The sequence below is a fragment of the Lithobates pipiens genome, unplaced genomic scaffold (assembly GCF_037356315.1).
Source record: "Lithobates pipiens isolate NorthernLeopardFrog02 unplaced genomic scaffold, aLitPip1_a1.2 Scaffold_8, whole genome shotgun sequence".
NCBI lineage: Eukaryota > Metazoa > Chordata > Amphibia > Anura > Ranidae > Lithobates > Lithobates pipiens.
Window position 1 is genome coordinate 686,433,655 of NW_027507903.1, and position 72,089 is coordinate 686,505,743.

The 72,089-nt window shown below is 46.1% G+C and overlaps 2 protein-coding genes across 2 annotated transcripts; both read left to right on the forward strand.

Annotated features, from left to right (window-relative positions):
* The first annotated feature begins 7,064 nt into the window (after positions 1 to 7,064).
* LOC143962214 (E3 ubiquitin-protein ligase TRIM39-like) lies at positions 7,065 to 8,935 on the forward strand. The gene has a single exon (XM_077471551.1). The coding sequence runs from the start codon at positions 7,113 to 7,115 to the stop codon at positions 8,685 to 8,687; it is 1,575 nt and encodes a 524-aa protein (XP_077327677.1). The 5' UTR covers positions 7,065 to 7,112; the 3' UTR covers positions 8,688 to 8,935.
* A 14,080-nt stretch (positions 8,936 to 23,015) lies between these two features.
* LOC143962545 (uncharacterized) lies at positions 23,016 to 56,526 on the forward strand. Its single transcript, XM_077471815.1, has 4 exons — positions 23,016 to 24,647; positions 34,475 to 35,102; positions 41,969 to 42,039; positions 51,925 to 56,526. The coding sequence occupies exons 1-4, from the start codon at positions 23,088 to 23,090 to the stop codon at positions 53,578 to 53,580; spliced, it is 3,915 nt and encodes a 1,304-aa protein (XP_077327941.1). The 5' UTR covers positions 23,016 to 23,087; the 3' UTR covers positions 53,581 to 56,526.
* Positions 56,527 to 72,089: the final 15,563 nt, after the last annotated feature.

Consider the following 72,089-nt stretch of genomic DNA (forward strand, 5'->3'; position numbering starts at 1 on the left):
TAGACCTGATCTGGCGGCCATTTTACATTCTGTCTTTTGTCAGTGTGGGGAGAGGACGCTGTGTGGAGCAGGGACAGACTGTAGTGACACAAATCACTAGCTATTAGGTCCTCAAAATCCTTTTAAGGACTGGTATAGGTGTACAGTATATAGAGTTCAGTGCACTGCTGTGCTGGTGATTGCAGCAGCCTGTCTTTTGTCAGTGTAGGGACAGGACACTGTGTGCAGCAGGGACAGTCAGTTTAATCACTAGATATTACTATTAGGTCCACAAATGTCCTTTCTTAAGGACTGGTATAGGTGTACAGTATATAGGGTTGTGGTGCACTGCTGTGCTGCTGACTGCTACCCTATTCTGCAGCTGTCTTTTATCAGTGTAGGGACTGAGGGACAGTCTGCAAATCACTAGCTACTAGGTCCACAAAGGTCCTTGTAAGGACTGGTATAGGTGTACTATTTGGTGTGCAGTATATAGTTGTGTAATACACGTATAAAATACTTGCACATATAGAAAGCATAGTATAGTGCATTTCCACTGTGCAGCATTGTGACTGCCGAGCGGTTCTCCTGCGATACTACAAAGAGTGACAAACGCAATAAAAAAAAGTATTATAACTGGTGTGATAGACCAGTGGCCCCCAAAAACAACAGATTGAAGCGGGGTGTTATATACCTTCTTCCACATACATACTGCACTTCTCTAGAGACTTTTGTCACAGGGTCATTTAAAAAATGACAGGCAGAGGAAGAGGCAGGCCCTTCCACAGGGGTGGTAGGGGTAGGGCAGGAAGAACAGGCTTGAGCCAAAGTGGCAAATTGCATAAGGTGCGTGCAATTACGTCAAAGGACACACCAAACTTGGTTGAGTGGCTCGCTCAGCCTTACTCTTCTGCACCCTCCTCATCCTCTCAATCTGCACCCTCTTCTTCACTCTCTGCTATGTGCACCCCCAAAGACACTACCACCAACAACACCACCACCACCACATACCTTCCGCTTGAGTCACAGGAATTATTTTCCGATCCATATCAAGAGGACATTTCTTATGCGCAGCCACTCTTGGCATTGGATCAGGAAGAGGAGGTAGCAACAGCCGCTACTCAGCAGTCTGATGACAGTACCCAGATCAGCCCAAGGAGGAGGTTGATCCCCGGTGTTGCTGCCTACTCCGAGATCTCTACTTATAGCGGTGGGGAAGGTGACGTTGATGATGACGTGTCTAGTGATGTCACGTGGGTGCCCACAAGAGAGGAAGAGGAGGGGAGTTCAGAAGGAGATATGGACCAGCAGATAGGGAGGAGAAGCAGCAATAACTTACATTGCACAGCAGGGACAAAGCAGACTGCAAATATATCAGGAGCGAGTCATCGACCATGTACGGCCACATCTCGCGCTCCCAGGACACCGGCACATGACTCCGCAGTGTGGGCTTTTTTAACGTGTCCGCTGCTGACAATAGCGTTACCATCTGCAATCTTTGCAGTCAACGCATTAGTCGCGGTAAGCCCAACACTCACCTAGGGATGACCGCCTTAAGAAGGCACATGAGCAGCCATCACCGAGCCCAGTGGGAGCAACGGAACACACAAAGCCACACTCCAGGCTCTCACCGTCCAGCCTCGTCTTCTACTTCTCCTTCTCCTCTCTCCTCACAATTGTCCTCCACTCCACCTTCCATCACGCCAAGCTCACGTTTTTCTGGAAAAAGGCAGGCTTCCGTGGGCCAAATGTTCGAGCATAAAATAATGATGACGCCGGATAACCCTCTTGCCCAACGGTTGACGGCTGGCTTGTCAGAACTGATAGCCCGCCAACTACTGCCATATAAACGGGTGGACCTGGAGGCCTTGCAAAAATTTGTGGCCATTGGAACACCACAATGGAAGGTCCCAGGAAGGAAGTATTTCTCAGAGAAAGGCATCCCAGAGCTATATGGCCATGTTCAGCGGCAAGTGAATGTATCTCTGGCACACAGTGTCGGTGCCAGGATACATCTGACCACAGACACGTGGTCTAGCAAGCACAGGCAGGGAAGGTAAATCACTTTTACTGCCCACTGGATGAACCTTCTGATGGCCATCAAGCATGTAACCCGTGGCACCCATGTAGATTTGGTTTTACTGCCACGGATTGCATGCAGGCCTGACTCTTCTCCTCCTCCTACTCCATCCTCCTCCCTCTCCTCCTTGGCTGACTCCTCCTTTTCCGCTGCTAGCGTCTCTTCTGCTTTCGCCACCCAAGCTCCCCAGAACCTATTCGACATGCCAGGTGAGACGCTGCCATGCCGTGCTGCATCTGTTGTGCCTGGAAGCCAAGAGCCACACTGGCCTGGTACTCCTTTCAGCTTTGCGTTCACAGGCAGATCAGTGGCTAACACCGCTCAATTTGACAGTTGGTAAAGTGGTGTGTGACAATGGTGCCAATCTGCTTAGCGCATTGAAACAGGGCAAAATCACGCACGTGCCATGCATGGCACACGTCTTAAACTTGGTCGTGCAGCGATTCGTTGTCAAATACCCTGGGGTCCAGGACATCTTGCGGCGGGCAAGGAAAATCTCGGCCCATTTCAGAAGATCTTACATGGCCATGGCTCGCCTTGCTGACATTCAGCGGCGACACAATCAGCCGGTCAGACGTCTTATTTGCGATTGCCCGACGCGATGGAACTCAACCTTCTATATGCTTGATAGGCTGCCCCAGCAGAAACGTGCAGTTAATGTCTACCTGTACGAACTCTGTGGCAGAACAGGCTCTGGGGAGCTGGTTTTTTTTCACCGTGCCAGTGGCTGCTCATGCCCGCCGCATGCAAACTTCTGTGGCCATTTGATGAGATAACCAAACTGTTCAGTCGCAGCCATGGCGCCATCAGTGACATGGCGCCTTATGCCTTCTTTATGGAGTGCGCATTGCGTTGTGTCATTGATCAAGCCGTGGAGGAGCAGGAGCAGGAAGATGCGGAAGTCGCAATGCTGGATGAATTCCCAGGGGGGGCTACTCTATCTGAGACAAGTCAACAACAGGAGTCTGAAGAGGAGTCAGAGGAGGATGGTGCCGGGGCAGATGAGGAGGAGCAAGAAGAGCATGCTTTAAACCTTTCTGGGATCCCTGTTGTTGTGCGTGGATGGGGAGAGGAGAACGAGGAGGATGACATTATCCTGGATGATGAACAGGAGCCAGGCCACCACACCGCTTCCACTTTAGTGCAAATGGGGGCCTTCATGCTCCAGTGTTTTAACAGGGACCCCCGTATAAAAAGCATAAGGGTCAAGGACCAGTACTGGGTGGCAACGTACTTAGACCCCTGGTACAAACACAAAATGGTGGAAATGTTACCGCCGTCACAGAGGGCTGGCAGAATGCAGCACTTCCAGGCCTTGCTTCGAGAAATGCTGCATTCTGCTTTTGCGTGCCCTGGCAGAGGAGCAATTCCCACTCCCAGAGAAGGAGTTGCGGGTACCAATCCAACAGCACCTGCAAGAAGAGGCCGGTTTAAAGATGTGTTGGTGACTTATGATATGAGGTCATTCTTTCAGCCAACCCATCGACAGGTCTCATCCGGATCCAGCAACAGGGAACGCCTAGACCAACAGGTGTCAGTCTATATCGGGTTAACGGCTGATGTGGACGCTCTGAGGAGTGATGAACCCCTGGACTACTGGGTGGGCAGGCTTGACCTCTGGCCAGGATGGATCTCGGAGGAATTCAACACATGTGACCAGTAGACCATGTATATCTCTATAAACGATTTATTTAATCGTGCACACAGACCTTTTTTCTACATTTGGCTCACTTCCTTGTACAAAAAATGCAAACCGTACTGTATGCCCGTACCCTCCTGTTTGAAGAGGTTGAGCGGTGTCATATTTTTAGGGCCCAGCAGGGAGTTGCTGGTATGAGTGCTGCTGTCAGTGCTCTCTATCTCGGTGCTGGTGTCAGTGCTCTCTCTCTATCTCGGTGCTGGTGTGGTGTCATTGCTCTCGATCTTGGTGCTGGTGTGGTCTCAGTGCTCTCTATCACGGTGCTGGTGTCAGTGCTCTATATCATGGTGTTGGTGTCAGTGCTATATATCATAGTTCTGGTGTCAGTGCTATCTATTTTGGTGCTGGTGTCAGTGCACTCTATCACGGTGCTGGTGTCAGTACTCTATATCACGGTGCTGGTGGCAGTGCTCTATATCACGGTGCTGATGACAGTGCTCTATATCATGGTGCTGGTGTAAGTGCTCTATATCACGGTGCTGGTGTCAGTGCACTCTATCACAGTGCTGGTGTCAGTGTTCTATATCTCGGTGCTGGTGTCAGTGCTCTATATCACAGTGCTGGTGTCAGTGCTCTCTGTCTCGGTGCTGGTGTCAGTGCTCTATATCACAGTGCTGGTGTCAGTGATCTATATCACGGTGCTGGTGTCAGTGCTCTCTATCACAGTGCTGGTGATCATTTCCTGCACCCTCTTCATAGCCTACCCTGACCTTTCCTCTCCTCCATTGCCTTCATGCGCTCCTGAGTCCTGAATTGTCAAAATTTCACATATAAAAAAAGAATGCTTGTAGTTGTTGATCCCAGATTCACCTCATACATGTGTTATGTCAGTGGCCATGTGGTGGGACTATGTGTGCACAGCTAGTAAGTATTGTGTGGCACGCGCTATGTTTTGTAAATTTTGTTTTTCCTAAGACCATAGTTGGGTTTTGGGGTTAATTTGGGTAAATTATGGTTTTGGCATCAGTTTGGTTGGACTGTACTATGTTCTGCCTGGTCATAGGTGTGGGTGTCACCTTTGAGAGGCATTCGAATGCAGACTGGTTGGATGCATTGGGTATCAATCTCTCTCTCTGAGCCAATCAGCGGGTGCAGTGTCTCACTGTGTATTCTGGGAGAGGGTACTGAAGGTGCTGAGGTCACGTGGTTCTGGGTTTCCGGTCCAGAAGTATGTTCTGACACTACGGTCCTGGTCCTCCTGACCAGCCCCCAGAGGCCTCCATGGCCTGGGGTGCGGATCCATCCGTTTCCGAGTCTCGGGGCTGGCTAGCCCGAGGCACAGTAACTGGAAGGAGGGTTCTGAGGTGGTCCATTGCCGTGTCAGGTTTGGAGAGGCCCATCGACCGGAAACGCAAGCAGGGGAGGTCTCTTCAGAAGAGAGCCACGCATGAGGCTGGCTGCTCGGTAAGAGCCTGGAAGATAAGCTGAAAGGACACCAAGTGAATCCGCTTTCTTATGGTATCGCCGGACTGGCTGCAAGATTCTGATACCGCAAGAGAGTTCCTAATTTCATCCTTCAGTTACAACTAAGTTCTGTGAGAGACTTTGTGATCTGCTTTAAAGTTCTACAACCAAGTCTGTGGCAGAGACTTTGCTAAACTTAAATCACCTGTCGGCTGCTAAATTGACTAAAAGGGGATTTATCTGATAGATGAAATATCCAGTTGCGAGCGGCTATTCCCTGGATCACCTAGAGAGAGACATTTCAAGTGTCAGCAGTTCCAAGAGTACCTGAGCTTTCCTACATGTACCCTCTATTCCCGACTGAGAGACTGAGTTCTGTTTAATGGTTTTTGCAAATAAAAATTCCTAAAAGGGAGTCAAGTGTTGGTCTCTACAGTTTATTGGGCCATCAACCTCGGGAACCCCTAGACGAGCACGAGGTGGAGACGGTAACGGTAAGCCCCAACAAAACCAGCCGCTCCTTCGGGGGTCAGTGCTACACTCCGATCTGTGATCAGCCGCATCTCACAGACTCACTGATCATAGAGCGCACCCTGCAGGGGGCGTGCAGGCTGCTCGGGCACGGGAGGACATCATATGACGGCCTCCCAGCAAAGTAGGTCCCCGCTGTAGACATCATTAGGCTATAGCACGGATGGGAAGGGGTTAATGATGGTCTTCTGGAAGGTAGACTCAGATACAGAGTTAGTCGTCTGTTAGTCTTCAGTGTACATAAAATCAGATGTAATGGTGGCGTTTTATGTGTAAAAACGATCGTGCGGATGTGTAGGCATATCAGTGAGACTTTTGATCCATGGAACCATACCCCTTCCCATTCACTGCTCACCACAATTCACCCACACCCAGTGCTCACGATGTGTCACATTACTTCTCCACTCGGGGTGCCCAGAGGTGCCCCACGTCTTTTATATTTCTAGGAACACCCCTTGTATTATGACCGGGCCATCCAAAATCACCACCAACCCCATAAAGTACACAATACTCCCCTCCTGAGATGACGTCACCCAACATTTATACAGACTGTTTGCAATTGGTCCTTGAAAAGAGTTTAGGATCGTGTATTTCACACCTCGTAGAATTCATTGTTTATGGAGTAAGACCATTGGATTTACTCCTAAAATGTTTTCCGAGTATCTGCAGGCCCTGCTTTGTCTAAACAAAGGGAGAAAGGTGTCAACTACAAGCCATACACAGTGAAGCCCCCATTATATAGACTACGTCCTTTTCTCTCCAGACCCCCAAGTGTGCGGATGGCGTGCCGCATTATCACCCCCAAATACACTCCCAGCACCAGTACAGAACCCCCCAAAAATATGTCTGGAGTCGCCCCAATCAGACATCTATCTCCCTGTGACTGCGGGAAGTCATAGAGGAACCAAGTTCCTCACAACTTCCTTCCCCTTCTGCTTTGCCCCTTCGGAGGAGCGCCACCTGCAGTGGGGAGTACAGACTGCATCTGTCTACATGGGGTGTGGTGCCTTAGCCCACTCCAGACTCTGCTGTGAAGAACCCCATTATTCTCTGCATGTCGGGGTGCTGGCACAATAATGAAGACATGTTTATGGGGTAAAAAGGCTGCAATAGATGCCGTGTTTAGTGTAAGCTCCGACTTTATAGAACCAAATCCCTTTTCATCATGATGTACTCATCTCCACTTTTCATCTCATGTCTTCTCCACATCCGTCTTTCCCTCTTTCTCTCTTCTAATGTTAGGAGGTATAATTCTCATTACTACTGCAAAACTTATCTCCTCCCTTCTGTACTCTGATCTCCGTGTGCCTATAATATTCATCCAGCCTCACCCTGTGTAGGAGGACGTCACCCCTCCCCCATCCACATTCCTCTCCGGTGTCAGAGACTTTCAGTTTCGTTTCTCTTCTGCTGTCAGCGATGGCGTCTGGTGATCTTAGAGCCAAGCTGGAATGTTCCGTCTGTCTGAACATTTATACCGATCCTGTAACCCTGAGATGTGGTCACAACTTCTGCCGGGTCTGTATTGATGGTGTGCTGGATACACAGGAAGGGTCTGGAGGATATTCCTGTCCTGAATGTAGAAAGAAGTTTCCGGATCGGCCTGCACTGCAGAGTAACATAACACTACGTGACATAGCAGAGACTTTCCTGTCTCCTCAGCCAGATCAAGAGGAGTCCGGGGTCTTCTGTACTCACTGTGTGGACTATCCTGTACCTGCTGTTAGATCCTGTCTGCTCTGTGAGGTTTCTCTGTGTGATAAACACCTGAGAGTCCACAAAAAGTCCCCAGAACACGTCTTATGTGACCCCACCTTGTCCATGGAGAGCAGGAAATGCTCCGTCCATAAGAAGATCCTGGAGTATTACTGCACTGAGGATGAGACCTGTATCTGTGTGTCCTGCAGTTTGGCTGGAGAACATCGGGGACACCAGGTGGAGACACTGGGTGAGGCTTCTGAGAAGAAGAAGGAGACACTGAGGAATGTTCTGCAGAAACTTCTGACAAAGAGAGAGGAGACGGAGGAAAGAGTCCAGAGTCTGCAGGAACACCGGAGGAAAGTAGAAGAAGAAGCAGCCGGTGACACCGAGAGAGTCACTGCCCTGTTTAGAGATCTCAGGAGACGTCTGGAAGACCTGGAGAAGAGAGCCCTGAGACACATCTCCGGAAGGGCAGAGCGGATCTCCATCTCCATCCGGGATCTGGAAATAAAGAAGGAGGAGCTGTCCAGGAAGTTGCGTCACATTGAGGAGCTGTGTAACGTGACGGATCCACTGACTGTCTTACAGGAATCAGACACAGGTGACTTGTGTGATACTGAGGATGGAGATAATGAGGACAGAGAGAGACATGAGGAGCTCCTCCATGATGGAGGGGGTCTGGATGTGGTGGGGGTCTTACACACAGGTTTATCTGATATAATAACAGAGGTAAATGTATACTCCTATATACAGCGAGCTGCAGACATATTACTGGATGTGAACACAGCTCATTATGATCTACAGATATCAGATGACAGGAAAACTGTATCCGGGTCAGATATAGACCAGAATCCCCCAGAAACACCAGAGAGATTCCAGGGTTATTATCCTCAGGTGTTGAGCAGTCGGAGTTTCTCCTCAGGGAGACATTACTGGGAAGTGGATGTCGGGGGGTCACATAAATGGAGAGTCGGGATGTGTTACCCCAGTATAGGGAGGAGAGGGGAGGAGTCAGGGATTGGATGTAATAAGAAGTCCTGGGGATTGGTCAGGTATAATAATCAGTATAAGGTGATACATAACAGTCATGAGACCCTCTTACTCCCCAATCCCTCCAGTAACAGAGTCAGGATAGATCTGGATTATGAGGCCGGGCGGATCTCCTTTTATGATCTGTGTGACCCGATCCGACGCCTCCGCACCTTCACCACCACCTTCACTGAGCCCCTCCATGCTGTGTTATGTGTATGGGAAGGTTACATAAAGATATGTGGGGGGAGGTGGGAGATGTGAGAACTCCGCCCACAGTCTGGTGATGTCAGACGGAGGAGGGGATTGATATAATATTCATCCAATAGTACATAGCGGTGTAAAAGTAGCTTAATATCCTCAAAAAGCTTTGAAATGATGATTGTGAGACAAATTTCTGAATTATGTCTGAGTCAGCTTCAATCAAACCGCGTGATTTATTATACACACAAAAATAGGAAAATAAGTACAATAGTTGTAAATTAATACAAAATAAATGTAACTTCAAATAAGTTCCAAGATATGAAAAAGTCCTGTAAGACGTGTGAGACCATGTGCTTCTGGAATTCAAAGATGGCCGATTATTCCTTTGTGTGCTGAAGAAAGTCTGTATGCTGTAGAAGTCGATGTGATGTAGATGGCAGGAAGAGAAGAGACCCGGCCGCTTTCCGCTAAAGCCTTTTATACACTTCTGCATTCTTTGTTTAACCGCTTCAGCCCCGGGAAGATTTTACCCCCCTTCCTGACAGGAGCACTTTTTTGCGATTCGCGCAGTGCGTCGCTTTAACTGACAATTGCACGGTCATGTGACGTTGTACCCAAACAAAACTGACCTCCTTCTTTTCCCTACAAATAGAGATTTCCTTTGGTGGTGTTTTATCACCTCAGCGGTTTTTATTTTTTGCACTATAAACAAAAAAAGCGCCAATTTTGAAAAAAAAAAGATTATTTTTTAGTTTTTGCAAAAATAAATATCCCCCCCCCCCAAAAAAAATAATATATATATATATATATATATATATATATATATATATCAGTTTAGGCCGATACGTATTCTTCTACATATTTTTGGTAAAAAAAACAAAAAAAAAACGCAATAAGCGTTTATTGATTGGATTGCGCAAAAGTTATAGCATCTACAAAATAAAGGGATAGTTTTATGGCTTTTTTATTATTCATTTTTGTTTTACTAGTGATGGTGGTGATCAGCGATTTATATGGTGACTACGGCATTATGGCGGACACTTTTCACACATTTATGGGACCATTGCCATTTATACAGCGATCGGTGTTATAAAATTGCATTGATGTTCACCCCCAGATCACACGGAGGTGAAAATCAATGCAATTTTATAACTCTTTATAAATCTCCAGCACCTATCCATGGGCCAACTGCTCCACTCTAAGCCCTTGTACACACAGTCGGAGAATCTGTCGGAATGAGTCTTATCGGACCGTGTCGTCAGATAATCCGACTGTGTGTGGTATGCATCGGACTGATTCCGTCCAAATCTCCGTCCGACCCAATTTTCCAACATGTTGGAAATATTTCCGGACCAACTGGGCCGGACGGACCTAATCCGATCATGTGTAGAGCATTTTCATCGGACCAAGTGCCACGCATGCTCAGATCAAATTCCTACATCAAAGCTATTGGCTACTAGCCTGAATGTAGTCCCATCGTAACGAAATAACGTCATCATGTTCTGAACGATCGGATTTTCCGACAACTTTGTCCGACCGTGTTTATGCAACAGTTTCGGACAAAATCCGACGGATTTGGTTGTCAGAATGTCCGACCGTGTGTACAAGGGCTTTACAATTTACATGTATACTACTATCTAGAGCAGGGATATGCAATTAGTGGACCTCCAGCTTTTTGCAGAACTACAATTCCCATGAGGCATAGCAAGACTCTGACAGCCACAAGCATGACACCCAGAGCCAGAGGCATGATGGGACTTGTAGTTTTACAACTGCTGCAGGTCTGCTAATTGCATATCCCTGATCTAGATAAATGTCTACAGCGGTGGAGTCGCCTCTGCAATCATTTGCTGATTATTTCCTTTGGACATCATTACAGAGGAAATCAAATGTTGGAGTCCTGCAGATTCAGATTTGACCAGAATGGTGAACCACACAGAGTACTCCAAAAGTACATTTTGGCAGTTAAAAAAAGCTATACTTTATTATGAAATGTTTGTGGACCCCTGACCATCACAAATATATGAGATGGTTGGATATATCATTCCAAAACCATGGCCATTAATATTGATTTTTTCCCCCTTTTGTAGCTATAACATCCTCCACTCCTCTGGGAAGACTTTCCACAATATTTTGGAAGGTCTCTGTGGGAATTTGTGCCCACTTGTGAGGTCAGGTACTGATGTTGATTTAGAAGACTTGGCTCACCATCGATGTGCTAACTTATCCTAAAGGTGTTCAGTAGGGTTGAGGTCAGGGACCTGTGCAGGACACTCGAGTTCCTCCACCCCAAACTGGTCAAATCCTGTCTTTATGGAGCTGGTTTTGTAGAAGGGGCACAGTCATGGTGGAACATGAAAAGGTTCTTCACCACAAGGTTGGAAGAGCACAATTGTCCGTAATACAGAGAACACTCATTGAAAGTCATTGATAAAAAAATAAAAAAAAAATAAATAAAAAAGCGTGGGGGTCCCCCAAATTCAATTACCAGGCCCCTCAGGTCTGGTATGGATATTAAGGGGAACCCTGCCTCAAATTTAAGAAAAAATTTGACGTGGGGTTCCCCCTAAATATCCATAACCAGACCCTTCAGGTCTGGTATGGATATTAAGGGGAACCCCGCGTCAAATTTAAAAAAAAAATGACGTGGGGGTCCCCCTAAAAATCCATACCAGACCCTTTATCCGAGCACGCGACCTGGCAGGCCGCAGGAAAAGAGGGGGGATGAGAGAGCGGCCCGCTCCCTCCTGAATCGTACCAGGCCACATGCCCTCAACATTGGGAGGATATGCTTTGGGGGTCTGTGACCCCTCAAAGCACCTTGTCCCCATGTTGATGAGGACAAGGGCCTCATCCCCACAACCGTGGCCGGTGGTTGTGAGGGTCTGCGGGCGGGGGGCTTATCAGAATCTGGAAGCCCCCTTTAACAAAGGGACCCCCAGATCCCACCCCCCCCCCTGTTTGAAATGGTAAGGGGGTACAAAAGTACCCATACCATTTCACAAAGAAAGTGCAAAAAATAGTTAAATAAGACAAACACACTTTTGAAAAATTCCTTTATTAAAAATAAAAAAAATAAAAAAAAGATTCCAGCGGCGAATCCATCCTTCTTCTGTCTCCACGGAGGAGACACTTCAGGGATTCCGGCGGTCTGACGTTTCTTATATACGGAGGGCGGGGCCACCCATCAACTGACCCCGCCCCCCTCTGACGCAAGGGGAAACCCGGGGTTCCCTGTGACATATGGGTGACCCCGCACCCCTCTGATGTAACACAGGCAGGTTTCCGTTACATCAGAGGGGGGCGGGGTCACCCATACGTCACGGGGAACCCCGGGTTTCCCCTTGCGTCAGAGGTGGGCGGGGTCAGGTGACAGGTGGCCCCGTCCTCCGTATATAAGAAACGTCAGACCGCCGGAATCCCTGAAGTGTCTCCTCTGTGGAGACAGAAGGTGGATGGATTCGCTGCGCTGGATTAGATGAGCCATCGCTGGAGAGATGACTGTCCGTCGCTGGATAGCAAGAGTGGATTACCACCGCTGGAATCTTTTTTTAATTTTTTTTATTTTTAATAAAGGAATTTTTCAAAAGTGTGTTTGTTTTATTTAACTATTTTTTACACTTTCTTTGTGAAATGGTAGGGGTACTTTTGTACCCCCTTACCATTTCAAACGGGGGGGACCAGGATCTGGGGGTCCCCTTGTTAAAGGGGGCTTCCAGATTCTGATAAGCTCCCCGCCCGCAGACCCCCACAACCACCGGCCAGGGTTGTGGGGATGAGACCCTTGTCCTCATCAACATGGGGACAAGGTGCTTTGAGGGGTCACAGACCCCCAAAGCATATCCTCCCAATGTTGAGGGCATGTGGCCTGGTACGGTTCAGGAGGGAGGGGGGGCGCTCTCTCATCCCCCCTCTTTTCCTGCGGCCTGCCAGGTTGCGTGCTCAGATAAAGGGTCTGGTATGAATTTTTAGGGGGACCCCCACGTCAATTTTTTTTTTAATTTGACGCGGGGTTCCCCTTAATATCCATACCAGACCTGAAGGGTCTGGTTATTGATATTTAGGGGGAACCCCACGTCAAATTGTTTCTTAAATTTGAGGCAGGGTTCCCCTTAATATCCATACCAGACCTGAAGGGCCTGGTAATTGAATTTGGGGGACCCCCACGCTTTTTTTTATTTATATTTTTATCAATGACTTTCAATGAGTGTTCTCTGTATTACGGAGCCGACAATTCATAATAGCTGCGAGTGATTTTAAAGGACTTTTTTTCCTGCATAAATGACCCTTTGTGCAGGGACAGTTCTAAGCACCAGAAGCATGCGCCCCTTCACAGGCATACTATAGACACCCGCCCACTACGAAATTTAAAGGAATATTACACTTTTATGGTTTCACTTTAATCATTATTAAAATCACTGCTCCCGAAAAAACGGCCGTTTTTAAAACTTTTTTTTGAATTGATACATGTCCCCTGGGGCAGGACCCGGGTCCCCAAACACTTTTTAGGACAGTAACTTGCAAATTAGTCTTTAAAATTAGCACTTTAGATTTTGAACGTTGGAGTCCCATAGACTTTAATAGGGTTCTAAAGTATGCTATATACTAGCTCCGTCGAATCTTCTTTATACATTCGACAGACACCATAAGCCTTCAAAGACAGATTTGACCGTAATTCATGTGGATTTTCGGACGAATGCAATTTTTGAACGAAAAACTAAATAAATAAAAACGAATTTCGGGAGTAACTAAATAAATTAAGTTTTCGGACGAAAACAAAATTCCGAAACAAAATATTTTACTCTGCACATGTCTAGTCTTTGCCCTTGTACACACGATCGGAGATTCCGACGGAATGTGTCCTATCGGACCGTGTCGTTGGAGAATCCGACTGTGTGTGGTATGCATCGGACTGTTTCCGTCAGAATATCCGTCTGACCCATTTTTCCAACTTGTTGGAAATATTTTCCAAAAAAACTGGTCCGATCAGACATACTCCGATCATGTGTACAGAATTTTGATCGGACAAAGTGCCACGCATGCTCAGATCAAATTCCTACATCAAAGTTATTGGCTACTAGCGTGAACGTAGTCCGTAACGAAATAACGTCATCACGTTCTGAACGATCGGATTTTCCGACAACTTTGTCCGACCGTGTGTATGCAACAGTTTCGGACACAATCCGTCGGACAAAATCCGTCTGACAAAATCCAACGGATTTGGTTGGCAGAATGTCCAACCGTGTGTACAAGGGCTTTGAATGATGTAATATTTAGAATAACCTGTGCCAAGAACACCTGAACTCAATCAGAAGTAGAGCCAAAGGAGGAACAAGGATAGACCAGGTTGGGCTGGGACACAAAAATAGGGTAACAGGCAAAAAAAGGTCACAGTGGGTGGTGGGACAAGTCAGGAACTTAGATAAAATATTAAAGTGGTCATAAGCCCTTCTGTGTCCCTTTCACCTATAGGTAAGTCTAGAATAAGGCTTACCTATAGGTAGTGGAAATATCTCCAAAACGTGCGCTGTTTAGAAGATATTTACCTTGTCGTGTGCCGGGCCATTTCTTCACTCACAAGTGCCATGACTGACGGCTTCCGCACACATGTGACGTCCTGCGGCTCCGGACAGTCATAGAGTCGGAGTCCGTGGCCCCGGAAGGAAGAGGGGCGAAGATGGATTCAGCCACCAGCGGGGACAGAAGGCTTTGATTGCAGATAAGTGCCACATAACGGGCTAGTATGCGATGTATACTAAAAAAAAACATATACATACAAAGGTAAAAGCAGCATGTATCAACAAATAGTAGTGCCTAGCCGACATCCACCCGGTGGGTGTAGTAACGTCACAGGTTAAGCACAACTTGTTTTGCTGTAAAACAGCATCATCAGGGGCACAGGAATGTAACAAGTGATGTCTTGTACAGTTTATATAGACTCCGCTGCTGCTACTGTAAGGCCGAACCCATAAGTATAACTAGACCTACCCCAAAATGGCTCAGGTCGAAAAACAAATACGAAATAACAAATATGGACAGAAACAATTCTCTATAGTAAAAGAAGGGAGAAGGAAGTATAAAAAGAAGGCATCCATAGAAGAACAAACACAAGAGGGCCAATACAGAGAATTCAATCAAATTGAAGGGAAATATGACTTATAATAAAATAATTGTACGCGCCATCTAGAGCCTGGTGGAGTGATAACACTCAATTCACTTAAGTATATATGCCATCTATTGCTCAAAAACCAATATGACAATAAAAAATACCAAAGAAAATAAAAACTAAAAGGTCTAACAACTTAGGCAGAAAAAAATGTAAAAACACAACAAACCATAAAAAATAAACATAACTATTCAGGTCCCACTCAATATTTGAACCATAGGGACTAAAGGTTTTTAATTGAAAAATGAATCTAGTTTCTAACCTAGAGATCTCCCTCACCAAATGACTACCTTTCCAATGTGGAGAGAAAAGATCAATGTCAATCAATTTCAAAGATGAAGGGTCCTCGTTATGATAATGTTTGAATAGACTGTGCCCCTTAAAACCTTTACAAATATTTACTATACGTTTGTTAATTATCATCTTCTGTGCCTGCGTGGTCCGGCCAACATATTGGATGCCACAAGGGTACTGCAGGAGATAGAAAATACATCTGGTGGAGCATGGAACAAAACAATCTATTTCATAGGATGTTGATGTACTATGGGAAGTGAAGAATCTACCCCTCATATTTTATACCTACGACAAGTTTTTCACCTTTCAAACCATCAAACAGCATAACCTTTAAAGGGAGATCTACTATGTTTGGGGCCACAAAATCCCTCGGAGTCTTGGCTTTATGAAAAATTACCTTAGGATGGTCATGTAGAACAGGTCCCAAGACCTTATTGTTTTATTAATGTTATCCAATGTTTTGAAAGGAGTCTCCTGACTAGGGTATGAGGCCTACAAAAGGTGGTTACAAAAGAAAACTGATGATCATTAATAATAGCAGAAACACGTGGAGGATTTTTGATAAGCAATAAATCACGTTCAAGATGTTTCACCTCATTAATTAACCAATACAGCTCCTGTTTACAATAGCCCTTTTCAAGAAACCGCTGTTTGAGAATCAGGAATTGGGAATGAAAGTCCTGAAGGTTGGAACAGTTATGTTTAATGCTAAGGAATTATCCCTTAGCAATGGCTTTAGGCCATGAGGGAGGTGACAACTCCCATGAGGGATATACCTATTTTGATTGGTCTTTTTGAAAAAAGTATGAGTAATGAAATGATGGTTATGTCTAGAAATAGCTTAATCCCAAAAATTAATTTGTTCCTCACTAAATTCAAAAGATACCAATGTCATTCTGGTTAAGTCCCTCCATAAAAAAGATTTAAAGAATCATAATCCCCCTTTCACAAAAACAGGGCATCATCTATATAACGCCTCCAAAAATATGAATTCCATAGGTGCCTGATCAAAAATTGGTACCTCCTCCCACCTTGCCAATAATAAGGAGGAGATGACTATTTTTGATCGGGCACATGATTAAAGCCGGTCTTGTGACTTTGGCATGACCAGGTATAACTTTATATAACTGGCATAACCAGACATAACTTTTTCTTTCGAAACTCCATTAATTTGTTTTTGCACTCTTCTGTTTTTGGTCTCACAAAGCCAGTGGTAATTGCAAACAAGCCCCAATGGATCCAAGATATCGAAGCTTAAGGTAAAACTTGTCCACTCTTTGATAATGTAGCCAAGAAGCTCTGCGGAGGAAGTGGAGACCTGTAACTATAATAATACATTGTCACAAGAGGATGTCTAATGAGTTTTTTGTCACCATATCCAGAACTGTACTTCGACTGTCCAGTAAGTTTATTTGGGCCCATTCCTTGTCATTAATTACCAGTCCTAAAGGAATAGGAACAAATCTTATTTCAAATCAGCTTTAGTGGACCACATCTTGTAACCAGCTCCATCTAGATGGCCATGTTTTATATTCCATTAATCTCTATAGTCAACAAAGCTGTGCATTTGTTCTCACCAGTCTTAGAGGAACATATGCTATATCACAGGGGTGTCCAAACTACGGCCCTCCAGCTGTTGCAGAACTACACATCCCATGAGGCATTGTAAAACTCTGACATTCAAAGACATGACTAGGCATGATGGGGATTGTAGTTCCTGAACAACTGGAGAGCCGTAGTTTGGACACCCCTGCTATATCACAACAGCCCTAGAGGCCTGTGCCTTGTATGTCACTGAAGGGATATTTAGCTTAATCTCTTTCATTCTTTATAAAAATTGGTTTCCATTTTGTGTCGCCGAGAACCAGCGTGACGGGATCGTGCTGGAAACACAATATCAGCGGCACCTACTGTATTTGTGCAAACAAAATAATAAACATTTCATTTGGGTACAGCGTAGCATGACCGCACAATTGTCATTGAAAGTGCGAGAGCGCTGAAAGCTGAAAATTGGTCTGGGAAGGAAGGGGGTGAAAGTGCCCTGTATTATAGTGGTTAAATAAAGCAATTCAAAAACATAACATATGTAGCTATAAAAAGTCCATATCAGTGATGAAATGTTGCCAATCACCATGCTACTCAGAAACTCGGCAATGTGCCCAAATCTTCAATTAAATGTGCTCCACCACAAGTTAATAAATGAAGTGTTCACCAAAACCATAAGGCCAAAAAGGTGACCATTGAGCGGGTTACAACTGAATCCAACTTTCTGGGTTTTAGCCAAATCTTCTCCCAACACTCTCTTATTCTCTCTGTGTCACTTTGTACCACTGCACATTGACCTTCAACCTGCTGCCATTCCTCCTCGTGGCCGGGTTTACCCTCTGTCTGTATCAAAAGATAAGACTATGGAGGACTATTTTCCGGATTCACTTTCCCAGGAGTTCTTCCGCAAATCCTCTTCTCCTGCCGGCGCTGGTTTTTTTCTTTGTGAAAAAGAAGAGTGGTGAACTGAGACCTTGTATCGATTGTAGGGGTCTCAATCACATTACAGTTAAGAATACTTATCCGATCCCATTGCTCACGGAATTATTTGACCACTTCAAAGGAGCAATAGTCTTCACTAAGTTCGATTTGAAAGGAACATACAATCTTGTGGGGATTAAGGAGGGTGAGGAATGGAAAACAACATTTAATACTAGGACCAGATACTACGAATACCTTGTAATGCCCTTTGGTCTGTGCCACGCTTGTGCAGTTTTTCAATAATTTATTAAAGATGTCCTCTGAGATATGCTGCAGCAATGTGTGATGGTTTTCCTTGACGATATTCTCATGTATTCTAAATCCCTAGAGAACCCCCACATAGACGTCTCCCATGTACTACAGAGGTTGAGAGAGAACAACCTGTACGGCAAGTTGGAAAAGTATGAGTTCCATCATGAACAGGTTAAATTTTGAAGTTATGTTTTATCTACTTCCGGGGTTTTGATGGACCCAGAGAAACTATATGCAGTCTTAAGCCCCATACACACTATCAGATTTTCTGCTGAATTTTTCCTTCAGATTTACCAAAACCATATAATATGAGGTCAGACCTTAGGAGTTTCAATGTGTATGCAATAAGGCAGGCCCTTGCACTACATGGTTTTGGTAAATCTGAAGGAAAAACTCAGCAGAAAATCTGATAGTGTGTGTGGGGCTTCATAGTGGCCTGGACCCATAGGTCTACACCCTCTACAATGTTTTCTAGGCTCTGCCAATTATTATGGGAAAAGCATTTGTCATTTGACTAATGGCTGGAACCGACTGCAATCATGAGAAGGAAGTGTCACCAGCACACCAGGACAGGGCTGGACTGGGACAGATATTTGGCCCTGGACTTCATCCAGACCGGCCCATTTACATTTTGAGTGTCCCATCAGCACCCCCTTACAACAGAGTGTCCCATCACCAGCCCCCTTACATCAGAGTGTCCCATGAGCAGCCCCTTACATCAGAGTGTCCCATCAGCACCCCCTTACATCAGAGTGGCCCATCACCAGCCCCCTTACATCAGAGTGTCCCATCAGCACCCCCTTACATCAGAGTGGCCCATCACCAGACCCCTTAAATCAGAGTGTCCCATCAGCACCCCTTACATCAGAGTGGCCCATCACCAGCCCCCTTACATCAGAGTGGCCCACTGAGCCATCGGCCCACCGGGAAACTCCCGGTAGTCCCAATGGCCAGTACATGCCTGCACCAGGATCTCCAAAATTGGGTCCAAAACTTTAATCACATATTTTTAAATAAAAAATAGAAGCAATGTTTCGGAGCCCTGCTGGCTTTTCTGGGGCACAAGCAGCACCGGCGGCAGGGGGGCCCGACTAGAGGAGGTTCCTGGCCGCTCTGTGTGCAATTTCATTGCACAGAATAGTTAAAGAGGAGGGCCGTTTAAAAAAAATAAATAAAATTAAAAGTCAGCAGCTGCAAACTGCAGCTGCTGACTTAATAAGCCAACTTACCTGTCCAGGGCGCCCGCGATGTCGGCCGCCTGAGGCCGACCCGTCCCTCGGCTCTCGGGTCCAGGCGCCGCCATTCCTTCTAAGGGAGACAGGCAGTGGAGCCTTGCGGCTTCACTGCCCGTTTCCTACTGCGCATGCGCGAGTCGTGCAGCGCTTTGTGAATGGGACGCGCTGTGTTCTGGGACACACAGTTCCCAGAACACAGCGCGACCCATTACCCAGAAGACAACGCGACGAGGGAGAAGAAAGAAGATCTCCGCGGAGGAGGAAGAGGAAGATTAGGATTACGTGCCTAGCAACAGGCATTTCTGGTAAGTAAAAAAAAAATTTTTTTTCATTTTTTTTTTTTTTTTAGATTTTTTTGTAATTTTTAATATATTTTTTTTTTCCAGGGTGGCCCTCCACTTTAAGTATAGACATGTTTGTCCTTTTTTCTTTTTCTTTTAATTACCTTTACAACCCCTTTGAATGGTTTAATTGTACATGTTTTAATTAAGAACAATGACAAATTATCAGCAACCAACAAGGCACAAATAATGCATTAAAACCAATTACATGAAACATCTCAGAACCCAATACAAACATCATATAAATAAAGCACCCAAAAAAATCCCATAGTAAACAATTGTTATTGCACTTGAAGTGGACACAATCTTGGAGAACATAAAGGAAAAGTGGATCCATGATTACACAAGGAAAAATATCTCTATTTTTTTATAGAGAAACATAATTATTTTTATTTATAATTAAGATAATGTCCTGTAATCATGGACATGCCTAACATAATTTGTTGTCCTGGCTTCTACAAGGGGAAGAACATTCCCATTCTAATATTCTTTTTATATCCTTTATCTTCTTAAACATTCTTCTGTATCCTGATTTAGAGAACAAAAAATCTAGAAAATGTGATAAAGAAGAACATTGATATTCCACAAAGTATTGCGTTATTTATCATAATATTTAGACATAAAACCAAAAAAATCCAAAAAGTGCCAATGCCACATTCACACGGTTTATATTTTTGGTCACAGGCAGATTCACTACGATTCTGTCCTGACATCTAGCGCAGGTCAATATGTGGCCTCATGGCAGCCGCGCCTGTGCGCCAAGGAGCCGCAGATTTTCTTGCAACAGCGCCCGCAGTGCTGTGCCGGGAGTGCGTGTTGGCTCATCAAAAACTCCTGATAGGTGCTTGCCCTTAAACATGAACTACGTGACAGTCTACCAAAAAATCACCCCAAAAAACATAAAGACGCTCTTGCTTGACAGTTAAGCACTTGCAATTCAACACAAGCAACATTTCGTAACTTAACCCCTTCAATACCGGGGGGGGCACTTATACACCTTCCTGCCCAGACCAATTTTCAGCTTTCAGCGCTGTCGCACTTTGAATGACAATTGCGCGGTCATGCTACACTGTACCCAAACTACATGTTTATCATTTTGTTCCCACAAATAGAGATTTCTTTTGGTGGTATTTGATCACCTCTGGGATTTTTATTTTCTGCTAAACAAATAAAAAAATGACTGAAAATTTAGAAAAATAAAAGTTTTTTTGTTTCTGTTTCAAAATCTTGTAAATAAGTTTCCTCCTTCACTGATGGGCACTGACGGGGTTGCACTGAGGGGCACTGTTGAAGTAGCACCAACGAGGTGGCACTGATGATGGGTACTAATATGCGGCGCCAATGTGGCACTGATAGTCGGCAGTGATATGCAGCACTGATGGGTACATATAGGTGGCACTGAAAGGCAGCTTGGATGGGCACTGATAGGCGGTACAAATGGCCACTGATATTCACCACTGATGTACACTAATTGACGGTACAGTACGTATGGTACTCAATGCTTCTCCACATCCGTCTTTCCCTCTTCTAATGTTGGGAGGTACAGTGGTGTGAAAAAAGTGTTTGCCCCCTTCCTCATTTCCTGTTCCTTTGCATGTTTGTCACACTTAAGTGTTTCGGAACATCAAACCAATTTAAACAATAGTCGAGGACAACACAAGTAAACACAAAATGCAATTTGTAAATGAAGGTGTTTATTATTAAAGGTGAAAAAAAATCCAAACCATCATGGCCCTGTGTGAAAAAGTGATTGCCCCCCTTGTTAAAACATACTATAACTGTGGTTGTCCACACCTGAGTTCAATTTCTCTAGCCACACCCAGGCCTGATTATTGCCACACCTGTTCACAATCAAGGCATCACTTAAATAGGAGCTGCTTGACACAGTAAGGTCCACCATAAGATCCTTAAAAGCTACACATCATGCCGAGACCCAAAGAAATTCAGGAACAATTGAGAAAGAAAGTAATTGACCCAAAATTACCCCAAGAGTGCAGCAACGACTCATCCAAGAGGTCACAAAAGACCCCACAACAACGTCCAAGGAACTGCAGGCCTCACTTGCCTCAGTTAAGGTCAGCGTTCATGCCTCCACCATCAGGAAAAGACTGGGCAAAAATGGCCTGCATGGCAGAGTTCCAAGGAGAAAACCACTGCTGAGCAAAAAGAACATCAAAGCTCGTCTCAATTTCTCCACAACACATCTTGATGATCCCCAAAACTTTTGGGACAACATTCTGTGGACCGATGAGACAAAAGTGGAAGGCCGCGTACACACGCGCGGACTGTTCGGCCAACTTTGTCCATCCAACAGTTTGAGCGAACAGTCCGCTCAAACTTAGCATGGACGGACATGGCCACACACGACGAACGAACAGTTTGCTGAAACCGTGCGCGATGACGTGAACGGCACGTACGACGGGACGCAAAATACGACGTCCTATACACTGCATTATAACTTTCGGCTTGAAAATCCTTTCTGAGCATGCGCGGAACTTAGTTTGACGAACAAGCCTACACACGGGCGGACTGTTCGTTGAAACAAGGTTTCAGCGGACAGTTTTTCGGAATTTCCGAAAAACCTTGTCCGTCCAACTGTCCGCTGAAACTGTCCGCTGAAAGCCCACACACGAGCGGACTGTCCGCCCAAACACTGTTCAGCGGACAAAGTTGGGCCAACAGTCCGCGCGTGTGTACGCGGCCGAACTCTTTGGAAGGTGTGTGTCCAAGTATATCTGGCGTAGAAGGAACACTGCATTTCAGAAAAAGAACATTATACCAACAGTAAAATATGGTGGTGGTAGTGTGATGGTCTGGGGCTGTTTTGCTGCTTCAGGACCTGGAAGACTTGCCGTGATAAAAGGAACTATGAATTCTGCTGTCTACCAAGAGATCCTGAAGGAGAATGTCCGACCATCTGTTCGTGTACTCAAGCTGAAAGGAACTTGGGTTCTGCAGCAGGACAATGATCCTAAACACACCAGCAAGTCCACCACCGAATGGCTGAAGAAAAACAAAATGAAGACTTTGGAGTGGCCTAGCCAAAGTCCTGACCTGAATCCTATTGAGATGTTGTGGTATGACCTTAAAAAGGCTGTTCATGCTCGAAAACCCTCTAATGTAACTGAATTAGGACAATTCTGCAAAGATGAGTGGGCCAAAATTCCTCCAGGACGCTGTAAAAGCCTCATTGCACGTTATCGCAAACGCTTGGTTGCAGTTGTTGCTGCTAAGGGTGGCCCAACCAGTTATTAGGTTTAGGGGGCAATCACTTTTTCACACAGGGCCATGATGGTTTGGATTTTTTTTCACCTTTAATAATAAACACCTTCATTTACAAATTGCATTTTGTGTTTACTTGTGTTGTCCTTGACTATTGTTTAAATTGGTTTGATGTTCCGAAACACTTAAGTGTGACAAACATGCAAAGGAACAGGAAATGAGGAAGGGGGCAAACACTTTTTCACACCACTGTATAATTCTCATTACTACTGCAAAACTTATCTCCTCCCTTCTGTACTCTGATCTCTGTGCCCTATAATCTTCATCCAGCCTCACCCTGTGTAGGAGGACGTCACCCCTCCCCCATCCACATTCCTCTCCAGAGTCAGAGACGTTCAGTTTAGTCTCTCTTCTGCTGTCAGCGATGGCGTCTGGTGATCTGAGAGCTGAACTGAAATGTTCCATCTGTCTGAACATTTATACCGATCCTGTAATGCTGAGATGTGGTCACAACTTCTGCCGGGTCTGTATTGATCGTGCGCTGGATACACAGGAGGGGTCTGGAGGATATTCCTGTCCTGTATGCAGAAAAAGTTTCAGGAGTCGTTCTGCACTGCAGAGGAACATAACACTACGTAACATAGCAGAGACTTTCCTGTCTCCTCAGTCAGATCGGGAGAAGTCCGGGGTCTTCTGTACTTACTGTGTGGACTCTCCTGTACCTGCTGTTAGATCCTGTCTGCACTGTGAGGTTTCTCTGTGTGATAAACACCTGAGAGTCCACAAAAAGTCCCCAGAACACGTCTTATGTGACCCCACCTTGTCCATGGAGAGCAGGAAATGCTCCGTCCATAAGAAGATCCTGGTGTATTACTGCACTGAGGATGAGACCTGTATCTGTATTTCTTGTTGTATGATTGGAGAACATAAAGGACATAAGATGAAGTCACTGGATGAGGCTTCTGAGAAGAAGAAGGAGCCACTGAGGAATGTTCTGCAGAAACTTCTGACAAAGAGAGAGAAGACGGAGGAAAGAGTCCAGAGTCTGCAGGAACACCGGAGGAAAGTAGAAGAAGAAGCAGCCGGTGACACCGAGAGAGTCACTGCCCTGTTTAGAGATCTCAGGAGACGTCTGGAAGACCTGGAGAAGAGAGCCCTGAGGGAAATCTCCGGGAGGGCAGAGCGGATCTCCATCTCCATCCGGGATCTGGAAATAAAGAAGGAGGAGCTGTCCAGGAAGTTGCGTCACATTGAGGAGCTGTGTAACGTGACGGATCCACTGACTGTCTTACAGGAATCAGACACAGGTGACTTGTGTGATACTGAGGATGGAGATAATGAGGACAGAGAGAGACATGAGGAGCTCCTCCATGATGGAGGGGGTCTGGATGTGGCGGGGGTCTTACAGAAAGGTTTATCTGATATAATAACAGAGGTAAATGTATACTTCCCTATACAGCGAGCTGCAGACATATTACTGGATGTAAACACAGCTCATAATTATCTACAGATATCAGATGACAGGAAAACCGTATCCATGGCAGATATAGAGCAGAATTACCCAGAAACACCAGAGAGATTTCGGAGTCCTCAGGTGTTGAGCAGTCGGAGTTTCTCCTCAGGGAGACATTACTGGGAAGTGGATGTCGGGGGGGCAGATGGATGGAGAGTCGGGATGTGTTACCCCAGTATGGAGAGGAGAGGGGGGGAGTCATTGATTGGAAGGAATAAGAAGTCCTGGGGATTGGAGAGGGATAATAATCAGTATAAGGTGACACATGACAGGGAAATGATCCTCTTACCCCCCAATCCCTCCAGTAACAGAGTCAGGATATATCTGGATTATGAGGCCGGGCGGATCTCCTTTTATGATCTGGGTGACCCGATCCGACACCTCCACACCTTCACCACCACCTTCACTGAGCCCCTCCATGCTGGGATATATGTATGGAGAGGTTGTATAAAGATATGTGGGGGGAGGCGGGAGATGTGAGAACTGCGCCCACAGTCTGGTGATGTCACACAAAGCATTGGAATTCATTTATCGGGTAACTCCACTTTTGTTGAGAAATAAACATTCCCCTCGGGGTGATCTCTGTACATTGTAAGGATCAGAACAACCTTTGCTGTAGATTCACACCTTTTGCAATTCTGAAAAAAAATCCCTGTTTGTTCCTTTCTGCCTCTGTCCTGAGTGGGTCTAATGGGCGGGGTTTCTTAATGATCAGTTAGCTGTGCACCTGCAGGGCTCTAATGAGGAAAGTGGTGGGGTCTGCATCCCTTTAGATGTGATTTCCTATTGGAAGTATCTCTTCCAAAAATTACATTTGTGTTGCAGGGGATGCCTGAAATCTGACTTGTATCTTAGTGCAGACTTGTGGGGAAATCAGTCAGCCAATCATACAAGTAGGAAATTATGTTGCTGAGGGGTGTGGTCAGCACACTCTCTGTGTACACAGCACCTCCAGGTGGCCATTGTATTTACAGAAAATTACAGATTAAAAAGAAAAGGCCATTTTTAATAACATTCAATTACAATATGACTTGTGTCCCGATTGTATGCACTGGATTATTTTTTCTTTATTTGATGTCCCCCCCCCAACAAAAGTGAAGTCACCCTTTACTATTCATCCAATAGTATACAGCAGTGGGCGGGGCTTCAGTCTCCGGAAGGTGTTTCTACTATAAATAAATGTGAGATTTCTTATTGATGGCTGTGATTGGGTAGAATATCTGTCCAATTACTGGAGTAAAGCCGGATGCACACTATACAACTTCTGTTGTATGATTTCCCTTCAACTACGTAGTACAAGGGCCTTCCTGATTGGATAAAAATGAAAAGTGTTTAGGTGTGACCTCATATTATACGGTTTTGGAAAATCTAAAGTAAAAAATCTACAGAAGATTGTATAGTGTGTGTCCAGCTTTAGGCCTGATTCACATCAATGCCATTTTTAGTGCTTTTTTTGCATTTTGCAGATTTGCACTACAGAACGTCTTCCATAGGAATCCATGTTATATGGACTGTAGTGCAAATCTACAAAATTTAAAAAAGATCCATGACCAGGATCAGACATGGGGGGAGGGGTATGGTCACTGTGATGGGATGAATGGGGTCACCTCTCCTCTCTCTCCTCCTTGCCCCTCCCTCTCCTCCCTGCCCCCCCTCTTTCTCCTCCCTGCCCCTCCCTCTCTCCTTCCTGCCCCTCCCTCTCCTCCCTGCCCCTCCTCTCTCTTCTCCCTGCCCCTCCCCCTCGTCTCATCCTCCCTGCTTCACCCCCTCCTCTCTCTCATCCCTACCCCTCCCCTTCTCTCTCACCCCTCCCCCTCCTCTCTCCACCCTGCCCCCCTTCTTCTCTCTCCTCCCTAGCCGTCCCCTCCTCTCTCTTTCTCCTCCCTGCCCCTCCCCATCCTCTCTCACCTCCCTCTCTCTCCTCCCTGCCCCCCTTCCTCTCTCTCCTCCCTGCCCCTCCCCATCCTCTCTCTCCTCCCTGCCCCACCCCCTCCTCTCTCCTCCCTGCCCCATAATTTCTCTCCTCCCTGCCTCTCGCCCTCCTCATCTCTCTCCTCCCTGTCCCTCCCCCCTGCCCCTCCCCTTCCTCTCTCTCCTCCCTTCCCCTCCTCTCTCTCTCCTCCCTTCCTCTCTCCTCTCTCTCCTCCCTACCCCTCCCCTTCTTCTCTCTCCCCCAACTCTCTCTCCTCCCTGCCCCCTTCTTCTCTCTCTTCCCTAGCCCTCCCCCTCCTCTCTCTTTCTCCTCCCTGCCCCTCCCCATCCTCTCTCTCCTCCCTCTCTCTCCTCCCTAGCCACCCCTCTCCTCTCTCCTCCCTGCCCCCTTCCTCTCTCTCCTCCCTGCCCCACCCCCTCCTCTCTCCTCCCTGCCCCTCCCCTTCCTCTTTCTCCTCCCTGCCCCTCCCCCTCCTCCCTTCTCTCTCTCCTCCCTTCTCCCCTTTTTTCTCTTCTCCCTGCTCATCCCCCTTTCTGTTCTCCCTGCCCCTCCCTCTCCTTCCTGCCCTCCCCTTCCTCTCTCTCCTCCCTGCCCCTCCCACGCCTTTCTCTCCTTCTTGCCCCTCCCTGTCCCTCCCCCACATGTGGTCCCTCTGTGCGTGGTGGCAGCCTGTCAGGTTTTTACTTCTATCTGGGGCTCCATTAGAGAGATTTCTCCTAATTTCTTGTCCCGGTGACAACATTTATCTAGACAGGAAATGTGGGAACTTTCCACCAGGAACACAGACTGACATAAGAATGATCTGTTTAGTATAATAAGGAAGGGGGAGGTTTGGAGTCCCTGTCAGGTTTTTATATGTCTGTGTCCCATTGTCACCAGGACAGGAAGTGAGGGGAAATCTCTCTAAGGGAGCCCCGGTCTCCCCCTCCTCACCCTCCCCCACCAGAGAAGACGATATTCTACAGAGACACGTCATACATTAGTCTAGTAATATGTAGAATAGACGGGAAGAGGGTGAGAGCGGGGAACATGCTGATCACTAATATACATCACAGTGCTGCCTGCAGTCACACCCTCTGATTGGCTACTCCGGGTCTCACACTCTGCAGTACTGTCCACCATCCACCGCATTACCACTTCCCACCTGTAGGACTTCATATGACATCCTGGACTTTCAGGGGTTGTAGCTGCAGCTACAGTCATCATCCCGGTATCTTTCTTTTCAGCCGGTGATTTCCTGTCATGTAAAAGTCATCCTAGTGACTGATTAGCTGCTAGATTGCTTTTACAGGCAGCGAAAGGGGACATCCCCTCCCCCCTCCCCTCCCGCTGCCTCTCCAGGCTCTCCTATGTGATCGGGGAGCCCGGTACTCAACCCGACAATTCCCCCGAGTTTCCATAGAGCTGGCTGTGGACTGGATGGTCCCGGCCATCTCTATGGTCCTGGGAGGCTGGAAGTGATGTTGTGATGTCACTTCCTGTTCTAGAAGATGTAAACACCCCCATTTTTTTTCCCTGGATGAGTATATCTCATACTTTCCAGGGTAGAGGAGAGATCTGAGGTCTTATAGGCCCAACATCTCTCCATAAAGAGGACCTGTCGTGTCTTATTTCTACCACAAGGGATTTCCTGTTATAGCAATAAAAGTGATAAAAAAATAAATAAATACATAAATAAAGGTACAGTTTAAAAAAAATAAAAAAATAATAATACATATTTTTTTGTGTCCCCACCCCCCTGTGCTCACACCCTTATGTAAGTTGCGTCCATATATGTAAATGGTGATTGCCCCACACATGTGAGATATCACCACAAACCTTATAGTGAGAGCAATAATTCTATCACCAGATCTCCTCTGTAACTCTAAACTGGTAACCTGTAAAAAGAAAAATAATCATGGAGATTAAGTATTGTAGTTTAGCGCCATTTTACGAGTGTGCGCAATTTGGAAGTTTGACATGTTTGTTATCTATTTACTCAGCGTAACATTATCTTTTATACTATACCAAAAATTGGGTTATTGATTGTTTGTTTTTTTGCATTAAAATTAATTAAAGTGTCTTTTTCCCAAACAATTTGTGTTTAAAAAAATGCAGTGTAAATACCGTGTGACATAAAAAAAAATTGTAACAACTGTCATTTTATTCTGTAGGGCCTTATATGTATGTGTGTGTTTTTATATTATAGTTCTTCTCTTTATAGTACTTGGCAGTGTTACAGATATCTATGGAAGGAGGTTCCTTATCACAGTGGTTCTCAACCTCAGTCCTCAACTCCCCCCAACAGGCCATGTTTGCAGGTTTTCCTTTATCTTGCACAGGTGCTTTAATGTGGATGTAAACCCGATTCATGAAATGTGAGATGGGCACATATAGCTGCAGTGTTTTCTTATCTCTCGTCAAAGCACTGAGTCCATTGGCTTTCTCCTGCTCCATTCTTCTGTTATCAGCCTGACAAGTTCTCAGAGACAGGAGATAAAAGCAGCCTGAAATTTGTGTCTTGGGAGGTTGCTATAAATAGATCAGCAGAGAGCTTGCCTTCTTCCAGCATAGCTCTGCACAATACTTCCTTCCTTTGCCAATGTTGAGTAGGGGGTGTGTGCCTTTCCTCCAATCAGCTGTCTTGGATGTGTGCCCAGACTTCACTCTCAGTGCTGAACAGGTAGAGAAAATCTGTAAGAAGATGTGAACTTTGTAAAGAATATATAAAGCTGAAGACAGCAGATATACCTGTAATACTTATATAGGGAGATGTGTTTAATCTCTGTGCATCATCTGAAGCTATTCACATCACTGGGTATATGGAGGGTTCACATCCACTTTATATCACAGTCAATGGCTTGGTATATTGGATAGCTATTTTATCTAAGAGAAATTTCCAAAACATGGGGTGTAGGGGGTATTTGAGGACCGGGATGAGAACCACTGCCTTATAGAATTTCTAGGAATGACAAGGATAATCATTGAGGGTGAGGGGTTTTGGTCTCCCCCAATGGATTCTCCTATCATGGTGTAGCAGCTCCAATGGTGGTTTCCAGGTTTCTGTAACCAAAGCAACAGCACTCTTTGTTGTATACAAATGTCGTTTTTTTCTTGAAACATTTTGTAGTGTTGATTCTGAAACAATCCTCCATTAATTTTCTCCCTGAAGAAGCGGGTGACAATCCAGGAAACGTGTTGAGTTCAATCATAGAATATAAAAGTGGGACACATTTGTACAAATTAATTTGTGAAGGTGGAGATGACCATAAGTTCTGGAAATGGATAAATGATGTACAAATTATCTATGGCATATGGAGGTTATTTGAATGTATCGTTCTCAATGAATTTTTAACTTCATATTTTTTTCTGCAATAAAGTATTTGAAATTTTAATATATTTTGTGTGAGTTACGCCTCAAAAATCCTGCTATTCAATTGACACATTCTCTATATACATTGCCAATCTGGAGAGACACATTCTCTCCGCAGTGCCAAGAGCCTGAGCCACCATGAGCCTCTTGTGTGTTGGGATCTGGACAATGGCAGACCCATCGCTGGGGTGTCTGTGCCCACACCAGGGTCCAAAGGACTGAGAGGCTGAGAGGTCTCCTGCCATGCCAAAACCCAAGGCTGGAGAGACCTGTTGCCATGTGAGTGTCTATACCTGAGCTGAGAGATTGAGCTGCCGGGACCTGACTTCAGAGATCTGCAGACTGCCAAATGATCTGGACCAGATTTCTGTGTACCAGGAGGGGTGAGCTGACCATCCGTGTTTATCCCAAAACAGTTCAGGCAATAGGGATTTCTCTTTGTTCAGCAGATCACTAGCCATCTACTGCACACTCTAAAAGAGACAGCAACACATACACCACCTACAGAAGGGTCCCAATGAAAGCTGGCCAACACTAACAATTAGGTGCCAATACTTTATAGTCATCTGCAGGGGTACCCCATTGCCAGGAATGTATAGCCATCTACTGCACACTCTAAAAGAGACAGCAACACCTGCACCACCTACAGAAGGGCCCCAATGAAAGCTTTCCAGCACTATTAGGCACCAATTCTTTACAGACACCTGCAGGGGTACCCCATTGTCAGGAACAAATATACCCACCCACTATTGGGGCTGTATTCTTGGTGCACACATGAGGACCTTTATTTTCTTGGTTTAGGTGATGCTAATACTTTAACTCTGTTTGCATCAGTTGTAATTTGGTATAACAATGCTACAGTTAAAGTTATTGCCAGGTCATCACCCAGTTATCTAGTACAGAATCTTTAACCCCTTCCGCCCAGCATATTGTAATATGACGGCCTGGGCTAGAGCCCTACTCTTCTGGGAGGATATCCTATGATGTCCTCCTAGGATCGCACCTCGTGCACACCCCACAGGCCGCACTCCGGCATGATCTGTCACCTGCAGTGTCTAACGACAGATCACTCTATTGGCCTGCTGCCAGTACCATGTGATCACAGTGGCCAATCACAGCAGATCACATAACAATTGTACACGATAAAATACATTGTTTCATACCACTCACTGTGTACAATTGAGATGAGCTCTGCGATTAGTCCCATTGATTATATGGTACAGACAGGGCCAATCACAGCTAGTCATAATAGTAAACACTGAATTAATAGTTTTCATTCAGAAAAATGGTTGCTTATAACTGTACAATTCACAATTATAAGCAATCATAGTGTTTAAAAAGAAATACAAATCCTGATCACCTAGCCAGAGTAGGTAACACTTTATTGCTCTAGTCACTGTTTGTAAAAAATAAAATAAAAAATTGTATAAAAAAATAAAAGAATATAAAAAAAAAATGAAAAATAATTACTTGTCTTTAATTTCTTACTGTCACCAGTCAGTGTCCCTGATGATCACCACCACACCAGTTATATGATGACGCTCTACTGCTCTGCCAGTATGTAAAAAATTGTGCAAAATGTTTTTTTTTTTAGTTTCTTCATTTTCCAAAAAATTGTGACAACAAAACTTCAAAAAACTTGCCATGACTCTTACTAAATACATTGAACTGTCTAATTTTCAAAAAGCGGTCATTTGGGGGGTAATTGCACTGTCCTGTGTTTTCAAGAAACGAGATCGGCCATCAGCACATCAGGATTGATCAATTTTTCAGATACAGTGCCTTGAAAAAGTATGCATACCCCTTTTCCACATGTCATGTTACAACCTAAAACGTAAATGTATTTTATTGGTATTTTATGTGACAGACCAACACAAAGTGGCACATAATTGTGAAGTGGAAGGAAAATGATAAATGATACAAATAAATATGTGAAAAGTGTGGGGGGAGGTATTTGTATTCAGCCCCATTTACTCTGATACCCCTAAATAAAATCTAGTGGAACCAATTGCCTTCAGAAGTCACTTAATTAGTAAATCTAGTCCATCGATCATGTGTCATTTAATCTCAGTATAAATACTTCTGTTCTGTAAAGCCCTCAGAGGTTTGTTAGGGAACCTTAGTGAAAAACAACATCATGAAGGCCAAGGAACACACCAGACAGGTCAGGGATAAAGTTGTGGAGAAGTATAAAGCAGGGCTAGGTTATAAAAACATATCCCAAGCTTTGAACATCTCACGGAGCTCTGTTCAATCCATCATCAGAAAATGGAAAGAGTATGGCACAACTACAAACCTACCAAGACATGGCCGTCCACCTAAACTGACCGGCTGGGCAAGGAGAGCATTCACCAGAGAAGAGCCAAGAGGTCCATGGTAACTCTGGAGGTGCTTCAGAGATCCACAGCTCAGGTGGAAGAATCTGTCTACAGGACAACTATTAGTCGTGCTCTCCACAAATCTGCCCTTTATGGAAGAGCGACAAGAAGAAAGTCATAAGAAGTCCTGTTTGTAGTTTGTTAGAGGCCATTTGGAGGACACAACAAACATGTGAAAGAAGGTGCTCTGGTCAGATGAGACCAAAATTGAACTTTTTGGCCTAGAAGCAAAACGCTATGTGTTGGGGAAACTAACACTGCACATCACCCTGAACACACCAGCATCATGTGGTAGGGATGCTTTTTTACAGCAGTTACATGGAAGCTGGTCAGAGTTGATGGGACGATGGATGGAGCCAAATACAGGGCAGTCTTAGAAGAAAACCTGTTAGAGTCAGGGGCGCATGCCCCATAGATCGTGGAAGTCGTCTCTAACGAGAGCTCCGCTCCTCACAGGGCTTTCGGCCACAAAATGGAGTAATCTCGCTCCCTAAAACAGCACAGGTCATAGGCATCCCCGCACACAAGTAATTGTGCATGCCTACGTCGAGAAAGAAGAAGCAAGGAGGACAACAGAAGTCCTTCAACCACTACCTCCTGAGATCTATGGAGTGGAACAGCATGGCAAAAAATGGCACCAGTCCTCAGAACACCTCACCTGCTGCCTCTTTTCCTACAGAAGAACCAGTGCTGCCAAACAAGGAGATCCCAGGGAACAGTGAGTACACTCCCCTCACGAAAACAGATATGGACACTAGTCTGGGGGCTCTATGCTCTAAATGAATGTCCAATACAACCCTTTCCCAAGAAATCTCTGCACTGGACACATGTACCGACCTATTAGAGAACAAGCATTATGAACTAGCAATAGCTTTCAATGATTTGTCCAGAGAACATGATAGTCTATCCACTGCATGTACACAGCTACAAGCACATGTGGAGGATTTGGACAATAGAAACAGGAGGAAAAATCTCAGGATCAGAGGAGCCCCTGAATCCATCACAGATTTACCTGCATACTCCACTAAATTGTTCCAGTTTCTGCTGCCTGAGCAAAACCCACAATCCTTCATATGCGAACACATACATCATGCATTAAAGCGGAGGTCCACCCTAAAAAAAAAATCATAAAAATGTTCCAAAAGGGGGGGGGGGGGGTGTGGCCGGCAGCCGAAGAGATGTGAGGAGAGAGCTCCCGGAGTATCCAGTGTAATCCAGCGAGTGCAAGCAACGCCAGACAGCACTGTGATTCCCGACTACCCACCACCTCAGCTAACCTCAGCTAGCAAATTGAACAAAAGAAAAACTGGGAGGGGACCAAAAAAGCTGACAGATTTCTTCAGCATGGAAGCTCGTGGGTCCCAAGATGTTGACAAGGCCTATAACTTGCGGTGAGGCCATGGCCGTGACAGAGGCGAATGGACAGGACTGGACTGGGACAAAAATTTGGCCCTGGACTTCATCCAGACCGGCCCACTTTAATTTTGCAAACACACACAAAAACAGTATGTAAACTGTACGCAATTGCGCAAAAAAGCCTCCCCCTTACATCAGAGTCCCCAGAGAGCCCCCTTACATAAGTGTCCTCAGACAGCCCTCCACTTACATCAAGGTCCCCAAAGATCCCCCCATTACATCAGGGTCCCCATATAGCCTTCCCCTTACATCAGGGTCCCTAGAGAGCCCCTCTTACATCAGTGTCCCCAGACAGCCCCCACTTACATCAGGGTCCCCAAAGAGCCCCCCCATTACATCAGGGTCCCCATATAGCCTCTGCCTTACATCAGGGTCACCATATAGCCTCCGCCTTACATCCGGGTCCCCAGAGAGCATCTCCCTTACATCAGGTTCCCCAGAGTGCCTCCCCCTTAGACCAGAGAGAGGGCAGGCAGTGAGAGCTGCCTGCCCACTCTCCAGCACTCCTGTGCTGCCTGCCACACAGCTACAGAGAGCCCATGGCCCGGTAGTGAGCCGGGACCCTGTGGTTGGGGACTCCTGGTCTGACTCTGGGCTATGGGCCCCAGATTCAGGGCTATAGCCCCAAAAGTCCCCCCTAGCTATGCCACTGGCTGTCACTGAAACTGGCCCACTGAGCCATCAGCCCACTGGGAATCTCCCGGTAGTTCTGATGGCCAGTACATGCCTGCGAACGGACCACAAGTAAAGACAGCCGGTACCAGGCATGATCCCCGGGGTACAACAGCATACTCTCCCAATGAGAATCGCTGGTGCAAAGCCCACAAAAAGCATCACAAAAGCCATCGGAGGACCACAAGTATCCAGATGAGCAAGGGGGGCATGATGTGTCACAGGACAGCACTAAAGAGTTCATAGAACAAATGCATGACTTCCCCACCCTGCACCAACCATTACTTGGTACTCAAGTGAAAGACGTTAGTCAGTCTTAAGCCCCATACACACTATCAGATTGTCTGCTGATTTTTTCCATCAGATTTACCAAAACCATATAATATGAGTTCAAACCTTAGGGGTTTCAATGTGTATGCAATCAGGCAGGCCCTTGTACTACATGGTTTTGGTAAACCTGAAGGAAAAAAATCAGCAGACAATCTGATAGTGTGTACGGGGCTTTAGGGGCTCCCTGCACAAGGACTTGATGGAATGTACAACTCAGCTGAAAGCCATAGGAGAGAGAGTATCCCACACTGAGGACAAGATGGGGGAGTTTGCTACAGCCCACAATGAACTTGTAGATGCACACAATGAGGCTGAGGATGAAATTCAAGCGATCAAAAGTAAAATGGCAGATTTAGAAGACCGCAATAGAAGAAACGATGTAAAGCTGAGAGGGGTGACTGAGGATGTACTGCCTGCAGATCTCAGGAAATATGTGCAGAAATTCATAGCTACTCTGCTACCAGAGATACTAGAGGGGGAGGTGATTGTAGATCGTGCACATCGTCTACCAAAGCCAAAGCACCTACCAGATAAAGTCCCCAGAGATGTTATTGCACCCATCCATTTTTTTCATGTGAAAGAAGATCTGATGAGATTCTCCAGGAATTACTCCCCACTACCTGATCCCTATGCTGATATCTCTGTATACTCTGACATCTCACAATACACCATGCAGGCTCGCAGGAATTTAGCAATGCTGACAAAACATCTGCAAAACCATAAAATTCCTTACACTTGGGGATTTCCTACAAAAATCTTAGTCACGAAAGACAACAAAACATTTGTCATAACCAACCTTGAAAATGGATTAAAACTAGCCAGGCAATGGCAGCTTCTCCCGGAAGGTGAGGATCCCTGCACTCCATCACCCCCTCATAACCTACTGCGGTCAAGCCAGCCGTGGTTTGCAAATGCACGGTCTAGCCAGCCGCCAAAAAAAAAAAAGGTGTGTGCGCCTATTACGATGAGTACGGTAGTGACAAAACACACAGCCCGCCCCAAGTTTATGGGGGGGTGGGGCTGCGAGGCCAGTCGGCACAACCCTTTCGCGGCTCTGATCAGTCTCTGCAGCGGCTGTCGCAGCCGAGCACAGTGAAGCCGCCTCCCCCCCAGGATCGTTGTGCCGGGTCCCGGGTGTGCCGACTGGCTCGGATGCAAAGCCATTACCTTGGGCTCTCCGTGTCTGTTCTGAATGGGGGCTGTATTGTGTTAGGGGGGTCTGTGCACTGTAGGGAAGTTGTGTACTGAAGGGGTCTGCACTGTGGGAGGTCTGCACAGTAGGGGTCTGCACTGTGGGGGGGTCTACACTGTAGGGGGGTCTGTACAGTAACGGGGGTCTGTACTGTAGCGGTGCTCTGCACTGTAGCGGGGGTCTGTACTGTAGGGAGAGGGTCTGCCCTGTAGGGGGTCTGTTTAACATGCAGGGAGTCCAGAACTGTTAGGGGGGTGTCTGTAAGGGGGCTCCAGAGGTGCAGCAGGGGGCTGTGTAACGTAAAGGGGTCCAGAAGTACAAGGGCTGTGTAATATAAAGGGGTCCAGAAGTGTAGACTGCTGTGTAATGTGAAGGGGTCCAGAGGTGCAGGGTGCCATATAATGTAAAGGGGTCCAGAGGTGCAGGGTAATGCAAAGGGGTCCAGAGGTACAAGGGCTGTGTAATGTAAAGGGGTCCAGAGGTGCAGGGTTCTGTGTAATGTAAAGGGGTAAAGAGGTGCAGGGTGCAGTGTAATGTAAAGGGGTCCAGAGGTACAAGGGCTGTGTAATGTAAAGGGATCCAGAAATGTAGACTGCTGTGTAATGTGAAGGGGTCCAGAGGTGCAGGGTGCCATATAATGTGAAGGGGTCCAGAGGTACAATGACTGTGTAATGTAAAGGGGTCAAGAGGTGCAGGGTGCAGTGTAATGCAAAGGGGTCCAGAGGTGCAGGGTGCCATATAATGTAAAAGGGGTCCAGAGGTGTAGACTGATGTGTAATGTGAAGGGGTGCAGAGGTACAAGGGCTGTGTAATGTAAAGGGGTCCATAAGTGTAGACTGCTGTGTAATGTGAAGGGGTCCAGAGGTACAAGGACTGTGTAATGTAAAGGGGCCCAGAGGTGCAGGGTGCAGTGTGATGCAAAGGGGTCCAGAGGGGCAGGGTGCTGTATAATGTAAAGGGGTCCAGAGGTACAAGGGCTGTGTAATGTAAAGGGGTCCAGAAGTGTAGGCTGCTGTGTAATGTGAAGCGGTCAAGAGGTACAAGGGCTGTGTAATGTAAAGGGGTCCAGAGGTGCAGGGTGCTGTGTAATGTGAAGGGGTTCAGAGGTGCAGGGTGCCATATAATGTAAAGGGGTCCAGAGGTGCAGGGTGCAGTGTAATGCAAAGGGGTCCAGAGGTGCAGGGTGCAGTGTAATGCAAAGGGGTCCAGAGATACAAGGGCTGTGTAATGTAAAGGGGTCCACAGGCGCAGGGTGCTGTGTAATGTGCAGGGTGCCATATAATGTAAAGGGGCCAAGCGGTGCAGAGTGCAGTGTAATGCAAAGGGGTCAAAAGGTGCAGGGTGCAGTGTAATGCAAAGGGGTCCAGAGGTGCAGGGTGCCATATAATGTAAAGGGGACCAGAGGTACAAGGGCTGTGTAATGTAAAGGGGTCTAGAAGTGTAGACTGCTGTGTAATGTGAAGGGGTCCAGAGGTACAAGGACTGTGTAATGTAAAGGGGTCAAGAGGTGCAGGGTGCTGTGTAATGCAAAGGGGTCAAGATGTACAAGGAATGTGTAATGTAAAGGGGTCCAGAGGTGCAGGGTGCGGTATAATGTAAAGGGGTCCAGAGGTACAAGGGCTGTGCAATGTAAATGGGTCCAGAAGTGTAGGCTGCTGTGTAATGTGAAGCGGTCCAGAGGTACAAGGGCTGTGTAATGTAAAGGGGTCCAGAGGTGCAGGGTGCTGTGTAATGTGAAGGGGTCCAGAGGTGCAGGGTGCCATATAATGTAAAGGGGTCCAGAGGTGCAGGGTGCAGTGTAATGCAAAGGGGTCCAGAGGTACAAGGGCTGTGTAATGTAAAGGGGTCCAGAGGTGCAGGGGGCTGTGTAATGTGCAGGGTGCCATATAATGTAAAGGGGTAAAGACTGCTAATGTATCAGGAGTGATTCATCGACCATGTACGGTCACATCTGGCGCTCCCAGGACACCGGCACATGGCTCCGCAGTGTGGGCTTTTTTTAAGGTGTCCGCTGCTGACAATAGCGTTGCCATCTGCAATCTTTGCAGTCAACGCATTAGTCGCGGTAAGCCCAACACTCACCTAGGGACGACCGCCTTAAGAAGGCACATGAGTAGCCATCACCGAGCCCAGTGGGAGAAACGGAACCCACAAAGCCACACTGCAGGCTCTCACCGTCCAGCCTCGTCTTCTACTTCACCTTCTCCTCTCTCCTCACAATTGTCCTCCACTCCACCTTCCATCACGCCAAGCTCACGTTTTTCTGCAAAAAGGCAGGCTTCCGTGGGCCTATTGTTTGAGCGTAAAAAAATTATGACGCCGGATAACCCTCTTGCTCAACGGTTGATGGCTGGCTTGTCAGAACTCATAGCCCGCCAACTACTGCCATATAAACTGGTGGACTCGGAGGCCTTTCGCAAATTTGTGGCCATTGGAACACCACAATGGAAGGTCCCAGGAAGGAAGTATTTCTCACAGAAGGGCATCCCAGAGCTATATGGCCATGTTCAGCGGCAAGTGAATGTATCTCTGGCACACAGTGTCGGTGCCAAGATACATCTGACCACAGACACGTGGTCTAGCAAACACAGGCAGGGAAGGTATATCACTTTTACTGCCCACTGGGTGAACCTTCTGACAGCCATCAAGCATGTAACCCGTGGCACCCGTGTAGATTTGGTTTTACCGCCAGGGATTGCATGCAGGCCTGGCTCTTCTTCTCCTCCTCCTCCTCCTCCTACTCCATCCTCCTCCCTCTCCTCCTCAGCTGACTCCTCCTTTTCCGCTGCTAGCGTCTCTTCCGCTGCGCCGCCCAAGCTCCCCAGAACCTATTCCACATGCCAGGTGAGACGTTGCCATGCCGTGCTGCGTCTGTTGTGCCTGGAAGCCAAGAGCCACACTGGCCCGGCACTCCTTTCAGCTTTGCGTTCACAGGCAGATCAGTGGCTAACACCGCTCAATTTGACAGTTGGTAAAGTGGTGTGTGACAACGGTGCCAATCTGCTTAGCGCATTGAAACAGGGCAAAATTACGCACGTGCCATGCATGGTACACGTCTTAAACTTGGTCGTGCAGCGATTCGTTGTCAAATACCCTGGGGTCCAGGACATCTTGCGGCAGGCAAGGAAAATCTCGGCCCATTTCAGAAGATCTTACACGGCCATGGCTCGCCTTGCTGACATTCAGCAGCGACACAATCTGCCGGTCAGATGTCTTATTTGCGATTGCCCGACGCAATGGAACTCAACCTTCTATATGCTTGATAGGCTGCTCCAGCAGAAACGTGCAGTTAATGTCTACCTGTATGAACTCTGCGGCAGAACAGGTTCTGGAGAGCTGGGGTTTTTTTCACCGCGCCAGTGGCTGCTCATGCGCGACGCATGCAGACTTCTGCGGCCATTTGAGGAGATCACCAAACTGGTCAGTCGCAGCCATGGCGCCATCAGTGACATCGTGCCTTCTTTATGGAGCGTGCATTGCGTCGTGTCATTGATCAAGCTGTGGAGGAGCAGGAGCGGGAAGATGAGGAAGTCGCAATGCTGGATGAATTCCCAGGGGGGGCTACTCTATCTGAGACAAGTCAACAACAGGAGTCTGAAGAGGAGTCAGAGGAGGATGGTGCCGGGGCGGATGAGGAGGAGCAAGAAGAGCATGCTTTAAACCTTTCTGGGATCCCTGTTGTGCGTGGATGGGGAGAGGAGAATGAAGAGGACGACATTATCCTGGATGATGAGCAGGAGCCAGGCCACCACACCGCTTCCACTTTAGTGCAAATGGGGGCCTTCATGCTCCAGTGTTTTAATAGGGACCCCCGTATAAAAAGCATAAGGGTCAAGGACCAGTACTGGGTGGCAACGTACTTAGACCCCCGGTACAAACACAAAATGGCGGAAATGTTACCGCCGTCACAGAGGGCTGTCAGAATGGAGCACTTCCAGGCCTTGCTTCGAGAAATGCTGCATTCTGCTTTTTGCGTGCGCTGGCAGAGGAGCAATTCCCACTCCCAGAGAAGGAGTTGCGGGTACTAATCCAACAGCGCCTGCAAGAAGAGGCCGGTTTGAAGATGAGTTGGTGACTTCTGATATGAGGTCATTCTTTCAGCCGACCCATCGACAGGTGTCATCCGGATCCAGCATCAGGGAACGCCTAGACCGTCAGGTGTCCAACTACATTGGTTTAACGGCCAATGTGGACGCTCTGAGGAGTGATGAACCCCTGGACTACTGGGTGGGCAGGCTTGACCTCTGGCCAGAGCTTGCCCAATTTGCAATCGAACTGTTGGCTTGCCCCTCGTCCAGTGTCCTGTCCGAAAGGACGTTCAGCGCAGCAGGGGGGATCGTGACCGATAAGCGTACTCGCCTAGCTCACAACAGTGTTAACTACCTCACATTTCTAAAAATGAATGAGGAATGGATCTCGGGGGAATTCAACACATGTGACCAGTAGACCATGTATATGTCTATAAACAATTTATTTAATCGAGCACACAGACCTTCTTTCTTCATTTGGCTCACTTCCTTGTCCAAAAAAAGCACACCGTACTATTGTTTGAAGAGGTTGAGCGGTGTCATATTTCTACTGGGGCTGCTTATTATGAGGGGCTCCCACCATCCCTGTGCTGTGCTGACTTCCTCCTGGGGCTGCTTAATATGAGGGGCTCCCACCATCCCTGTGCTGTACTGACTTCCTCCTGGGGCTGTACCTCTGCTGTGCATATTATGAGGGGCTCCCACCATCCCTGTGCTATGCTCATTATGAGGGGCTCCCACCATCCCTGTGCTGTGCTGACTTCCTCCTGGGGTTGCTTTTTATGAGGGGCTTCCACCATCCCTGTGCTATGCTGACATCCTCCTGGGGCTGCTTATTATGAGGGGCTCCCACCATCCCTGTGCTCTGCTGACTTCCTCCTGGGGCTGTACCTCTGCTGTGCATATTATGAGGGGGTATCCACCATCCCTGTGCTATGCTCATTATTAGGGGCTCCCACCATCCCTGTGCTGTGCTGACTTCCTCCTGGGGCTGCTTATTATGAGGGGCTCCCACCATCTCTGTGCTATGCTGACATCCTCCTGGGGCTGCTTATTATGAGGGGCTCCCACCATCCCTGTGCTGTGCTGACTTCCTCCTGGGGCTGCTTATTATGAGGGGCTCCCACCATCCCTGTGCTATGCTGACATCCTCCTGGGGCTGCTTATTATGAGGGGCTCCCACCATCCCTGTGCTATGCTGACATCCTCCTGGGGCTGCTTATTATGAGGGGCTCCCACCATCCCTGTGCTGTGCTGTCTTCCTCCTGGGGCTGTACCTCTGCTGTGCATATTATGAGGGGCTCCCACCATCCCTGTGCTATGCTCATTATGAGGGGCTCCCACCATCCCTGTGCTATGCTGACTTCCTCCTGGGGCTGCTTACGGTGCAGGTGTCAGTGCTGTATATCACGGTGCAGGTGTCAGTGCTGTATATCACGGTGCTGGTGTCAGTGCTGTATATCATGGTGCTGGTGTCAGTGCTATATGTCACAGTGCTGATGTCAGTGCTCTCTATCATGGTGCTGGTGTCAGATCACTCTATCACGATGCAGGTGTCATTGCTGTATGTCACGCTGCTGATGTCAGTGCTGTATATCATGGTGCTGGTGTCAGTGCTGTATATCACGGTGCTGGTGTCAGTGCTTTATGTCACGCTGCTGATTGCAGTGCTCTCTATCATGGTGCTGGTGTCAGATCACTCTATCGCGGTGCAGGTGTCATTGCTGTATGTCACACTGCTGATGTCAGTGCTATATATCACGGTGCTGGTGTCAGTGCTTTATGTCACGCTGCTGATGTCAGTGCTCTCTATCACAGTGCTGGTGTCAGATCACTCTATCACGGTGCTGGTGTCATTGCTCTATGTCACGCTGCTGGTGATCATCTCCTGCACCCTCTTCTTTGCCTACCCTGACCTTCCCTCTCCTCCATTGCCTTCATGCGCTCCACAGTCCTGAATTGTCACATATAAAATTCACATATAAAAAAAGAATGCTTTTAGTTGTCGATCCCAGATTCACCTCATACATGTGTTATGTCAGTGGCCATGTGGTGGGACTATGTTTGCACAGCTAGTAATTATTTAGTGGCTGCAAATTTGACCTGTAGGTTTGCAAAGTTCGCCTCCCATTGAAGTCAATGGGGTCCGCCGCGAACGTTACGGTTCGCGAACTATCGGCCGCGTTCGCGTTCTGCGAAACGTCCCATCGGAAGTTCGTCCATCACTAGTGGCCGGTAGCTTGGAGGGAAGAAGGTTTGCTTCGCAATTTGGCGGCATTGGAATTGTTCCCCATTGTGTTGGCAGTCGAGCTGTGGGAAGGGGAATTTCAAAATTGTCACGTTCACTTTCATTGTGACAATCTGGGGGTGGTGCAGGCCATCAATAACAACACTGCGTCTTCTCCTCCAGTAGTGCACTTGCTGCTGTATCTGGTTCTTAAGTGTTTATGTATTAACTGTTTTGTGACTGCTGTGCATGTTCCTGGGGTAGAAAATTCTGTGACTGATGCGTTGTCTCGTTTCCAGTGGGACAGATTTCATCAACTGGCACCAGAAGCGGAGGTACACGGGCTTCCTTGCCCGAGAGGTTATGGGACATCGCATTACCACTGCCCAGCTGTTGATTCGACAGTGGGTGTCGGCGGCTACCTGGTTCGGCATACAGTAGGGTCTGGCTGGAATGGGGTACCTTGTTGCAGGAGGTCGGGGATTGCAGTCATGAGGAGGGTAGGGTCCATTTGCTGCTGTATTTTATCGGTCGTAATTTTGAAAGTGGGTGTCGGTGTCGTATATGTCACAGAAACTGGCCGGGCTGACCTTTATGTTCCAGTTGGCGGATCAGCGGGACGCTACTAAAGCTTTTGTGGTGCGACGTGCTATGCGCGGTTATAGCGCTGGTCGCACGGCAGCTGACTCCAGACGTCCAGTTTCGTTTCAGCTGTTGGGGGAGGTGGTGAAACAGTTGCAACATGTTTGCGTTTCACAGTTTGAGAGGGTCCTATTTCTGGCGGTTTTTGTGCTTTCCTTCTTTGGGGCTTTTCGGGTAGGGGAGATTGTGAGTAGGAACAAAAAAGGTGATGGGGTTTGGACGTGAGCGAGGTGTTCGTGCAGGGTGGGATGTTGGGTGTGTTCCTGCGCAGGTCCAAGACGGATCGGTTGGGCAAGGGGGTTTGGGTAGAATTGAGGTCGATCCGAGGCTCTCCAGTGTGCCCGGTGGCGTCTGTGGGGGAATTTTGCCGTGTTAGGCCCCGGAGGGAGGGGGTTTTCCTCCTCTATGAGGTTGGCACGGCTTTGTCCCGATTTCAATTTCAATCGGTGTTTAAAAAATGTCTAGTCGCAGCGGGGGTGTCGGTGAAAGACTACTCCTCACACTCATTCCGCATTGGGGCTGCCACTGAGGCGGTCAGGTGGGGGTTGGATGACATAGCGGTTCAGAGTATTGGGCGTTGGGAATCGACGCGCTTTAGGTTGTATGTTCGCCCTCATCTGTTGTGAAGTAAGGGGTAACGCTAGGGCCAAGCCGGGTTGGGGGGGTTAGTGGTGTTGGGGCTTGTTTCTCTTCTCTTTCCTGAAATCGTTGCGCAGCCTTATTCCCCTCCCGCCCCAACCCTATTCCTGTTGTTTTTATTTTCTTTCAGAATCTGAGGCCTGTTTGCTGTGGATCCTGGGACACTCATATGTGTATTGGGGTGCCAGGAGAGCTGAGGTCCGAAGGAATGTGAGGTTGCTGGGTTTGTCCAGGGAGGAGGGCACGGTTCGCTGGTTGGGTATCCTGGGGATGCTGTCGTCTAGGGTAGTACCAGAAATGCACAGGTATGCTCGCTTAGATCGCCCCCTAATGTGGTCCTGTTTCATGTGGGGGGGAATGACCTGGGGTTGCGGTGTGCTAGGGAATTGACCAGGGACATAAAATTTGACCTGTTAAGTTTGCAAGCCTCTTTCCTGATACGGACCTTTATATGGTCCGATATTGTGGCCAGGATGGCTTGGCGTTTAGCACGCTCTGTTGCGGGTTTAATTAGAGCCAGGGTGAAGGTGAATAAAGCGGTGGCCAAGTTTTTTGTCCGGAATGGAGGTTTGGCGGTGTGTCATCGGGACTTGGAGGAGGAAACATGGCGTTTTTTGTGCTCGGATGGCATGCACCTGAATGCCATAGGGATTGACCTTGGGCAGCTGGGTGTACAGGACAATGTGCAACGGGCAGTTAGGATGTGGAGGGCGACACGCACGTAAGGTATCACGTGTGTGTGCTGTGGCGTTAGGTCTATGGGGTCTTTGAAGGTGGTGCTGGAAAAATAATGGAGGTTTAAGGGGGTTGGGCACACATGGAGGTATGGGTGTCCTTTTTCCCTTAAAATGTTAATAATGGAATGGAGGAGGTTGTATCTGGAAGGAAGTTGCTGGTTGTTCCTGAGCTTGCGTAATACACAGCGGGGGACCTGTTTATGGTTTACCGATACAACTGGTTGGATAAAAATGCTAATTTACCTTCAAAGACCCCTAGATAAGAAATGGGATAATGCTGGATGTACATATTTGGTTTATAATGTTTTTTGTTGAAAATGTATTTATATGCATTAAGTTATTGTCATTCGACTCCAAAAAGAGAATGTGTCGTCTGGTCATTTGTTAGATAAGTCATAGAGGGTATAGGTGGTCATTAGAAAGAGCCTCATGAGTAGGGATGAGCCGAACACCCCCCCCGGTTCGGTTCGCACCAGAACTTTAGAACGGACCCCAAATTTGTATGAACGTTAGAACCCCATTGAAGTCTATGGGACTCGAACGTTCGAAATTAAAAGTGCTAATTTTAACGGCTAATATGCAAAATACTGTCCTAAAAAGGGTTTGGGGACCTGGCTCCTGCCCCAGGGGACATGGGTCAATGCAAAAAAAAACTTTTAAAAACGGCCGTTTTGGCGGGAGCAGTGATTTTAATGACGATTAAAGTGAAAAAAAAGTGAAATATTCCTTTAAATATGGTGCCTGGGGGGTGTCTGTAGTATGCCTGTGAAGTGCCACGTGTTTCCCGTGTTTAGAACAGTCCCTGCACAAAATGACATTTAACGGAAATAACGTCATTTAAAGCTGCTTGCGGTTTTAATGTTATATCTGGTTCCGGCAATATGGATGAAAATCATTGAGAAAAATGGCATGGGTAGCCCTCCCTGCCCATTACCAGCCCCTTTGGGTCTTATACGCATATTAAGGGGAACCCCGTACCCATATTAAAAAAAGGAAATACGTGTGGCCCCCCAGGCCCTATATACTCAGAACAGCAGTATACAGGCGGTGCAAACAAGACAGGGACTGTGTAGGTTTGTTGTGTTAAGTTGAATCTGTTTGGAATTTTCAACTGGTACATTTTTAAAGTGTGTAAAAAATGTAGTGCAAGCGCTCAGCCTATACACACTTCTTATAGTGCTACAAAATAATATGTGCTCAAATATATGTATAGTATTACCCAAAGGGAAAAAAATATAGATACACTGTAATAAAAATACAGAATATGAAATTGTATAAATATATACAGTGACCTATATATATACCAAAAGAAGAGGGTAATAGGATGTTGTATCTCTAAAAGAGAAAACAGTGACTATGAATATCTGTAAACAATAAACACAGTGATAAAATCCATAGATAACTGTGAAAACAGTGACTGTGAATGTCAATAAACAATAATCTCAATAATGAAGTCCATAAATGAATATATAGTCCAAAACAATCGTGCAGAGTGCCAGTAGTGACCAGGATCCTGTGATATTGTGACCGAAAAGAACAATGTTCCACCAAGTGACAATCCCACCACCTTGTAGGGTGTAGGCTTACCAGATCTATGTGACCCTAGTAGGCATACGCCTCAGGGGTCAATCAAAGCTTGCGATCCCAACCAAAGAATGGTCTCAAGGATTAGGTGTGTCAGTCATGGCATATACGATCCCAACAGATGGCTAGATGTGGTCAATATTCCTCATGTGCATATATAGATCCAACAATGATTCAGGCATGAAAGATGAGAAGACAGAACCGACATGGCATAATAACGTCTTTAAAAAAACTTTAATAAAAAATATTTTGGTAAAACTCACATTTCCAAAAAGTACAATCAAGCGTGTCAGGATAAAAATGGCAGTAGCGGAGTCCTCCCGACGCGTTTCGACCCACCGGTCATCATCTGGGGTGGACTCACACTACTGTCCTACTGCCTTATATAGGTACTCACACAGTGAAGTGGTGGCAATCCTCCATGTGTTGTGATTATGCCCACTTCCGGTATATTAAAGATGGCGGACGAGCGTGCGTTCCACGCCTCGATTGCAATGCGTTCCACCAACATCATTTAAGCCCAGAAAACCTAATTGGAAGTGAGGGTAATTCTACTTCCGGTATGCGGAAAAAATGGCGGCCCGGCGTGCGTTCCACGCCTCGCATTGGGTGCGTTTCACCTATCCATATTGATATGTAAAAAGAGGATATAGGCACGAACCTATTTTTTATGGTCCATATATGGAACGAGCCAACATATAATAAATTTGAATGCTGTGGGCTCACAAGTTATCAGAAAAAATGTCCAGAACCCTTTTTAGAATGGTGATCAGAAACCGGAAGTGAGCATCCACAAGACCCGGAACCGGAAGTGATTGTCCATCACTTCCGGAGCGGAATGAGGATGTAAACAAGACATCAATGCAAAGAAATCACTATCTATTCTCTTATACAGATAAAAAGGTAGCGCTAATGACACCTAATGGCCACTAATAAGATTGCAACTAGATATGCAGAAAATAAGCCATCTTTACATTACACTGTGCAGAAAATGCAACTCACACTAATGACACCTAATGGCCACTAATGAGATTGCAACTAAATATACAGGAAATAAGCCATCAATACGTTACAATGTGTAAAAAATGCATCTCATGCTGCAGACTAATAATTTTATGGTCACAATGACCATATACCACAACATTGAATAAATATTATTAATATGGTCATTCCAAAAAATTAAAAAATAAAATAAAAATATAGATGTAAAAAAAATAGAGATATACAAAAAAAGGTAATATCCACGGAAAAAGCATACCCAATATCAGACTACATATCACTAATGCCAGAAGGTCCTACGAATCATCAATAAACGCATTGATGTCCCACTCCACATTCATACCGAGTGGGGAGTGGGACTGAAGTTCGTATATCCAAAAAGTTTCAAGCCTGGAGACCCCACGAGTGAGGGGTCCCCCTCTCCAAGGTGGAATATATTTATCTATCACGATAAATTGAGTGCCACGTAGATCGTTACTGTGGCATTTCCTATAGTGTCTCGGCACCGTGTGCTTAGATAATTTACTTCTGATCAGGGAGATATGTTCGCCGACCCTTGTGGAAAAAGTTCTGGTAGTGCGGCCAACATATTGCTTCCCACAGGGGCAGGTTATTAAATAAACCACATATTTAGTTTTGCAAGTGCAAAAACATTTAATTGAATATCTTTTACCAGTTACAGTGGATGTAAATTCTGAAATTTTTCGTTGTGTCAGTGCATTATGTTGACACACACTACATTTTTTGCACGGAAAATAGCCTACCATGTTATGAAAGAAAGTAGGCTGTGTTGGAGGGTTAATGATGTTGGGGGCAATTTTACTTTGCAAGGTGGGAGCCCCTCTGAAGAGAACATTAGCTCTTTCAGGAAGATTAGGACCCAATACAGGATCTCTTCTCAAAACCTCCCAATGTTTACTCAAAATCTTTTTTACCTGCCTGTGTTGTATGTTGAAGGTGGTTGTAAAGGACCATTTAAACTTCTCTCTATCATTACAGGGGGTTTTCACCTGCAGGAGAGTGTCCCTATTTATATTCAAGACTTCCTGTAGTTGTGTTTCCAAAGTCAGTGCATGATACCCCTTATCTAGGAACCGTTGTTTTAAACAGTTTGCCTGATCCACAAAGGTGCAATCGTCAGTACAATTACGCCGCAGTCTAATAAATTGACTGCGTGGAACGGAGGTAAGCCAACTTTTATGATGGCAACTGTCCATGGCAATATAGCTGTTACGGTCAGTGGACTTAAAGTGGGTTTTAAAACTGAAACCTCCTGGGGAAATTCCAATCTCCAAATCCAGAAATTGAATTCTGTCAGTACTGGTCTGGAAAGTTAATGAAATTCCCCTGTCGTTATTATTCAAACCACTGAAAAATTCAAGAAGAGCATCGAGTGTGCCCCCCCATAGGAGGAGGATGTCGTCTATGTATCGGACCCACAAAATCAATGATGGGCTCCGCTGGGCATAGACGACATCCTCCTCCCATTTGGCCATGAAAAGGCCAATCTTTTCATGGCCAAATGGGAGGAGGATGTCGTCTATGCCCAGCGGAGCCCATCATTGATTTTGTGGGTCCGATACATAGACGACATCCTCCTCCTATGGGGGGGCACACTCGATGCTCTTCTTGAATTTTTCAGTGGTTTGAATAATAACGACAGGGGAATTTCATTAACTTTCCAGACCAGTACTGACAGAATTCAATTTCTGGATTTGGAGATTGGAATTTCCCCAGGAGGTTTCAGTTTTAAAACCCACTTTAAGTCCACTGACCGTAACAGCTATATTGCCATGGACAGTTGCCATCATAAAAGTTGGCTTACCTCCGTTCCACGCAGTCAATTTATTAGACTGCGGCGTAATTGTACTGACGATTGCACCTTTGTGGATCAGGCAAACTGTTTAAAACAACGGTTCCTAGATAAGGGGTATCATGCACTGACTTTGGAAACACAACTACAGGAAGTCTTGAATATAAATAGGGACACTCTCCTGCAGGTGAAAACCCCCCGTAATGATAGAGAGAAGTTTAAATGGTCCTTTACAACCACCTTCAACATACAACACAGGCAGGTAAAAAAGATTTTGAGTAAACATTGGGAGGTTTTGAGAAGAGATCCTGTATTGGGTCCTAATCTTCCTGAAAGAGCTAATGTTCTCTTCAGAGGGGCTCCCACCTTGCAAAGTAAAATTGCCCCCAACATCATTAACCCTCCAACACAGCCTACTTTCTTTCATAACATGGTAGGCTATTTTCCGTGCAAAAAATGTAGTGTGTGTCAACATAATGCACTGACACAACGAAAAATTTCAGAATTTACATCCACTGTAACTGGTAAAAGATATTCAATTAAATGTTTTTGCACTTGCAAAACTAAATATGTGGTTTACTTAATAACCTGCCCCTGTGGGAAGCAATATGTTGGCCGCACTACCAGAACTTTTTCCACAAGGGTCGGCGAACATATCTCCCTGATCAGAAGTAAATTATCTAAGCACACGGTGCCGAGACACTATAGGGAATGCCACAGTAACGATCTACGTGGCACTCAATTTATCGTGATAGATAAATATATTCCACCTTGGAGAGGGGGACCCCTCACTCGTGGGGTCTCCAGGCTTGAAACTTTTTGGATATACGAACTTCAGTCCCACTCCCCACTCGGTATGAATGTGGAGTGGGACATCAATGCGTTTATTGATGATTCGTAGGACCTTCTGGCATTAGTGATATGTAGTCTGATATTGGGTATGCTTTTTCCGTGGATATTACCTTTTTTTGTATATCTCTATTTTTTTTACATCTATATTTTTATTTTATTTTTTAATTTTTTGGAATGACCATATTAATAATATTTATTCAATGTTGTGGTATATGGTCATTGTGACCATAAAATTATTAGTCTGCAGCATGAGATGCATTTTTTACACATTGTAACGTATTGATGGCTTATTTCCTGTATATTTAGTTGCAATCTCATTAGTGGCCATTAGGTGTCATTAGTGTGAGTTGCATTTTCTGCACAGTGTAATGTAAAGATGGCTTATTTTCTGCATATCTAGTTGCAATCTTATTAGTGGCCATTAGGTGTCATTAGCGCTACCTTTTTATCTGTATAAGAGAATAGATAGTGATTTCTTTGCATTGATGTCTTGTTTACATCCTCATTCCGCTCCGGAAGTGATGGACAATCACTTCCGGTTCCGGGTCTTGTGGATGCTCACTTCCGGTTTCTGATCACCATTCTAAAAAGGGTTCTGGACATTTTTTCTGATAACTTGTGAGCCCACAGCATTCAAATTTATTATATGTTGGCTCGTTCCATATATGGACCATAAAAAATAGGTTCGTGCCTATATCCTCTTTTTACATATCAATATGGATAGGTGAAACGCACCCAATGCGAGGCGTGGAACGCACGCCGGGCCGCCATTTTTTCCGCATACCGGAAGTAGAATTACCCTCACTTCCAATTAGGTTTTCTGGGCTTAAATGATGTTGGTGGAACGCATTGCAATCGAGGCGTGGAACGCACGCTCGTCCGCCATCTTTAATATACCGGAAGTGGGCATAATCACAACACATGGAGGATTGCCACCACTTCACTGTGTGAGTACCTATATAAGGCAGTAGGACAGTAGTGTGAGTCCACCCCAGATGATGACCGGTGGGTCGAAACGCGTCGGGAGGACTCCGCTACTGCCATTTTTATCCTGACACGCTTGATTGTACTTTTTGGAAATGTGAGTTTTACCAAAATATTTTTTATTAAAGTTTTTTTAAAGACGTTATTATGCCATGTCGGTTCTGTCTTCTCATCTTTCATGCCTGAATCATTGTTGGATCTATATATGCACATGAGGAATATTGACCACATCTAGCCATCTGTTGGGATCGTATATGCCATGACTGACACACCTAATCCTTGAGACCATTCTTTGGTTGGGATCGCAAGCTTTGATTGACCCCTGAGGCGTATGCCTACTAGGGTCACATAGATCTGGTAAGCCTACACCCTACAAGGTGGTGGGATTGTCACTTGGTGGAACATTGTTCTTTTCGGTCACAATATCACAGGATCCTGGTCACTACTGGCACTCTGCACGATTGTTTTGGACTATATATTCATTTATGGACTTCATTATTGAGATTATTGTTTATTGACATTCACAGTCACTGTTTTCACAGTTATCTATGGATTTTATCACTGTGTTTATTGTTTACAGATATTCATAGTCACTGTTTTCTCTTTTAGAGATACAACATCCTATTACCCTCTTCTTTTGGTATATATATAGGTCACTGTATATATTTATACAATTTCATATTCTGTATTTTTATTACAGTGTATCTATATTTTTTTCCCTTTGGGTAATACTATACATATATTTGAGCACATATTATTTTGTAGCACTATAAGAAGTGTGTATAGGCTGAGCGCTTGCACTACATTTTTTACCGATTTTCCAGCTAAAAAAAATCCCTAGTTTTAGCGTGTTGGCTGCTCATCATATACATTTCTTTGTATTTATCTATTTCAATTTATAATTTTCCTTTTGCGCAATATTGTTGGTGTACACATTTTTAAAGTGTAGCTCCAGTCAAAAAAACAATTTTTAAGCTTTTTGGAAAACCTAGGGAAGGGTTATCACCCCTGTATAATTAGTTTTGCCGTCCGTCTTTTTCAGAGCACGCAGACAGCACGCACAATCTCCTACCGCTGACTGCAAGCTCTATTTAAAACGAGCAAGATAGTTTGCTATATATCGATGGATATAGCGGTGTATACTGGGTTCAGAGCACGCAGACAGCACGCACAATCTCCTAACACTGACTGAAAGCTCTATTATAAAAGATAGATATATTGCTAGCTATATAGGTGTATACTGCGGTCAGGGCATGCAGACAACAACCACTACAGAAGAGCAAGAATGAAAAATCGGCCGATAACGATCGGTGTATACTGGGTACACAGAACACCCACTAACTGCTACAGATGCCAACACACTACACAAGGCCGCCGCGCTGGCGGCCTTATATAGTGTGGGGCGTGTACTACACAGCCTGAGCTATGATTGGCCACAGGCATCCTGCCTGTGGCCAATCATGGCTCTCCTTGCTGCCGGGGGTGTGATTGGCCAAGCATGCGGGGTCACAGTGCATGCTTGGCCAATCATGAGCCAGCAATGCACTGCGCCATCGCAGTGCATTGTGGGCCGTGAGCGCCACACGAATTTGGCGCGAACGGCCCATAATGTTCGGAATTCGCCGAACGGGCAAACAGCCGATGTTCGAGTCGAACGTATGTTCGACTTGAACACGAAGCTCATCCCTACTCACGAGTAAGCACATCCCCTAGTCATGAAGACATGTTTATGGGGTACAAAGGCTGCAGTAGATGCCGTGTTTAGTGTAAGCTCTGACTTTATAGAACCAAATCCCTTTTCACCATGATGTACTCATCTCCACTTTTCATCTCATGTCTTCTCCACACCCGTCTTTCCCTCTTCCTCTCTTCTAATGTTGGGAGGTATAATTCTCATTACTACTGCAAAACGAATCTCCTCCCTTCTGTACTCTGATCTCCGTGTCCTATAATATTCATCCAGCCTCACCCTGTGTAGGAGGACGTCACCCCTCCCCCATCCACATTCCTCTCCGGTGTCAGAGACTTCCAGTCTCATTTCTCTTCTGCTGTCAGCGATGGCATCTGGTGATCTGAGAGCCGAGTTGGAATGTTCCGTCTGTCTGAACATTTATACCAATCCTGTAATGCTGAGATGTGGTCACAACTTCTGCCGGGTCTGTATTGATCGTGTGCTGGATACACAGGAGGGGTCTGAAGGATTTTCCTGTCCTGAATGTAGAGAGAAGTTTCCGGATCGGCCTGCACTGCAGAAGAACAAGAAACTATGTAACATAGTAGAGACTTTCCTGTCCACTCAGCTAGATCGAGAGGAGTCCGGGGTCTTGTGTACTTACTGTGTGGACTCTCCTGTACCTGCTGTTAGATCCTGTCTGCACTGTGAGGTTTCTCTGTGTGATAAACACCTGAGAGTCCACAAAAAGTCCCCAGAACACGTCTTATGTGACCCCACCTTGTCCATGGAGAGCAGGAAATGCTCCGTCCATAAGAAGATCCTGGAGTATTACTGCACTGAGGATGAGACCTGTATCTGTGTGTCCTGCAGTTTGGCTGGAGAACATCGGGGACACCAGGTGGAGACACTGGGTGAGGCTTCTGAGAAGAAGAAGGAGACACTGAGGAGTGTTCTGCAGAAACTTCTGACAAAGAGAGAGGAGACGGAGGAAAGAGTCCAGAGTCTTCAGGAACACAGGAGGAAAGTAGAAAAAGAAGCAGCTGGTGACACCAAGAGAGTCACTGCCCTGTTTAGAGATCTCAGGAGACGTCTGAAAGAGCTGGAGAAGAGAGTCCTGAGGGACATCTCCGGGAGGGCAGAGCGGATCTCCATCTCCATCCGGGATTTGGAAATAAAGAAGGAGGAGCTGTCCAGGAAGTTGTGTCACCTTGAGGAGCTGTGTAACGTGACGGATCCACTGACTGTCTTACAGGAATCAGACACAGGTGACTTGTGTGATACTGAGGATGGAGATAATGAGGACAGAGAGAGACATGAGGAACTCCTCAATGATGGAGGGGGTCTGGATGTGGCAGGGGTCTTACACACAGGTTTATCTGATATAATAACAGAGGTAAATGTATACTATATACAGGGGGCTGCAGACATATTACTGGATGGAAACACAGCTCATAATGATCTACAGATATCAGATGACAGGAAAACTGTATCCTGGTCAGATATAGAGCAGAATCACCCAGAAACACCAGAGAGATTCCAGGATTATCCTCAGGTGATGAGCAGTCAGAGGTTCTCCTCAGGGAGACATTACTGGGAAGTGAATGTCGGGGGGTCAGGTTGGTGGAGAGTCGGGATGTGTTACCCCAGTATAGAGAGGAGAGGGGTGGAGTCATGGATTGCATATAATAAGAAATCCTGGGGATTGGAGAGGTATAGAAATCAGTATTCGGTGATACATGACAGGAAAGAGACCCCCTTACCCACCAATCCCTCCAGTAACAGAGTCAGGATAGATCTGGATTATGAGGCCGGGCGGATCTCCTTTTATGATCTGTGTGACCCGATCCGACATCTCCACACCTTCACCACCACCTTCACTGAGCCCCTCCATGCTGGGATAGGTGTATGGAGAGGTTGTATAAAGATATGTGGGGGGAGGCGGGAGATGTGAGAACTCCACCCACAGTCTGGTGATGTTAGACGGAGGAGGGGATTTATTAGAATATTCATCCAATAGTACATAGCGGTGTAAAAGTAGCTTAACCACTTAACAACCGCCCCATAGCCGAATGATGGCTACAGGGCGGTTGTTTAACTCTAAGAGGCCGTCATATTACGTCCTCCCAGAATTCTGCTCTCACGCGCCCCCCTGGGACACGCACTTGAGAGTATCCGTGACCGCCGGGACATCACTGATAACGGTAAACGGCCGCTCATCGCGCCTGTTTACCACATGATCGCTCCGTCAAATGACGGAGCAATCACTTGTAAACAAACCGACGTCTTGTTATGACACCGGTTCCTCCCTCCCCTCTCTGTACCGATCGGTACAGCGGAGGAGGAAGAGATCGGTGTCAGCAGCGCTGTGGGCTGGATCTGCAGTGCTGGTCACCGAAAATGAACCCCTCAATTCCCTGCCAATACCCTGCCAATACCATACAATACCCTGCAATACCAAATGCTCTGCAATACTCTGCAATACCCTGCAATACCCTGCAATACCCTGCAATACTCTGCAATACCCTGCAATATCCTGCAATATCCTGCAATACTCTGCAATACTCTGCAATACTCTGCAATATCCTGCAATACTCTGCAATATCCTGCAATACCCTGCAATACCCTGCAATACCCTGCAATACTCTGCAATACCCTGCAATACCCTGCCAATACTCTGCAATACCCAATACCCTGCAATACTCTACAATACCCAGCAATAATCTGCAATACTCTGCAATAGCCTGCAATACCCTGCCAATACTCTGCCATTTTTTTTTTTTTTATTTCAGGCTTCCCAGCCTAGAGGTGAGATGTGGGGTCCCCATATGACCCCATATCTCACTGTAAAGAGGACCTGTCATGCCATATTCCTATTACAAGGGATGTTTACATTCCTTGAAATAGGAATAAAAGTGATCAAAACATTTATTTTTGGGGAAAAAATGTCAAACTAAAATAAATAAAGTAAAATAAACAATAATAAAAAAAATAATTTAAGCGCCCCTGTCCCCATGTGCTCGCATGCAGAAGCAAACGCATACGTAAGTCCCGCCCACATATGAAAACGGTGTTCAAACCACACATGCGAGGTATCGCTGCGAACGTTAGAGCGAGAGCAATAATTTTGGCCCTCCTCTGTAACTCAAAACATGTAACCAGTAAAACAATTTAAATCGTCGCCTATGGGGATTTTTAAGTAGCGACGTTTGGTGCCATTCCACGAGCGTGTGCAATTTTGAAGAGTGACATGTTAGGTATCTATCTACTCAGCATAACTTCATCTTTCACATTATGCAAAAACATTGGGCTAACTTTACTGTTTTGTTTTTTAAGCACAAAACAGTTTTTTTTCCCAAAAAAAACACGTTCGAAAAATTGCTGCGCAAATACCGTGCATGCTAAAAAGTTGCAACGACCACCATTGTATTTTCTAGGGTCTTTGTTAAAAAAAAATATATAATATTTTGGGGTTCTATGTAATTTTCTAGCAAATAAATGATGATTTTTACATGTAGGAGAGAAATGTCAGAATTGTCCTGGGTGCTCCAGAACGCCTGAAGGTGCTCCCTGCATGTTGGGCCTCTGTATGTGGCCACGCTGTGTAAAAGTCTCACACATGTGGTATCGCCGTACTCGGGAGTAATAGCAGAATGTGTTTTGGGGTGTAATTTGTGGTATGCATATGCTGTGTGAGAAATAAACTGATAATATGACAATTTTGTGGGGAAAAAAAAGGAAAAAAAAATCTTGATTTTGCAAAGAATTGTAGGAAAAAATGACAACTTCAAAAAACTCATCATGCCTCTTACTAAAAACCTTGGAATGTCTTATTTCCGAAAAGGGGTCATTTGGGGGGTATTTGTACTTTTCTGGCATGTTAGGGTCTCAAGAATTGAAATAGGCCGTCAGTACTTCAGGTGTGATCAATTTTCAGATATTGGCGCCATAGCTTGTGGACTCTATAACTTTCACAAAGACCAAATAATATCCACCAATTTGTACTTATTTTTACCAAAGATATGTAGTGGTATAAATTCTGGCCAAAATTTATGAAGAAAAATTACTAATCTGCTAAATTTTATAACAGAAACAAAGAAAAATAAAAAAAAATTCAGAATTTTCGGTCTTTTTTTCTTTTATAGCACAAAAAATATTAAAAAACCCAGCGGTGATTAAATACCACCAAAAGAGTAATTGTCATTCAAAATGTGAGAGCACCGAAAGCTGAAAATTGGTCTGATTATTAAGGGTGTTTAAGTGCCCAGTGGTCAAGTGGTTCATATCCACAAAAGCTTTGAAATGATGATTGTGAGACAAATTTCTGAATTATGTCTGAGTCAGCTTGAATCAAACCGTGTGATTTATTATACACACAAAAATAGGAAAATAAGTACAATAGTTGTACATTAATACAAAATAAATGTAACTTCAAATACGTTTCAAGATATGAAAAAGTCCTGTAAGACGTGTGAGACCATGTGCTTCTGGAATTCAAAGATGGCCGATTTATTCCTTTGTGTGCTGAAGAAAGTCTGTATGCTGTAGAAGTCGATGTGATGTAGATGGCAGGAAGAGAAGAGACCCGGCCGCTTCCCGCTAAAGCCTTTTATAAACTTCTGCATTTTTTGTTTAACCGCTTCAGCCCCGGGAAGATTTTACCCCCCTTCCTGACAGGAGCACTTTTTTGTGCGATTCGGCACTGCGCCGCTTTAATTGCGCGGTTGTGCGACGTTGTACCCGAACAAAACTGACCTCCTTTTTTCCCCCACAAATAGAGGTTTCCTTTGGTGGTATTTGATCCCCTCGGCGGTTTTTATTTTTTGTACTATAAACCAAAAAATGCGCCAATTTAGAAAAAAAACTCATTATTTTTTACTTTTTGTTATAATAAATATCCCCCCCCAAAAAAAAAAAAAATTATATATATATATATATATATATATATATATATATATATATATATATATATATATATTAGTTTAGGCCGATACGTATTCTTCTACATATTTTTGTTAAAAAAAAAAAAAAAATCACAATAATTGTTTATTGATTGGATTGCGTAAAAGTTATAGCACCTACAAAATAAGGGGATAGTTTTATGGCTTTTTTATTATAATTTTTTTTTTTTTACTAGTAATGGCGGCGATCAGCGATTTATATGGTGACTGCGGCATTATGGCGGACACGTCGGACACTTTTGACACATTTATGGGACCGAATATTTCAATGAGTATGCTAGAAAATTGTATAAGACCCGCCCTAATAGCACACTGCTCTGCGCTTCTGGATAAAATAAATAAATAAATATAATATAAATAAAATGAAAATTATCAATTAATCGATTTCAAATCACAAATCATCTGAATTAATTATATAACAGAAAATGCTGCTTTTATGTCAAACAATATCTTAAAAATATATAAAAAAATTCAACCTTAATAAAAAGAGTCCACTTTTCATATATAGCAGAGCATAAACACTTTAATCAAAATGAATAACTGTTGATTTCTTTCAGCGTTCTGAAAAGATGGTGCTCGATAGGGATTTAGACAGTTCTTATTGTGATTAAATAGAGGAACAGCTTCCACCGCACGATTCACCACTTGTGGTTCAAACGATCCCCCTTTGGGGATAAACTCACCAAACGCCTGAAACAATGAGCCTTCAATGTACCATTAATGAACTCTTCTTTGGCCACTAGATGTCTCTGCTATTGACATGGGGCTCCAATATACCATATGAAAGGAACAGAACATGCAGACATAGCGTAATTCTGCTTTTCACCTTTTATTATTCTAATGCCCCCCAATACAGATATGCGTACCAAATATAAACATCACAACAGCATTAAAAGTATGTACTGTGCCTTATTTCCGGATCCCGGTTTGCCAAAGGACCAGCAGGCGTTCGCTGTGTACAGCAGCGATTCACTTCCTGCTTCCCGGGCTCCTTGGAACGCAGAGTTGAAGCGCACACGTCACTTCCGGTTCATTACGTCACTGACGCATTTCGTCATTTCCGACTTCGTCTGAGGGCGTAATCAACAAAACCGGAAGCGTTCTTTTATATATGTCACGGTCCAATCCGCACCCCCTGCAGCATAACAGACAGGACATTCCTCTAATTGTAACCGATATCTTCGGATGCCTGGATTTCATGCATGTCAGTGATCGGAAATAATGCGGACCTTATATTAACCATTAAAGCTATACAGGATGTGCAATAATATACATATTCCTCAATGATATGCCTTATATCTATGTGACTATACTTCCATATAATATTGCATACATCAACTATTTCATAAAAAGAGAAAATTAAAACAATTAAATAAAATTAAGAAACTATGTATACATATATAAATAAAAAAAAGAGATAAATCACATTTTTTTAAATTTTTTATTATTATTAAATACCTCATAAAAAAAAAGTTCATTTCTAGTTTGTTATGTGTGTGTATTATCCTTTACCATTAAAATATCGTTGAATTTCATAATTTGCAATGATTTTCAATCTCAATTATGATATTAAATTGGTCGATTTAATCGCTCATCTATGTGTGAATAAGCCAATGTTTTTTTATTTATTTATTCTAAATTAATAATAATACGTTAGTATATTTTGAGTATATACTAGAACCATATTCAACATCTAGATTACACTAATTCATTGATTAGAAATTATTAATCGTATATTTAAAAAGGTTAGAACCATTATAAATTTATAAACCAGGGAATAATTTATAACTTCTAGGAGTTCAATGCCATAATAGACCATTCCTTTATATTATAATTAATTAATCAATAGCCTCTCAATGATTAGATAATAGATCGCTGAATAAATTTTTGTTCAAATAAATTGTTAAAATTATTTTTTTGTTGTTGTTTGTTAAAAAATATATAAAAAATCCATATGTAACAAAGTTCATATGTAAAAAAATTCATATATAAAAAATTAAAAAAATTATTTATATATTGCACAAGTAGACCCATTTAAAATGAATACTATTATAAATGTATACATACATACATACTATATGGACTCCATCCCATTTATTTTATAGGGTCATTACTGGATATTTGTGTACTTTCATCTCGTCTTTTTCATGCAAGATGATTGTCAGGTCACCTTGAGGCGAGGTGACAGATGCACACCGTAGGGATCAGGAGTGCACCGCAAGGTTGTGGACCCTACGGCTGACTGCTGCGGACGGGAGACAGATCCCACTGGGGTTAGAGCGTAAGATTCCCTGGGGCACGGAGTCTAAGGCCGCGTACACACGGGCGGACTGTTCGCCCAACCTTGTCCGCTGAACAGTGTTTGGGCGGACAGTCCGCTCGTGTGTGGGCTTTCAGCGGACAGTTTCAGCGGACAGTTAGACGGACAAAGTCTTTCGGAAATTCCGAAAAACTGTCCGCTGAAACTGTGTTTGAGCGAACAGTCCACCCGTGTGTGGGCCTGTCCGCTGTACTTTCGAAATGAGCGGACTGTTCCCGCTCGGAAAGTCCGCCCATTTCGAGCGCGTGTACAGGTAGGCGGGGCCCGCGAAGGAGACATCGCGGGCTCCGCCGCCTGGAATGGGCTTAAAGGGGAACCCCAACGCCGAAAAAAATCGGCGTGGGGGTTCCCCCAAAGTCCACACCAGACCCTTGTCCGAGCACGCTACCCGGCCGGCCAGGAAAGGGGGGCGAGCGAGCGCGCCCCCCCTCCTGAGCCGTACCAGGCCGCGTGCCCTCAACATGGGGGGGTGCCTTGGGGAAGGGGGGGCCGCGCGGTCCCCCCACCCCAAAGCACCTTGTCCCCATGTTGATGAGGACAAGGGCCTCTTCCCGACAACCCTGGCCGTTGGTTGTCGGGGTCTGCGGGCGGGGGGCTTATCGGAATCCGGGAGCCCCCTTTAAGAAGGGGGCCCCCGGATACCGGCCCCCCACCCTATGTGAATGAGTATGGGGTACAATGTACCCCTACCCATTCACCTGTGAAATAAAGTACAAAAAAAAACACAACACAGGGAAAAAATATTTTATTGCACAGCTCCGGGGGTCTTCCGTCTTCGGGGGTCTTCTCGCCGGACTCCTCCGCTATCTGTGTGTAGCTCTTTTACTAGCGGAGGAGTCCGGCTTTCTTCCTCCCCGCCGCCGGCCTCTTCTCCCGACTTCGGGGGTCTTGTCCCCCTCTTCGGTTCTTCTGCCGGGCCACCGCGCCTTCTTGTAGCTCTTTTGCAGGCGGTGGCCCGGTCTTCTGTCGCCGCTGCCTTCCGTTCTTCTGTCGCCGCCTTCGGTTCTTCTGCCGGGCCACCGCGCCTTCTTGTAGCTCTTTTGCAGGCGGTGGCCCGGTCTTCTGTCGCCGCTGCCTTCCGTTCTTCTGTCGCCGCCTTCGGTTCTTCTGCCGGGCCACCGCGCCTTCTTGTAGCTCTTTTACAGGCGGTGGCCCGGTCTTCTGTCGCCGCTGTCGTCGCCGCCGCCGCCGCCTTCCGTTCTTGTTCTTCTTCTTGTTCTTCTTCTTCTTCTCCTGGAGATGTTGACTCGACGAGCTCTCCGGCCGGAATGCCAGGGCCGCGCTGTGCGGTCACTTATATAGTGACAATGGGGCGGTGTCACATGGTATATGTCACATGGGTTGGTCACATGGGTTGATGTCACATGGGGACTATGACATCGTAAGGGGGCGGGGTCACCATGTGACCAACCCATGTGACATATACCATGTGACACCGCCCCATTGTCACTATATAAGTGACCGCACAGCGCGGCCCTGGCATTCCGGCCGGAGAGCTCGTCGAGTCAACATCTCCAGGAGAAGAAGAAGAACAACAAGAAGAAGAACAAGAACAAGAACGGAAGGCGGCGGCGGCGGCGGCGGCGGCGACGACAGCGGCGACAGCGGCGACAGAAGACCGGGCCACCGCCTGTAAAAGAGCTACAAGAAGGCGCGGTGGCCCGGCAGAAGAACCGAAGGCGGCGACAGAAGAACGGAAGGCAGCGGCGACAGAAGACCGGGCCACCGCCTGCAAAAGAGCTACAAGAAGGCGCGGTGGCCCGGCAGAAGAACCGAAGAGGGGGACAAGACCCCCGAAGTCGGGAGAAGAGGCCGGCGGCGGGGAGGAAGAAAGCCGGACTCCTCCGCTAGTAAAAGAGCTACACACAGATAGCGGAGGAGTCCGGCGAGAAGACCCCCGAAGACGGAAGACCCCCGGAGCTGTGCAATAAAATATTTTTTCCCTGTGTTGTGTTTTTTTTTGTACTTTATTTCACAGGTGAATGGGTAGGGGTACATTTTACCCCATACTCATTCACATAGGGTGGGGGGCCGGTATCCGGGGGCCCCCTTATTAAAGGGGGCTCCCGGATTCCGATAAGCCCCCCGGCCGCAGACCCCGACAACCAACGGCCAGGGTTGTCGGGAAGAGGCCCTTGTCCTCATCAACATGGGGACAAGGTGCTTTGGGGTGGGGGGGCCGCGCGGCCCCCCCTTCCCCAAGGCACCCCCCCATGTTGAGGGCACGCGGCCTGGTACGGCTCAGGAGGGGGGGCGCGCTCGCTCGCCCCCCTTTCCTGGCCGGCCGGGTAGCGTGCTCGGACAAGGGTCTGGTGTGGACTTTGGGGGAACCCCCACGCCGATTTTTTTCGGCGTTGGGGTTCCCCTTTAAGCCCATTCCAGGCGGCGGAGCCCGCGACGTCTCCTTCGCGGGCCCCGCCTACCTGTACACGCGCTCGAAATGGGCGGATTTGCCTCCTCCTTACGTGGGCGAGTCCGTTCATTTCAAAAGTTGAGCGAACTGTTTGGCAAACAGTTTGCTGAAACAGTCCGCTCGTGTGTGGGCAAGTCCGCTCATGCAAATTTTGAGCGGACTGTTTGCCGAAACTGTTTGACAAACAAGGTTGGGCAAACAGTCCGCGCGTGTGTACGCGGCCTAAGAGCCAGCAGGTGTTCACCAGAGCCTCGAGTGGTGAGGATGGACTTGGCTGCAACTGGCTCCAGGTCGCGACCCCCAGGGTCCCTCAGCTCACACCCACAGTAGGCAACAGGAGGATAGGGATGGTGAGGGACAAAGCCAAGGTCGGGGCCACAAGCAGACAGGAAAAGTCAGTGACACGCCAAAAGGTCAGGATCACAGGCAAACAGGGATAGTCAAAGACACGCCAAAGTCGGTAACAGAACAACAGAAAAGCACACGGCAGGTAACAGGAAGCTAATACACAAAGGAATACACAATGGTTGATCAGCACTGTTGGCTAGCAGTGCACAGGTTAATATAAGGTTCCCTGATAGGGCCTGGGGTGGAGCCATGCTTAGAGGAGAGGTTATAAAAACCACCAGGTGGAAGTGGCTGGCCTCTTAGTCTGAACACATGAGGGGAGGTAAGCAAACAGGAAGATCACTGCATAACCATGACAATGATCCCTATTTATTCTTTTCATATTAGTGTGATCAGGTGTCACTTATAAAGCAATTTATGTCTAGCTCAATGTTCAGGCCCTTGGGACTTAGAACATCAACTAAGTATATCCATTGAGTTTCGTGTTTTGACAGTTCACGTACCAAGTTGATCCCTCTCCAATAAGGTTTAATCTGTTCTATTCCCCAAAATTGGAGGCCTGTAGCGTCCATATTGTGTTTGAGTTTGAAATGTAATGACACATTATGGTCTTTGAATCCAATTTTGATATTGTGTATATGTTCGGCAATTATCACTCTTAATTTTCTCTTTGTCCTCCCAATGTACATCAAACCACAAGGGCATGTTAGAGCATATACTACGTGAGTGCTATTACATGTGATAAACTGTTTAATAGTAAACACTCAATAATTTGATGATGATGAGAAATGTTCCAAGAATCTAACATGTCTCGTAACTTCCCGACAGGCTTTACATCTGCGGAAGGCAAAAAAAAAATGTTTCGATCCCAAAAAGTGGGTGGAGGCTTCGGGGGATTAATTACTTTTTTTATAATTTTGTTGCCAAAACTTGGTGCTTTCCTATAGATAAATTGAGGTTGGGATGGCAATGTAGGGTTTAATTTGCTATCTAGCAGCAGGATATGCCAATGCCGTTTAAAAATATCTTCTACCTCTTTATATTGTGTATGAAAGTCTGAGATGAATCCCCATTCATTGTCCCGTTTGGTTACAGCCTGATCCCCTGGTGCTGTTCCAGTTTTTTTTTAGGCTTTTTGTCTTGTAAGCACACTGATCTTGAAGTGTTCCCCACTTCTTTAATCACTTTTTTCAATTCTTGTTGGTTATACCCTCAAGCAGAAAAATCTCCCTGCTAGTATATTGGCCTGCATGATATAATTGTCAAATTCTGAGCAATTTCTCCATACTTGTATCATCTGACCTTTCGGAATATTCCGTAACCAGTGAGGATGATGTGGGTAAGTAACTGTTACGGTCGTTTTTTTTTTGTTAAAGTACTTTTGTTTCCAATTTGTCACTTTTTCTATAAATGGTCACATCAAGGAAATTAATTTCCTCTTTATTCCATTCCGAGGACAAACTGATGTTGCGGTCATTCATATTACGTTTTTTAATAAAAAATTTGAATTATTCTAAATTTCCAGCCCAAATAAAAAACAAATCATCAATAAAACGTTTATAGAAAATCAATTCAGGAGGAGGATTACTATATATGACCTTGTCTTCCCATTCGGCCATAAATAGGTTGGCTATACTGGGTGCGAATTTTGCACCCATTGCCACACCTCTTTTTTGTAAATTAAATCCTCCATCATACCATAAATAATTGTGACCGAGGCAAAAGTCCAATACATCTCTAAGAAATACTTTTTGGACATGGGGGAGATCTTCTCTTTGGCTGAGTGCCCAATTTAATGCTAAAAGGGCATCTTCATGTTGGATGATCGAGTATAGTGATGCTACATCTGCCGTAAACCAAAAAGACTTCACTTTTTTCTTTCAAATCTACTTTTTGTAGAAAGTTTAAAAAGCTTTTTGTATCCCTTAAATATGATCTCGTGTTTAATATGCTTTTTTGCAAAAAAGTATCTAAGTATTGGCCCAATCTTGATGATACCGATCCAATACTATTCATAATTGGTCTGGCTGATGGATTCTTCGAATCTTTATGTATTTTGGGTAAGGTATACAGTGTCGGTACTCGATTACTTAGAGGAAGAAGATACCTTTCCTCTTTATTTGTGAGAACACTTTTTCTTTACCCCAAAATCAACCAATTTCTCCAAGTGATTTTGGTATGCTCGGGTGGGGTCTGCATCCAATTTTGTATAAGTTTGAGTGTCTGATAACATCTTGATTAGATTTGGTTATGATAAAAATCTTTAGTAAGAATGACCACTCCTCCTCCTTTGTCTGCTGGACGTATTATAATTTCTTTCCGTTTTTCCAGCATCTCAATCCCATCATTTATATGTCTAAAGTGTGGTAATCTTTTAGGTTTTAATGTTTCTAGGTCTTGTAGGACTAAACCTTTAAAGACCTCTATTTGGTGATTGGGATGGTTAGGTGGATTAAAAAGAGATTTATTTCTCAGACCGCTGTTTATTGCCATATTTGTATATGTTATTGGTGGTCCCATTCAAGGATTACTCCCCAAGAAATGTTTTTTCACGTTAAATTTACGTATATACTTATAGACATCTATGAATACATTAAATTGATTCACTGTTTTTTTCATTCCACACATGAGACCCATATTTAAAATGTTTTGTTCTTTATGAGTTAAATCTACTTGTGCTAAATTAAAAACACCACCTATTCCGATTCTCTTCTTCTTTTGTTGGATCCTCCGACCGGCCCTGCAGCCCCTGGATTTATTTCTCTCCATGTGGGTAGTGCTCTGCTGTTTGGTGGCGGGCAATCTTTCTGTACATGGTTTACGGGGCGTGTCATGTTTTCTGTACCGTTGTATCGATTTGTACATCTGTTGGTGGTATGGTGGTTTTCCCCTGTGGGGATGAAAACCCTGACCTCTTTACATTATTATTATTTAATCATAATTATAATTAATTAATTATAATATATATATAATAATTATAATAATTAATCATTAATCAATTATTTAATCCAGGACACATATGAATTACACAGGTTCTGAGGCTGATGTGATGCAGTTAAGGCACCAAGTGAGTTTAATTATCACCTTAATCAACCACAGAAATTGTGTAATTAATGTGTGTCCTTGATTGAAGGGATGATGTGGCAACCCTAGCCTGGAGAGGCCCACTAACTGAACGATGACAGTATGTGGGAGCTAACCTTCAGGGAGGCCTGGTGAGGCCTAGTACCTGACAACCACAGTATGTGGGAGTTCACCTTTAGGGAGGCCTGGTGAGGCCTAGTACCTGACAACCACAGTATGTGGGAGTTCACTTTTAGGGAGGCCTGGTGAAGCCTACTACCTCATAACCACGATAAGTGTGAGTTAACCTACAGAGAGGCCTATAACCTCTCACCAGGTAACCACCTTAAGTGGAATCAAAGTATGTTGGAACTCAACTCCAAGGAGGCCCGGTGAAGCCTACTACCTGACAACCATGACATGAGGAGGCTTACGTTCAGGGAGGCCTGAAGAGGCCTACTACCTGAAAAGCATGCTAAGTGGAAACACATAGTTTGTGGGAGCTCACCTACAGGGAGGCCGAGAAAGAACAACTACCTGACAACCACCATACTTGAAGACTCACAGTATGTGGGAGCTCACTTCCAGGGAGACCTGGTGAGGCCTACTACCTGACAACCAACATATGTGGTAGAACACCTCCAGGGAGGCTTGGAGAGTCCTACTACCTAATAGCCATCCTAAGTTCACAGTATGTATAGGCTCACTTCCAGGGAGGCCTGATGAGGCCTACTAACTGACAACAAAAGTAAATGGGAGCACACCTACAGGGAGACCTGGAGAGGCCTACTAACTGATATCCATCCTAAGTTCACAGTATGTGGGGGCTCACTTCCAGTGAGGCCTACTACCTGACAACCATGACACGTTCAGGGAGGCCTAGATAGGCCTACAACTGGATAACCACCATTCTTGGAAATTCAAAGCATGCAGGAGATTGCTTCAAGGGAGGCCTGGTGAGGCCTACTACATGACAACCACAATATGTGGGAGTTCACCCTTAGAGAGGCCTAGAGAGGCCTACTACCTGATAATAGACTCGCCTTAGGGGATGTGCAACTTATTTTTCAGAGAGGCCTGGTGAAGCCTGATAACTTTCAACCACATTTTATGGGAGCTCTCCTTCAGAGAGGCCTCATGAGACCTACTATCTGAAAGCCAAGACACGTGGGAGCTCAAATTCAGAGAGGCCTAATGAGGCCTATTACTTGATGACCACATGATGTGGGAACTCATCTTCAGTGAGGCCTGGAAAGGTCCTCCACCTGACATCCACAATGTTTGGGAGCTCACCTTTCAGGGAGGCCTCTATAGGCCTACTAGCTAATAGCGAGTCAGCCTGGCAGTCCAATTGACTGTGTTTGAGGCTTTGCTTTTAAAAAGCGGGAATTCAACTTCAGGGAGGCCTATGAGGCCTGCCACCTAGTATCCACAGTATGTGAGAATTCACTCTCAAGGAGGCCTAGTGAGGCCTACTACCTGACCACCACAAAATGTCAGAGCCCACCTTCAGGGAGGGCTGAAGAGGCCTACTACCTGAAAACAGTCTAACAGCTGGATGCTGCGAGCCCTAGATCTGGACTACTTACAGTCCAAAGGCGGCCTCCTAAGGCCCGCCAGAGTGGGCTATATGGTGACTGCTGCTGGGGACATGCCTAACAGGGAGGCCTGGTAGGGCCTACTAGCTGATAACGAGTCGATTCTGATACTTTAACGAACACTGCTGTAAGCATACTAATTAAAAAACTGTTCTATAGTTTTATCCTAGTTTATGTTCCACAATGTTGGGACCCACCTTCGAGGAGGCCTGTTAAGGCCTACTACCCATCAGTGAGCATACCGCCTGAACTACCAGGGCCAACCACCGAAGGTGAGCTGACTTAGGATCCCTATTGGGGGCTACCCTCTCAAGGAGGCCAGCTGGGGCCTCCTACCTAACCATGCAGCCTTTGTGGCAGAAAACTGTTACTACAGCACTTACAGCATCCTGGTACCTAATCACATTGCCAAAGGCAGTGTACTCAGCAAGAAAGCAATACCCTTATAGCAGGGGAGTACAACATACTCCACTCTGCCTAGTGGAGGCCCCATTTTAAGGGCCTACCTACTACATGCATGGGCATTAGTGATGGACGAACGTTTCGCCCGGCGGTCGTTTCGCGGCGAATTTCCGACATTCGCGGTCCGCACGTTCGAACGCCTTTTTCCGTCGTTCGCCGCGGCGGACTTACGTGTTTAATGTATACAAGAACTTTAACCTTTGGTGACACGTTTATCATGTGATACAGGACAGCCAATTGAGACATGACAGCACATGGACACTTGGACATTCCCCCTAACCTATAAATACACCCGATCCGGTGGCCATTTTACATTCTTTCTTCTGTTACGATAGGGACAGGTTCCTGTGTGGAGTAGGGAGAGATAAACCACTAGCTATTTGGTACACAAAAGTTCTTTTCAGGACTGGTATAGGTGTTAGGTGTTGATAGGTTTGCTGTGCTGCTGATTCTTGCAGCAGCCTGAGTGTCTTTTGTTAGTTTAGAGAAAGGGAAAGGACGGTGTGTGCTACAGGGACAGCCAGATTAGTCTTTCATCATCATCATCATCATCATCATCATTAGCTGTTACTATCAAGGTCCACAAAAGAGCTGTTCCAGTAACCACTAATCGTTCTCTTTTTTTGCCAATTTGTATAGGGACAGGAAGGAAGCAGTGTTGTCAGGCAGTGAGGGTAATTTTAAAGACTTGCTGTTATTATTAGTTCCACAAAGGTTCTTTTCAGGACTGGTATCAGTGGTACAGTAATAGGCTTGTACATGTATAATATTCTTTCTTCCAAATATAGAAAGGATATTATACTTGACTGCTGCCCTTCTGCTGCAGTCTGCTAAACATTCACAACTCACTTGTTCCACAAAAGTTCTTATAAGGACTGGTAACTTGGTATAGGGTGCTACGGTACATAGGCTTGAGTGCGGTACAGTCTGCTGTTCTGTAAGGACCGCTATCGGTCCACAATAGATAGGGTTGACGTGCACCACTGCTGACCGCTGCCCTATACTGCAGCAGTCCTTCAGCGGTATAGGGACTGACGTACAGTCTGCTAATCACTAACACACAACCTGCTTGTTCCACAAAAGTTCTTATAAGGACTGGTAACTTGGTATAGGGTGCTACGGTACATAGGCTTGAGTGCGGTACAGTCTGCTGTTCTGTAAGGACCGCTATCGGTCCACAATAGATAGGGTTGACGTGCACCACTGCTGACCGCTGCCCTATACTGCAGCAGTCCTTCAGCGGTATAGGGACTGACGTACAGTCTGCTAATCACTAACACACAACCTGCTTGTTCCACAAAAGTTCTTATAAGGACTGGTAACTTGGTATAGGGTGCTACGGTACATAGGCTTGAGTGCGGTACAGTCTGCTGTTCTGTAAGGACCGCTATCGGTCCACAATAGATAGGGTTGACGTGCACCACTGCTGACCGCTGCCCTATACTGCAGCAGTCCTTCAGCGGTATAGGGACTGACGTACAGTCTGCTAATCACTAACACACAACCTGCTTGTTCCACAAAAGTTCTTATAAGGACTGGTAACTTGGTATAGGGTGCTACGGTACATAGGCTTGAGTGCGGTACAGTCTGCTGTTCTGTAAGGACCGCTATCGGTCCACAATAGATAGGGTTGACGTGCACCACTGCTGACCGCTGCCCTATACTGCAGCAGTCCTTCAGCGGTATAGGGACTGACGTACAGTCTGCTAATCACTAACACACAACCTGCTTGTTCCACAAAAGTTCTTATAAGGACTGGTAACTTGGTATAGGGTGCTACGGTACATAGGCTTGAGTGCGGTACAGTCTGCTGTTCTGTAAGGACCGCTATCGGTCCACAATAGATAGGGTTGACGTGCACCACTGCTGACCGCTGCCCTATACTGCAGCAGTCCTTCAGCGGTATAGGGACTGACGTACAGTCTGCTAAACACTAATACACAACCTGCTTGGTCCACAAAAGTTCTTATAAGGACTGGTAACTTGGTATAGGGTGCTACGGTACATAGGCTTGAGTGCGGTACAGTCTGCTGTTCTGTAAGGACCGCTATCGGTCCACAATAGATAGGGTTGACGTGCACCACTGCTGACTGCTGCCCTATACTGCAGCAGTCCTTCATCGGTATAGGGACTAAGAGTTTTGTCACAGGGTCATTTAAAAAATGACAGGCAGAGGAAGAGGCAGGCCCTTCCGCAGGGGTGGTAGGGGTAGGGCAGGAGCAACAGGCTTGAGCCAAAGTGGGAAGTTGCAGAAGGTGCGTTCAATTACTTTAAAGGATGCACCAGACTTGGTTGAGTGGCTCGCTCAGCCTTACTCTTCTGCACCCTCCTCATCCTCTCGATCTGCACCCTCTTCTTCACTCTCTGCTATGTGCACCCCCAAAGACACTACCACCAACAACACGACCACCACCACCACCACCACATACCTTCCGCTTGAGTCACTGGAATTATTTTCCGATCCATATCAAGAGGACATTTCTGATGCGCAGCCACTCTTGGTATTGGATCAGGAAGAGGAGGTAGCAACAAGCGCTACTCAGCAGTCTGACGACAGTACCCAGATCAGCCCAAGGAGGAGGTTGGTCCCCGGTGTTGCTGCCTACTCCGAGATCTCTACTTATAGCGGTGGGGAAGGTGACGTTGATGATGACGTGTCTAGTGATGTCACGTGGGTGCCCACAAGAGAGGAAGAGGAGGGGAGTTCAGAGGGAGATATGGACCAGCAGATAGGGAGGAGAAGCAGGAATAACTTACATTGCACAGGAGGGACAAAGCAGACTGCAAATGTATCAGGAGCGAGTCATCGACCATGTACGGTCACATCTGGCGCTCCCAGGACACCGGCACATGGCTCCGCAGTGTGGGCTTTTTTTAACGTGTCCGCTGCTGACAATAGCGTTGCCATCTGCAATCTTTGCAGTCAACGCGTTAGTCGCGGTAAGCCCAATACTCACCTAGGGACGACCGCCTTAAGAAGGCACATGAGCAGCCATCACCGAGCCCAGTGGGAGCAACGGAACACACAAAGCCACACTGCAGGCTCTCACCGTCCAGCCTCGTCTTCTACTTCTCCTTCTCCTCTCTCCTCACAATTGTCCTCCACTCCACCTTCCATCACGCCAAGCTCACATTTTTCTGCAAAAAGGCAGGCTTCCGTGGGCCTAATGTTTGAGCGTAAAAAAATGATGACGCCGGATAACCCTCTTGCCCAACGGTTGGCGGCTGGCTTGTCAGAACTCATAGCCCGCCAACTACTGCCATATAAACTGGTGGACTCGGAGGCCTTTCGCAAATTTGTGGCCATTGGAACACCACAATGGAAGGTCCCAGGAAGGAAGTATTTCTCAGAGAAGGGCATCCCAGAGCTATATGGCCATGTTCAGCGGCAAGTGAATGTATCTCTGGCACACAGTGTCGGTGCCAAGATACATCTGACCACAGACACGTGGTCTAGCAAACACGGGCAGGGAAGGTATATCAGTTTTACTGCCCACTGGGTGAACCTTCTGACGGCCGTCAAGCATGTAACCCGTGGCACCCGTGTAGATTTGGTTTTACCGCCACGGATTGCATGCAGGCCTGACTCTTCTTCTCCTCCTCCTACTCCATCCTCCTCCCTCTCCTCCTCAGCTGCCTCCTCCTTTTCCGCTGCTAGCGTCTCTTCCGCTGCACCGCCCAAGCTCCCCAGAACCTATTCCACATGCCAGGTGAGACGTTGCCATGCCGTGCTGCGTCTGTTGTGCCTGGAAGCAAAGAGCCACACTGGCCCGGCACTCCTTTCAGCTTTGCGTTCACAGGCAGATGAGTGGCTAACACCGCTCAATTTGACAGTTGGTAAAGTGGTGTGTGACAACGGTGCCAATCTGCTTAGCGCATTGAAACAGGGCAAAATCACGCACGTGCCGTGCATGGCACACGTCTTAAACTTGGTCGTGCAGCGATTCCTTGTCAAATACCCTGGGGTCCAGGACATCTTGCGGCAGGCAAGGAAAATCTCGGCCCATTTCAGAAGATCTTACACGGCCATGGCTCGCCTTGCTGACATTCAGCGGCGACACCATCTGCCGGTCAGACGTCTTATTTGCGATTGCCCGACGCGATGGAACTCAACCTTCTATATGCTTGATAGGCTGCTCCAGCAGAAACGTGCAGTTAACGTCTACCTGTATGAACTCTGCGAAAGAAACGGTTCTGGGGAGCTGGGTTTTTTTTCACCGCGCCAGTGGCTGCTCATGCGCGACACATGCAGACTTCTGCGGCCATTTGAGGAGATCACCAAACTGGTCAGTCGCAGCCATGGCGCCATCAGTGACATGGTACCTTATGCCTTCTTTCTGGAGCGTGCATTGCGTCGTGTCATTGATCAGGCTGTGGAGGAGCAGGAGCGGGAAGATGAGGAAGTCGCAATGCTGGATGAATTCCCAGGGGGGGCTACTCTATCTGAGACAAGTCAACAACAGGAGTCTGATGAGGAGTCAGAGGAGGATGGTGCCGGGGCGGATGAGCAGGAGCAAGAAGAGCATGCTTTAAACCTTTCTGGGATCCCTGTTGTGCGAGGATGGGGAGAGGAGAATGAAGAGGACGACATTATCCTGGATGATGAGCAGGAGCCAGGCCACCACACCGCTTCCACTTTAGTGCAAATGGGGGCCTTCATGCTCCAGTGTTTTAATAGGGACCCCCGTATAAAAAGCATGAGGGTCAAGGACCAGTACTGGGTGGCAACGTACTTAGACCCCCGGTACAAACACAAAATGGCGGAAATGTTACCGCCGTCGCAGAGGGCTGTCAGAATGCAGCACTTCCAGGCCTTGCTTCGAGAAATGCTGCATTCTGCTTTTGCGTGCGCTGGCAGAGGAGCAATTCCCACTCCCAGAGAAGGATTTGCGGGTACCAATCCAACAGCGCCTGCAAGAAGAGGCCGGTTTGAAGATGTGTTGGTGACTTCGGATATGAGGTCATTCTTTCAGCCGACCCATCGACAGGTGTCATCCGGATCCAGCATCAGGGAACGCCTAGACCGTCAGGTGTCCGACTACATTGGGTTAACGGCCGATGTGGACGCTCTGAGGAGTGATGAACCCCTAGACTACTGGGTGGGCAGGCTTGACCTCTGGCCAGAGCTTGCCCAATTTGCAATCGAACTGTTGGCTTGCCCCTCATCCAGTGTCCTGTCCGAAAGGACGTTCAGCGCAGCAGGGGGGATTGTGACCGATAAGCGTACTCGCCTAGCTCACGACAGTGTTAACTACCTCACATTTCTAAAAATGAATGAGGCATGGATCTCGGAGGAAT

What these genes read in the sequence shown, in the direction of transcription:
- LOC143962214 (XM_077471551.1), top strand. Translation starts at nt 7,113, where the DNA reads ATGGCGTCTGGTGATCTTAGAGCCAAGCTGGAATGTTCCGTCTGTCTG.
- LOC143962545 (XM_077471815.1), top strand. Translation starts at nt 23,088, where the DNA reads ATGGCGTCTGGTGATCTGAGAGCTGAACTGAAATGTTCCATCTGTCTG. An exon ending in ATGGCAGCTTCTCCCGGAAG is followed by an intron (nt 35,103 to 41,968) that starts GTGAGGATCCCT and finishes TTCCTGGGGTAG; the next exon opens with AAAATTCTGTGACTGATGCG. An exon ending in AACTGGCACCAGAAGCGGAG is followed by an intron (nt 42,040 to 51,924) that starts GTACACGGGCTT and finishes TCCAGCCTCACC; the next exon opens with CTGTGTAGGAGGACGTCACC.